This window comes from Felis catus, chromosome B3, assembly GCF_018350175.1.
Source record: "Felis catus isolate Fca126 chromosome B3, F.catus_Fca126_mat1.0, whole genome shotgun sequence".
Taxonomy (NCBI): Eukaryota; Metazoa; Chordata; class Mammalia; order Carnivora; family Felidae; genus Felis; species Felis catus.
In genome coordinates, this window is record NC_058373.1 from 56,016,614 (window position 1) to 56,088,702 (window position 72,089).

The following is a 72,089-nucleotide window of genomic DNA, read 5'->3' on the forward strand; positions in this document are numbered from 1 at the left end:
TTTCATAGATGTGGTTTTAGGGGCCTGTAAATCCCCCAAAAGGGCAAGTGAAATTCAGCTCCCAGTCTATAGTATTCATCAAATTATCAAAGATATACATGATTGCAAAAGGTCCAAAAAGATCTGCTATAAAGGGAGAGGACAAAGATGCACTTTCTAGAAGGAAAAAAAAATCACTGAACCCAGGGAAACAGCATGATGACCAAAAGGTCTAATAAACATCAATTTAATAGAAACAGGCAATGTGAATGAAAAGGGAGTCCAATGCTTAAGAATCCCAGGAAGAAACAAGGTTGAAGATACAGTTCCCTTGTCTCTACCTTCCTTCATTTGTCCAAGAGCTGAGCTACAAATCCACTTCTGCAAGTAAGTGGGATAGGAAAACACCTTCCACATTCTTCTCCAGCACCGCACCCTGAGGGTCCAGGTTGACCCAGACTGCCTGCAACGGTAGGGCAGGGTTCAGGGTGCCAAGTCGGGCTCCATGACCGGTGGCACTGCCTTGCTGCCTACCAGCTGTAAAAAGGGGCAAGTCGCCATCCCACGTACTTTACCTCTCATGATAGGATCCTTGCATACCCTTCCTCACATCTTTAGATGACAGTGTGCCATGATGGGAGTGAAAAAGGACCCCTGATACACTGAACTAATATTGAAATACAGCCCCCAAATTAGAGGACATCATGAAAGAGAGCAAGTCCCCAGCAGGAATGTGTAGAAATACTGCTGGGGCTCTTGGAGAAAACCTGGCCTGGGAGGAGGTAGACATGGGCTTCGGTCAGGAGCAGCAGCTGGAAGCCAGAGCACAGAGGCTGCTACAAACACGCTCATCGTCTCTCCCAGAAATTTCGCGACACATTCAACACCCACAAGAGGCCATGACAGCGGCTGCCAACTCATTCCATGCCAAGCGAAGGAGCAAATGGAATCGTAATTTTATCTTCCATTTCAGTATGGGGGGAATGTACCTCTTAATATGTTCTATTCAATGAAAACAATGGAATTGAGAAATGCCAGATACCAAACAGCAAGAAATGTTCACAGGAACCTGGTTTGTCAGCTATGATTCTGGACTAAAATGACATTAAAATTTTCACGGGGGAATACAAATCACGGATTTAAAAAATGTCTGCTGAACTAGATACGTGGACAAGGTGAGTCATTGGTATGCCTGCCTCACGCATTTGACTGCTGATCAGCGTAATTCATCTGGTTTTCTGACTCGTGTCTCAGTTTTTCAGTATCAGCTTTCCACAAAGAGAATGGTGGTATAACCATGACCAAATAGCAAACATTGCAGATAAGAATATTCTGGTACATTTTAAAAGAAACTCTCACTGGTGCTGATGGACTATAAAATATTTTTAAAATATGGTTAAGTCATAAACCTCTTCAATACCAAGAGGCAGGGTGTAATGATTTGTATATTTTATTTTGACTTTACATGCGGTGTTAAAAACCCAAAGTACATATTATTTACACATCCACAATACAAGTTTACAAGATATCTATACATGTTAAAGTACTCTATAAAACAGTATAGAGCCACTTCACTTTAGGGTTACTTTTTATGCCGTACCATTAAAAAAGATACAATCTGTGTTTACCTTTGCACAAATGGATAAAGCATTTAAAAATTAAATTAACAGGATAGAGACTAGATTTTATGTTAGAAATTTCAACATAAATACTGACCGAACTCACATTACAAACTACAAGGCAGCACAATGTTACAAAATGTTATCTGGGTTCACATAGAGTTACTGTTCCGTTTTCTGCACGCCGGGATTAATATCGGTAAGGTGAACTCAAACGCATTTGTTGGCGGTGGACTGAGTAGTGTTTACCGTTGGTTGGTTTAATTTACGATTAATCTGTAACATTTTAGTTGCAAAGCTGAAGTGTTTCGAGAACAGAAGTTCTAGATTTTGAGCTTCCACAGATCTCAGGGAATCACATTCTTTAGAAAGCAATATTCTCAAAGGAAAAGAATAACTCTATCAGTATTCTACAATCTGTATAAAAATGCTCTGGTCTTCTGCAACCCATCCTCCCCCAAGTCATATGTATCATCAGTGTTATCCCAAGAAATCGGTTGAACTTATTTGTCTGACTTAAGTCAGGAGCATTCCTCTGCCTGGATACTTTCTAGATTAGGTTCAATAAACCATGGTGTGGTGTGCAGCATATTAACTGCATCAGGGTTACACATCATCAGCTGTAAGTGGCTTCTGCAAAACTACCAATAAATGACTCTATGGTTTCCACAGGTTTCACATTACCCGAGAAACCTCATTTGACTTCACATTATCACTGTTTCATCCTTAGGAAAGCAGGAGTGGAATGTTTATCATGGCAAAGGATGTAATGCTGCTATTTGAGTGGATTGTTTCACAATTAATTGTTCTAGGTTGTTTTAACGATTTTTTAAAAGTCTTTTCAGGTGCTGGTTGAAAAACATTTACAACTGGCACTCGGCAAATGATGTGCTCTACTGAAAACACTTGACATATTTTAGTACTTCTATCATTCTCATGAATAAGGCACAAAATGCACAGATTCAGGTAAACTCACATGTAATATTTACAGTATATTGTCATTACCTGCATGACTTCAAAGAAAACTCTCATATTAACACAACATAGACAACATGATTGCACCACTGTTCGGTTTTCATAGACTCTCTCTGTTAGGCCAATTATAATCGCTTTCATACTTCCTTCCTCTGTCTTCTGTTTTGTTCATTTATCTTGGGGGTAGGAGGAGTTAAAGGAAGAGAAATTGTACTACATGGGAGAAACCAAACAACATCAAAATAAAACCTTATTAGTGTGTCCAAGGTTAAATACAGTGAGTCAGGCTTGGATTCACAGTGGACAGGTAAATTTTACTACTGAATACTGGTGGATAAATCAAGGATCCCTCTTAACATCTCTATCTCCTTAAGCTGGCAAGACTGTAATAGAAGTTTTAATGAATAGCAGCACAAAATTACTTAGAACTCTTACATTCTGGCATTGGGGACCATGTAAGTCAAGTTAATCATTTTGATGGTCAGATCAGCCTTGATTTTATTTCTTTCTCAAAGCTGAACCCAATGGACTGCTGTGGGAAGAAGTTATTGTCTCTTGTTCAGTCATGCGCAATGTAAACAAGTCCATAGCACAAAAAGATGCAATGGGCACCAGAACAAATCCTCATGGGTACAGAACACACACACGCGCACACACACACACGCGCACACACACACGCACACACACGCACACAGGCAACACAGTCCATTGGTGGCATGAAAAAAAATGCCACCCTTTGAAAAAAATGCTACAGTTTGGGTCAAAGACTGGAGTTTTAGCAAATTGTTTGGTAATCTACAAGTTCATTTCTTTGAGACATTACCATTGTTTTTTGACATTTGTGCAAGAGGCAAGGTGAATGCATACAATTAAAATGTTCACATTTAATGGGAAGACCACACATCATGGTAGTCTAAGTTGAACCCATTTTCAAGTATTTGCTCACAGACTCTTCTGAGTACTGTATCAGCTCTCTATACTGGTAAGGTAGCCCCCTGGGTGCTACACATCTCTTTAGCTTCAAACAAAAGAAATGGAATGACCAGCACCTTCCTTTGTTTTCAGGCAAGTACACAGAAGCTTTGCTGTAGTAGCTACATGTGGCAAGTTCTGATGTTGCCAAAGTTAGAAAGAGTTTCTTTGGCCACTTGCTTCTCTTAAAATACAAGGGAGTCTCTTGTCTTAAGGTACCCTTACAACATCATCCTCTCAACAACATGGACAGGATAAAGCCACACGGAGAATAGCACACACTTGAGGCCTAGTAAGTGTATTTGTTCAGTGGTCTGACAGACGTGGTTTGAGGAACAAAGGAAGGCTTTGGTGGCACATCAGGTTTTAAGGACGGTGTCCTCTTTAGTCCCGTCCTAGGAAGGGTGCCATTACTGGTATAGCTGCTCTGTCTGGAGAGGGAAGGCTGCAGATGAACACTCACTGGTGTTCCCTGAATATAGTCCACCTTTGCCCCTGTGGAGGTGGGCAGGTACCCTCCACGGTTCATACTCGGCTGTCTAGATAACAAAACACCATTTGGTGAGTTTAAGTTTTTAGGCATAGCAGATATAGAGTGCCTCTGGGAGGAATTTTTGTGATAACCCCTTTGTCTTTCCAGAGAAGTCATTGGGACTCCAGGAGTGGTGGGGACGTCCACTCGCTTGGTTGGGCTGTTTCTGGGGAGAGTTGAAGGAGGAGAGTACAGCGATGCTTCCCGGTTAGGGACCTTGGGTGGGACCTCAGACATAGGTCCCACAGGATCCAGCATTAGGGTCTGGTGGGCCATCTGGATGTCTCCCATGATGGCTTTGGGGTTGCTATTTGGGTCATTTAGATGCTTCAGGAGATCATTGAGGGTATTTCTGGAATCCACAGAACGCCGGTGATCTCTTTTGCTGGATGACTTTGTAAGCGGGTGGTCAATGTTCTGAAGCTTCTTTTCAGCTTTGTGTGCATTGGAGTTTGAGAAAGACGTGTTGTAGTCATGAGTGGCATTAGGAAGAACAATGGCACTGGGGATATGCCCATGACTTAATGGGGAATGGGGTGGTGGACTAGAAGGAAAAAACTGGGGGGTTTCTTTCCTTGAAGCCCCATGGCCGTGGGCCTTGTCTGAGTGGCTCTTCATGGCCTGCAGGGTCTTCTGGTGAAGCACAGGTGTAGACTCAGGTGTGGGGAGAGCAGCCAGTTCGGGAGGTTGGCCCCGATGGTCCATTACCATGGATTTGGTATCTCCACTGGGTGGTAGCTCTTTCCGACTGGTCAACAGGTTACTATACAATTTGGGAGAATCAATATTCTGTTGATATTCCTTGACTGGGCTGTCAAAGAGACCATTCAGCTTGGCAAAGCTTCCACTGGAGTCTGTGCACGACTGGGCAGATTCTGCATCTTTATGAATCTTTCTGTTTTTCCGAACGAACATGTCGCGATAGCAGTATACTGCCACCCCTGCAATGAACGCACCCAAAACAAAAGCGGCAAAGACACAGGTGATGAGGACATTCATGTGGACCATCTGGTTGGACTCTCCAGACTGGACTTCCCATCGTACACCTGCAACAGATACACAGGAAAAGAGTCTGAGTGAGGTGCTTCTTTCAGACAATATCAGCCAGCAAATGGCTTCCTGTGAGCCAGCACTACCTTCACATGGTCCATATGCTTAGCTTGGAGGGTCAGGGAGACTCTAAAAGTCCACCTATACATTTTTCTTTAATCGCGATCGGATCCCCAGAGACATATAGGATTGCTGCAAATGCCAGGATAACTCTGATCTCCCACTGATTCCTACGTGCCTGTCTTTCCCCCCGAAATCTCTTGTAAGTAGTTGTTATCTAACATCCAAAACTCCAAGGTTTTTTGTTTTTGTTTTTGTTTTTTTGCCTAAAAATTAAGAGTTAGAAAGTAGGTATTTTCTAAATGGCCAACTTTAAATTCAAGAAATGTTTTGTCTCATGATTTTCTCCTAATTCATAAATCAGGATTAAAGGGCAACTGCTGGAATTAGGAAAACGTATGGATTGGCATGAATGTCCATTATGCTAAAATAATTAAGCAAATAAACTTATGCTATCTTAACTAGAATAAAGACACACAATTGGTTCACAAACTAAAAGCACCTGCTTGGTCACTGTTAGCTACAAATACGGACTTTCATGTTTACTTTGCTAATTTTTTTCATTCCACCTTCAGGTGAAGTACTCTTGAATTGCCTGCTATGAAAGAAATCCAGACAGTCTAAAGAAGTTTAATATGTATCAGTTAAGTAATATTATCCAATTGTCTTGAGCTATTTAAGAAATATTTAAGTTAGACCAGACGAAGAGTGAATTAGTTTATAATTATTGGGATTTTCAATGCAACCACAGACATCTAACAGTCAATCAAAGAAATGTTAGTTTAAGAGGTATCCAAGTCTGTTACATGCTATAAGCACAGTTATCCCAGTATAAGGTAAGTCAGAGGAATTCTGAAGATTCTGTTGTTTTAGGTTAGTACTAAGGCCTTTGGTCATTAGTTGTTTTTAATCACTGTTCGGGATTATGGCATTCAGTGTCATTGGAAAAGACAAAGAAAGAAAAGTAGAAAGAAATGATATTACTAAGGAAAACAAAACAGAAAGAATGATTATAAAATTGCTTACAATGAAAACATATAAAACCCAAATCAACAGATGTAAATCATAAATGACAATGCACTGGCATAAAAACTGATTGGAAACCTGATACCACAGTTTACCAAGCACCTAAGAATAGATTTTTTTCCCCCAGAGTAAGATGTCTAATAAGCTACCTCATCCAGGCAACTGTTGTATAACTGCTTCTATTAAGGGCAGAAAATGATAGTTAGGGACAAGTGCTCTGTTATGTTTTATTGCTTGTGACATTCAAGCAACTTACTAGACCTCATATATCCTTTTCATATTGCATTCGGAATTGAAGTTAAACAGAAGGCTGGGAAAGGCTTTTAGACAAAACATCTGATATCAGGATATTTGCAATTAATGAGTTTTGTGTTTTGATGTTGTTGGGGTGGCCCTGGAAATTCTCTGCCACTGAGCAGACTCTCAGTGTCTTCGGGCAGAAACCAACACAGATGAGATTGTCTGAGTGGCTACGTCATCACCTCTTTCTTTCACAGCTTCCCACCTCTTTCATCTGTGAAGGAATGCACTCCGATATAAGCACAGAAAGCAGAGTGAGGCAGCCAGCGGAGGTGGCGTGAACAGCAGCAGGGGTCTGTTTTGGTTCACCTCTGGGAAACCCTAAGTCCACTAGCTCCTCAGAGATATCCGGAATCAGGTTTCCACTCAGCGAGAGACGAGTTCCCTGGTGAGGCCTTACCCTTTGGGATACCTGATAAAGGATCAGTAAAATCAGAAGTGTTTGGGTCATCTTGAACTACAAATTTCCGGGAGCTCGTCAGTTTAGGTCTCCAGGTATCAATCACTTTAGGTGTAATTTCTGGGATACTTGCCATTGTGGTAACAGATGATGAAGATACCTCCATGTCTGTGGTGGCAAACAGATTTTTATTAACGTGGGTAGATTTTTTTTTTCTGACTGGTCTGTTGCATTTTTAAGTAAAGTTTAAGTCAATTTTATGAGAAATCCTATTCTATGATTTCATAAAAACACATCCAAAGAGACTACACCAAATTGCTTTCTTGCAAGGGAAAAGGAAAAACTAAAAATGAACAAAAAAGACATATTAAGCAGATTTCAAAATTAAAGACATTCAAAACACTCCTACCGAAGCCCCTCAGGTGATTAATGACCCTCATGGAATGGGTAACACAAATCCCAGAGATTAATTGCTTTTTTTCTCATCATTTTGTGAGACAGCATCATTTCCTTTCTTTTTGTGTATATGTTTAAAAGCATTTCCATGGACTGTTAGAGATGTATCCTTCACTGGGGGAACCTACAGCGTAACTCCATCAGGAAACACCTGGTTATGTCCGTGTCAACACTTGGGTTTTGACCTGATAAAGCAGGTTGCTCTGCTTTACCACGGACTCCCCATCCATCTGTGCACTGAGGCCTCACACCATCCATGGTAAAGCACCGAAGCACGGATGAACCTTGCCTGTACCCTTCAAAATGCTCGGGGAATTTATTCCAAAGAATTAGCAGCAACTCATGCAAAAGAAATGGCATTTATAAGCCAGATAAGGATGTTCTGATACATAAGACCTGCCATCCTTTTCTCCCTTCTGAAGAATGAAACTGCTGCGAGTTTTGGAAGCAGCAATAGGACCAGAAGGAATTTAACCTCTTAGCATGTGTGTTACTGATTTCCACAAAGTAGCTTTGCCCTCAGAATGTAAGCATACAGTTTTAGATGAAAACTCTGGAGACCCCCGTTCAGAGTGGCACGATGGTCACAGACGAAGGCTCCAGAACAGATACAGACAGCGGGTCGTTGAATACCTTAATACATCAGATACCGGCTTCCTTCAACAGAAGCCTTTTTCACAACACTGAGACCACAACATTCAAAGATTCCCGGGATCCCCACAAACCATTCAAAGAAGATGTCTAAAATGTATAAATACACATTTTGGGGAAATGTGTATTTGTTTACTAGGTCTTAGGAAAGGTAAGGAAAGAAGGGGAAAATAATGAAATTCTGCCATCCATTGGATATAGATGGCCAGAGGGAACATCCACAATGCACAAGGGTGAGAGAGAAGGAAGCTCGGGTGGGCAGGCGTGCAGCTGGAATGCAGTCTATGTGAATCCATTTGATTTTTCGTAGGGGATGTGCCTTGGTCAATGATGAACTGTTAACATGCTACACAGAGGTGGAGTGCTGAGTAAGAAAAAGTCTTTCAGTACCATCAGTGGGATTATGAGTCAAAGCAGAAACATGAAGGGCTGCCAAACTGCGCAAAAGGAGGGGAGAAGGGGCTGAAAATGCTGAACTGAAGGAAAGAAAAGGTTGTTAATTCAAAAAAATTAAAAAAAACTAACCAGATGTTGGACCGCCAAATATTTTGTAATCTGGTGTAGTTGAAGTAGGCAAAATTTCTAAAAGAATTAAAGGAACAAGTAATCAGTAAAAAGTAACCAAAAGAAAGCAAAAATTTATGAATTCCAATTAACTAAAAAAGTCAAAAGAAAAGACTATAAATAAAAAGATTAACCTACTGGTTAGACTACCTTTCTCTAGATTTTCTACAAAATTGTAAATGGTGAAGGAAAAAAAATAAAAGGTAAGACTCTTCTCTAATGTATCCCCATGACCAAACAGCTCAGCTTTTGCGAAGTTTAAGTTAAATGCTATGTGGTTATGTGTCCTGAGTCATTAAAAGGCTGATTGTAAAATAATGTTCACGTGCAAGTGTGGTTAAAAAGAATTGCCAGGAGGGAAAGGAAGATCCGGTCTTACCGTGGCAGTCCCCTAGGTGGGCCGTGTTGCCGTATTCTGTGTCTTGTTCATATCCTCCAGCACTGTGGTTATGGAAAGCAAAGAAGTCTTCGGTTAACAGCCTTCATAGGGACACAAGTGACAACCAGAGCAGAATCAAGAACACAGACTGATTAGTAAGAAAAAATGGACATTTCAACATAGCTTGCTAAAATGAGGATTCCTGTTCAACATCTGGCCACTAAAATGTTTAAGACAGGGGAGAGAATTGTTTTTTCTCTCCATCCATTTCCCTTAGGCTACTGTCTACAATCTCCCTTCCTTCTTACAACGCCCGATTTTCTTGTTTATTTCTCCCATAAAAAAGAAAGAAAGAAAGAAAGAAAGAAAGAAAGAAAGAAAGAAAGAAAGAAGAAAGAAAGAAAGAAAGAAAAGAAAGTGAAGAAAAGAAAGGAAGAAAAAAAACAAAAGCAGTATTATTGGAATTTTTCTAACATTTCTAGCTTTAGAGACCCTAGAGAAGACAGAGGCAGCTCTCAGAAGCTCTCAGCTAATGTAACAAAACATACTTACAGCATCCCTGGGGTCACTCTGCCACAAGCCCCCTGGCTTAACCAGCCACAGTATGGGTCCCGAGATGCAATACAAGACCTATATAAAAACAAACAGAACATAACTTGGATTTTCTCATCATTGAAGGTCAAGATGCTGCAAGACTCATGGTAAGTAAAGAACCCTCAGCTTACTTTTTACAGGATCCGTAACGCTCACAGCGACTGAGGGGGAGGCGAATAACGCAGCTAGAGAATGCCACATACACAGCGTGATGATCTTTATCCAACTGTAATGAGATGACCTTTCTGTCCTCCTCATTCTCAGCATTACACCTATATTTTGGGATGCATTTTGAAGCCATATGTTTAGTAAATCAAAAGCTACATGAAATGTACAAGACAAGTGGGGTTTGGTTGTGCAATTACTAAGAGCTGAGGTATCTTAAGGAATATTCCCGGTAGCAAACCAGGTAGGTACACAGTTTGGGAAGTAATAAATCTGTGGTTCAACTTCTGATGCTCTGCACGGTTGGTTCAATTTCAGGTTGGACAAAGAGTTTTTTTAAGATCGCTTTCCTATTCTGGTGACCGAAGGGAACTGTTTGTGAAGACCACGTTGGACTACAGGGAAGAAAAAGGACAGTGTTTCAGTACACTTCAATTTCGCTGCGCTAGATGTTTCTGGGTCTCTCTTTAGTCTCCTTTGCTCCATTTCCATCACCTATTTCTTCTTTGTTTGAGTGGCCAATTATTTTTTTATATCAGGGGTTGGAAGAGTGGTATTGTGTGTGTGTATACTTACTACCTACTGTCTGCAGCAGGTGACATCCTGAAACATACCTGAAGGTGTTGGGGGTGGTGCTAACATGTTCCATTGCCCACAGGTGAACAACATGGGGTGAGTTATTTTAAACTCGTCAACTGTCCACCATTTTAGCCCCAGTGGACTCAGGAAGCACAACAAACTCAGGATTTATTTCAGGGAGGGGGAAAAAAAACCCAAAACACTTAATATGCCAAACCACTGCTAATTTCAAGGACTAAAAGGAAATTGCTGGATGAAACACACACCGGAAAGCTTTGAGCAGTGCTGAAAAGCATTCTCGTAAAATACACCTACTTTGCGTGGTTGTACGCTTCAATCTCTTCCAGTAATACGCTGTCATTCAAAGAGAAAGGACTGGTCTTTGCCAAAACTTTAAGCACCACGCCAGCTTCAGAGCCAACAAAGATGACTGTATAGTTCCGGTGGGGCCCAGCAGAATGGTCAACAGCGATGGCCGTCAGTCTGTACCTGCCAGAGGAGGTATGCCAAGTCAGAGGGGAGGCCGACAGGAAGAGAGGGCCTTTCAGGGCGGTGGGCTGCTGTTTCCTGCAGTCTTACCTGATCCGAGTCTTTGTGAACCAGGGCTCATCGGCGATGGGTGGGACGGCAGAGTCCATTAGCGGGTGGGATTTGATGAACGACAGGGTTTCATCAGGGAAATCGATGGAGGTTTTATAGGCTTCAGCAAGGCCATGCTTTGCACAACAGCCAGGCCTGAAAGGAAAACAGTGTGTTTTTTCCCCTCACAAACTATCTAAGGAATAAGTGTCCATTCTGAAAGAAGAGGCCAAGGAAGAAAGGAGAATGAGTGAAACCAAGGAGCATCGCTATCTCCCTGCACTCAGTGGGTTCTCTGCATTCACCCCCACAGGGCTATGTTTACTGACTTTGTCTGCAATGCTGCCCAGGGACCCCATCCTGGCCTGGGAGGTTGGCCCCCTCTGCTCTCTGAGGATGGCTGCTTCCAGTGACCAGAGGGTTTTGTTAAAGACAAAAACACTTTCTGTCTTTTTTCTTTACCTTGGCTTTGGTACTTTGTCTTCAGGGACTGCTGTCCAAACAGAATCTGGGGTTTTCTGTTCTTTAAACCGTCCTTTGAATACTTTTTCAATGTCATCCATGCTAAATGCACACACTGCAGAACCAGGAATGCTGAAAAGGGGGAAACCATCAGGAAAACCATCAGGCAATCGTAGGCCCACTCTTGGGTCCCTTAGGCAAGCACAGAGCAGCTTTTGAAGTGCCAGGGATCTGTCCTCACCTGTTGAGCTGTGTGGTAAACACCCCGACCACAGTGGGGATGCCATTGATTTGTATTATGTCTGTGATAGACTGCAGGACATCAAAGTAGAAAAACGAATCTCCGGGGACAGAACAGTTAAGCCGAGCCTTCAGAAATGAAGTCCAGTGTTTCTCCAGGACCCGCTGGGAGCCACCCATGTCATTTTTACATATGCGGGCCACACGGGAATAGACAGCCTGCCCAAGGGACAAAAGCAAAGCAACAGGGTTATGAGCTTGGAGGGGGAATGGAAACAAAAAGCTGCAATTTAAGGGAGGGACACAAAAATGCTAAAGATATGTCTGGCTGCAAAGAATCTAGCAATCTTCTCTCTAGGGATTTGTACAGTTAGAATGTAAAACTAGTTTTACCTGTAAGGAAAAAAAAAGGCCATTTCCCTGTTCTGCCAAACAAGCTCCCCAAGAAGCGAGCTCTGGAAATGCCTGAGTGAATGCAAACCATTCCCACACTCTGCCTCCCACCCTGTTTCTTGTATTGTTAATGAAATGTGCCATCCTTAAACTTGGCATAACGACGTTGTGATACTTTCAAATTACGTGGGCTTCTGCTGAAGCACTCAAAATTGAAAAGTGGCCTCTACTTTCCATTCTGTCTTTTGACTCTGACAAAGAATAAACTACCAACAGATTTCTAAAGTGTTAAAGAAGCATCCATAGCTCAAGGGTGCCTGAAGAACACTCTCTGTAGTGACAGAAAAAATGAAACCTTCTCAAGGCCCAAGGCTGCTGTTCTCACTCTGGTCGTTGTTCAGGTGTTTTCCAGCAATTATTCTCATGATAAGCAACTCACTTCTTTGCACTTGACCCTAAATGCACTGAGTGCTGGAAAATACACAGAGTGCATAACTCTACTGAAGCGGGCTCGATTCCACGCAGGACAAGTCCATAAGATGAGTCAAGTGCATATACTTGCCTTGCCTAAATTATTATGTTCCACAGCAATTTCTCGAAAGAAGAAATACACATAGTTTCCATATTCTATGGCATGAAGAAAATGTGGCTCTGAAAGAAAAATTGAAAACAAACTGGTTTCTAAAGGATACTCCAATTCGCATAAGACCCCAACCGCTAGGCATGACTGACAAGATACTGCATGGCTACATACAAGCCAATGTGAATTTCAATACACCAGTGAGCTCCAGGAGTGCCAGTATGGGGGTGTGGAAGCTTCAAGGAACCCAGAGTCTTTAATGTCAGCTAATGGACTGTAAAAAGCCTACAGGAACTGAACAACAGCAAAGGTCTTTGTTTTAACAGATTTATTCATTAACCTATTTAACTGGGGAAGAAAACTCCTTACACTGGGAATAAAAAAATCCTGATATCTGGACTCCAAAGAATAAGACAGCTCTGCAGATATGAACTAATTGATTCTCACTACTAACTCTGCAGGATAGGTAGGTGGGCATGGACCAGGAGCATATGTGCACTTAGAGGTAGGCACTTTGGCACACAGAAATGAGATCTCTCTTTTTTGAAGTCACTAGGATAAAATCGTAGATGAATCTACTTTCCCAACATGGCTACTAGTCTCCTCTTTCCTTGTCAATGCTCCTGTTCACAACTGAAGCAACTTGGACTTGCCCTCTGTAAACAATATAAAGTCATGCACTGAACCTCCTGATGCCACGGCTCCTGTTCCCACTTGGCCATCCCACCACCCTTGGCATTCGCACACCCTGCTTTCCAAAGGTACCTTTTATCCATTTGGAATCATATTTTATTGTGCGAAGGGCAGATCCATCCCCCATGCTTCGATAAATAACAGCATCACTGGCCAAGAAGTCAGCCACCGTGGCAGAATATAGCTTCCCATCTGAAACCAGAGTTATAATTTGGGTAAGATGACCATAATAATCCTGTAGTGTGTTATCCTATGTAGTGCTTTCCTTCAGAGTGCTTTCACCTGTTATCCCTATGTATACAAATAAACCTAGATCTGATGCTCATAATCAACCTGTGACAAGTCGGCCCATGGTATTACCTAATCTTACAGATGAGGGATCTAAGTATCAATAAGTTAAGCAACTTATTCAGGGTCACTGACCTGGTTAACAACAGAGCCATGTGTGAGACTATTTATAATATGTTCACTTTTTAAAATATTTTTTTTAAGTTTTTTACTTATTTTGAGAGAGACAGAGACAGCACAAGTGGGGAGCGGCAGAGAGAGAGGGGGAGAGAAACCCAAGCAGGCTCTGTGCTATCAGCTTAGAGTCTGATGAGGGCTCGAACCCAGGAAACGTGAGATCATGACCTGAGCTTAAGTTGAACGCTTAACTGACTGAGCCATCTAGGCGCCCCTGGGTGCCTTATATGTTCACTTTTAATCCCTGTTTTTGGGAAATTTTTTTTCATAGCTCCTAGACTTCGAAACACCTATATCAAGGTAGCTACCCCAGTTATGATCTTTTTTTCTTCCCTTAAATTCCTTTTTACCTTCAATGTCATTAATCATTTATATTCATTACACTAAAGGGTCTTACCAGCAAAAAGGGCAACATTGGTTTGTCTGGCATCAAATGGGCATCTTGCCAGGCCACTAATTTCCTCCCCGTCATACTCTAAGGTATTCAACTATAAAAGAAAAATAAATAGCCAGTGTCACATCTGTTCAATGTACCTGTTTGTAGGCAATGCTCCTTTATTTGTACTGAAATTCTATTTGAAGAATTTTGTCTTTATTATTCCATAGCATTAGAGATAAATGGGTTATAGCAGAAAGGATTCAACTCTAACAGCATGGCAGTGAGGGGAAAAAAAAGTTGGTACAAAAAGCACACCGTATGGAATATACTTACCCTATAGTATCTACACATGGGATTGAATGCATTGGTACCACATACAAAAACCATCTCGTCGTTTCTTGGGACAAATACCTTAATAAAGTTGTGGCATTCATCCTAAAGAAAGTAATAATTCAATTAATATTAGACATTCCATAGGCAGACACCGTGGGATGAGGCCCACATAAAGACTAACTCTGGCAGACACTCGTCTGTTTTACTTACTTTATGTTTGCCTTTCATGGCACAGTTTTCTCGGTCCTGTTGTCTTGACCGCCACGTCAGTTTCTGTAGTAATCAAGCAAAACCAAAGTTCAATATTTTAACAGAAAAATCTTGGACATTATTCAAGTTCTGAGGGAATGCAAATAAATTTCACTCACTCACCTTGTTTGGTATGACTTCTGTTTTGGGGATGTCATTTAAGTTTACCGTATAAACTTGATCCCTGTTGGAAACAAGGCAGTACGTCAAATCATGTGAATGCATAAAAATGTTAAGCTGCTTCTTCTTATTTTATTTTTACAGATCTGCCTTTATTGTATTTTGGAGATCACTTGGATTTTCTATGTCTCCCACAAAGTCAACAAAGAGTATTTTTTCATTAGTGAGATGCTTTTATATATTGCTGTGGTTAGAGAGCAAAGAACGCTCTTCTCTTCAGGCGTGGGTCAAGCTGCTACTTGGTATTAGCATACACATACTTCTAATATTTGCTTGAATAATTCCAAGTTAAAAAAGAATAAAGAAAGATTTTTTTTCCTGCTGCTTTAGGAATAAAGAATGGTGTATGATTTCTTGATGGCAGTAATAAAATAGCACCGCTGAAGGCTTTAGCTCTGTATTTTGTTCCTGGTACACAACACTGCCTCTTCTCAGTGAATATTTTTGGCTACTTGTAATTTTTGATCACAATCACATATTAGTTTTTCATGAACTAGACACATTAATGCAAGCACCACAAGAGAAAAGAATTTTAATCTAATAAACCAACCAGAGGAAAATTACCTGCCAGCAATATAAAGTGTGTCTCGAATTTTCAACATCAGCTGAAAGTCCAGCCTGTGCTGGGATTCATTGCCCGAAGGGCGTCCTCTAAAAACCGGATATTGCCTTGAATCTGCAAGTAAAAATGGGCTAAACCATCAGTCAGGATTATGGAGCTGAAGAATCAATATACAGCATTGATTAGCTGTATATACTAGTTGTAGAAGGGTTTTAACTAAATTCCTCTCTTAAGGTCTTGAATATAAATGAATAAAAGACAGGGAGTATGAGCAAATGGTCTTTTTCTTTTAACTGGAAATATATAACCTATACATGGGTTGCTTTAGAAAAGCAGCCAACAAAGCTGTCCCACTTTCTCTAAACACTAAGAAATGATTATGGATAAATTAATATGCAAAACATTGATTAGACATAAAAAAACAAAACAAAAAAAACCCCTCTCTTTCTAAAAACAAATACACCTAGAAAATCAAAACCAAAAAAGCTCCCTTCTCAGAAAAGGGGAATGTTCTTAAGGTTACTTACAGTGATAGTCGACTGTATTAAGGGGTTCATCATCTTCGGGAAAGCTGACTGCCCTCAGCTGGGAAATCATCAGGAGCAGCATGTAGGCACAGAGCAAGAAGCACCTCATGGTGGGCCAAGGTGAAGTCAGAGCAGCCCCTCCTCAGAAATCCCGCTTAGCTACCTGGAAACCAGAAACAATTTGGAAAGATCTCTATGGTGTAATAAAACTTTCTCATTTGTAATCAGCTCCATTTGCACCACCAGCTCTCTCCAGGGCCCTCCTCCAGCCAGGAATCCTGGCAGGGCTGGGTGAGGTATCTCTGAAAATACAGGCAAAAGATGGCACCATGCCAGGTCTGATTAAAGCATCTGGTGAGCATATTGAAGGTTTAGGCACATTTGCAAGAGTTTTTTGAGGTAACTACGTATGTCATCGCAGCAAGATCACCAGAACCACAAACAGAAACACTGGCTGCTGACTTGGCAAGAAGATGGGCTAAGTTGGGATTAGAATTTTAATTAAACTCCAATCTGCTTCCCTTCCCCCAGCCTGAAATACAACCAGTACAGCTTGTCTCTGACCCCACCCCACCCCCCACCATAAAATGCCCACGCTGCCTCACAAATTTCCAGGGAGCTGACGGTCCTGTCGCCTCTCATCAGACCTTTGCTAAAGGCATTGCCAGATTCCCAGCATTACTCAAGCCTTCGCCCTAAATCCTAAAGTTGAACAGTTCTCTTAGCTTACTAAGACCAATATGGAGGCAATGACATGAATGACATTGAATCTGGGTGAAAGAGAATTAAAAGAAATGAAATGATTTCACGATCTATCAATTAAGCAGGACAGCACTGAGGAGTCACAGCTGACACCAGACCACTGGGGATGTCTACCTCTTTACATAAAACCATTTGGACACAAACCAATACCCTAAGTATGCCTATCCTCTTAGCTTTATTGAACTTTAGAACCGTAGGGGGCCTTAGGGACCATCTAGTCCAACCCCCTCATTTTTCAGATGAGAAAACCAAGGGCTGGAAAAATTAAGGGACTCACTGAATTTCAGGGAGCTATTTAGAACATGATCGGGGTATAGACTCACATCACCTGTGTCCCCATCCGGGCTCTTTTCATCAAATTACATGATGAAATTAACTGACTTTTTTTTTTCTCTTCAAAAAACAGCATTACAAAAAATATTTTGGGGGTAATGAATACATTCATTATCTTTGTTAAAGTGATGTTTCACAGGTGTATGCATAAGTTACATTTTATTTTATTAAAATTTTTTAATGTTTATTTATTTTTGAGAGAGAGAGACAGAGACAGAGAGAGAGAGACAGGGTGTGAGTGGGGGAGGGACAGAAAGAGAGGGAGACACAGAATCTGAAGCAGGCTCCAGGCTCTGAGCTGCCAGCACAGAGTCTGACGCAGGACTCGAACCCACGAACCGCGAGATCATGACCTGAGCTAGTCTGACGCTTAACCAACTGAGCCACCCATGTGCATATGTTACATTTTAACTGCACATTTACATATGTGCAGTATATTGTATGTCAGTATCTCAACAAAGTTCATAGCATTAACTGTATAATATTAACTGTCAAAAATTAAAAAAATCTTTAGCTGGTACTAATTTATTTAAAAAGTAAATTAGAGCTCTGTTGGGGCAATGGGATGGGTTTGTTTGTTTGTTTGCTTTTTTTGTGAGACCATAAATGCTCTATTCTACAACAATACTACCCCTTCCTTAGCCATACTTGTCACAGCTACTGTACTGAATGGTATAACATTTAGCTTTGTCACAGTCTCATTTCCCTCATTTCCTAACTTTAGGAGATCACTTCAAATTGTGGGTGAGTCCAACCACTCAGCTGGGTACTTACTATGCCTCTTCTATCTGAATGTCAAACACACAGATGTACAGGCACGTAAGCTATGCAATACTCTCAGTGTTGGTCTTTTTAACTAAAGTAGAAGGCAAGTAATATGTGAGTTTTAGAATTCTAGTTTTGCAAAAAGAGAGAACAATATTGCAATACATTTTTTCCTAATGGAGGATGAATCCAGCAGTAAGTCAACACACTGAAAATGCCCTGCAAAAAGCATGGTGGAGTGGGATCTGTGGCAGCATCGTTTTGTACTCAAGGCGAAAGAGTGTGAACGTTGGCAAACTCGGACTTGGGCTTGGATGGACATCCACCATTAAGAGCTGTTTGGCTGGGGGAAGTTTCTTCAGTCTCTTTGAGCATTCGTGTCTTTATTTGCAACGTGTGGATAATACCACTTCATCCACTTGGTGAAAAGGAACTAACTGTCTCCCTCATTCAAATTCTGAGCACAGTCAGTCCTCCTCACCCATTGCCTAGGGGACATCATCACATGACCTTGACCTTAAGAATCTGGGCAGAGTCTGGGAAAAAGATGTCCTAAAATATGAAAGCTATTTGGCCATTTTTTTTCTTAAAGGATTTCTTTAAAATACAAAAATATTATGTTTAGAATAATTTTGTACAACTTGAGCCTATTTATCGAACCTAGAAAAGAAGGTAAAAAACAATCACTCAATCCTACCATCCTAATGCAACAAACGAAATGATTTGGTTCTACCTTCTTGCCACATGCACATATTTCCAATCATGACAAGGTGACCTCTTTTAATGTACCAGTTTTTCTGAAGCAGTGTCTTCCTGTCTCACTTTTCCACCATGCTTCCATGTTTTGCCATTTATACAGGCCCTGGAAAGCTGAAGTAGTAAAAAATATGAAATGTCGCCATAAGAAGAAAATTCTGCTATGATACCCATCCCAAACTTCATCCTCTGGATGGAAGGTCACTGGGTGTTTCTGCCAGGTAACAGGGGTAAAGATCAGGAACACCCATCCATTCTAAGGACACTTAGAAATATTTGTGTGAAAACAAGAGGCAGATAGTTCTGTGAATCTTTTTCCACCATGACAGGTAAGTTCACATCATGTGGGCAGAGCCTTGATGTCCCAGACCTCAGGACAGGGAGGGGCCCTCACCAGGAAGGATGTCTCTCACATCTGTGATTCCGGCATTGAGGCTGAGGATGAAATCACTGCTGACTCACTGGCAAGCACTAAGTTGCCGGCTGAGCTATCATTTCCTATAACTCATTCATCTGACACTGCAGAAAGCAATTTCTCCCCATACCCCACCCCCACCCATCTCATCCTCTAAAAATAAAGCCCCACCACTAATTGCTTCCTGTCCCTGCATAAAGCTTTATTTAAAAAAAAAAATACTTTCAGATTTTCCATAGAAATTATAAATGGAAGTATTTAATGTAAAATATACATCAAAGTAAGACTAAATGGGGGAGGCACGGATCTAGAAATAACCAAATACCTGAGAGAAATGAACCAAAGAGAACTTCTTGCATGCAAACCCCTCAGAATATCTGGCTTTTACCTTATTTAAGAAAGTATCTCAGAATTGCAGGGCCCAGGAAAATCATGAGACTAGTTTTGCTGAAGGAGGACAAGTTAAGAGGCAGGGCAAAATGCTGGAAAAGAATATAGACCTTGGGGTTTGAAAAGTCTGAGTTCACACTTGCTTGTGCCATTTACTTCCTGGCTCTGGGACCTTGTTTAGGTTGACTTCACCTCTTTAAGCCTCAGTTTCCTTAAGTGCAAATTAGGAAAATTGCCATTACTACCTCATAGGCTCTTCTGAGGATGAAATGAGACAATCTATATAAAACACCTAACATAGAACCTGGCCCATAGTAAACCTCTAGTAGATTTTCACAGGTATCATTATGACTATTATTGTTATATATTATTGGGCAAAAATGGCCCTAGAAGGGGAAAGAAATGCTTTCTCTTTTATCTTGTACAACTGTTCACAAACCATTTATGTATACCATCGTAACAATGGTAGGGGTGCTCCTAGAGGATTAAGGTACTGCTTCATGGACATAGATGCTTCCAAGGAGGAGGAGCAAGCCACCTTCCTCATGCATAAGGTTACAGTAAAGAACATGCTGATAAGAGATTTTTCCCTTTAGCCAGAGAACAGGGGAAACTGAGTAAGTATATTTTTGGTATTATATATAGGCATCTCCCACATATTTCTGAGGTTAAAGCCTAAATATAATGAGAGAAGCTCTTAAAAGCAGTTCAGAGCTGTCAAGATAGCAAGGGCTTGAGTGGCAGAATCCTTGAGAGAAGGAAGGGTGGCAGGAAATTGGATCCACACTTGGCACTTGATTTTATATTATGGAATTTGTTTATTCTTAAGCTATCTAAAAAGGAGAGTGTAGCTATCCAGAAAAGCCAGATTTTGGGCAGTATCAAGTTGAGGACCAAGAAGGAGCCCCCATAAATACCAACAGGCTCTCTTTTGGATCTCTGAAGATCTACATCTTAGGAAGATCCTTCCTAAGAAGAGGAAGCAAACACGAGGTAGACCAAACTACAAAAACTCCAACTTGGGGTCCAATAAAATAATAAAATCTCCCACCACTCTAGCTCCTTGCATAAAAGATGAGGTGAGTCCTCTCTAGAGGAAAATAATGTTATCTGGAGTGTACATTTTTTTTATACAAAATGCTTCACAGCAATTACTAAACATTCCAATAACTAAGACTAAGAGAGAAAACAACAGAAATAGGCTCATAGGTACCCAGATATTATAGTGATTAAACATAAATTAAAAAAAAATAATTGTTTATTTTGTTCAAGAAAAAAGATGACAAGATAGAGAATTTCACCAGAGAACTGGACTTTATTAAAAAAGAACTAAATGGAAATTCTACAACACAAAAGCACAGTCATCAAGCATCTTAATAGATGTGTTTAGCAACACATTTCTTGTAGCTGAAGAAAAGATTAGTGAACTAGAAGATGGGTTAATAGAAAATATCAGATAGAAACATGGACAGCGAAAAGGTTGGGAAATACAGATTAGGGAGTAAGACACACATAGGATCTTATGAAAACATCTAACATTAGAGTGCCTGAGAGTGAAAAGAGAGAGAGAAGTGGACAAAAGCAATATTTGACAGATAATGGCTGCATTCTTTTTCAAAACTGACAAAAAAAAAAAAAAAAAACAACAACATGTAAGTCTCACATTCAAGAAACTAGAATTTCTAAATACAAAGAAAAACACAGTTAAACACATCATAGTCAAGATGCTGAAAACAAAGACCAAAACAATGTTAGAAGCTGAAAGACATTTTACCTTCGAAGAAGCAAGAATAGTACTGACAGCTGACTTATCAATAGAAATGATACAATCCAATAGGCCACAGAATGACATTTTTAAAGTGCTGAAAGAAAATAAATTTGGGGGCTAGAGTTCTATTACCAGTGAAAATATTCCTCAAAAATGAGGGCAAAATCAAGACATCTTAGACACATAAAAGTCAAGAGATTTGTTGTTAGCAGATCCATACTAAAAGGAATACTGAAAGGGGGTTCTTTAAGCAGGATAACATATAGGGTTGGTAAACACAAGTTCTTTTTATGATTATAGCATAGTGGCCAAATTTGAAATTCATGAATCCCAGATAAATAAATTGGTTTAGAGTTCTTGTCTCTTTGAAACTTATATTTGTGCAAAGGAAGTGAGAATTCAGGAATGAAGTAGCCATACTTTATCCCCAGCCCAAAGACCCCAGGGACACACCAGAGACATGTTGATTTTAAAGCTCTACCCTAGCTATCTTCTGGAGATGCCACTTCTTGAAGAGGTGTTCAGACTATCATGCTGCATATACCTCAGGATCTGAAAGTGGAGTTGGTTCCTCCCACTTTCCCAATTACTTCTCCAGATTTTGGACCTTCATGATCTTGCAAAACAAACAAACAAACAAACAAACAAACAAAAACAAAAACAAAAACAAAAAACAACTTTCTATTTGAGGTTCTACCTCTCCTCCTCCTTTTTAACTGGTAACTTCCTAGTCACTTTCTCTAACAGACTTTTCAAAGATTTTAGTAGCCTCAGTCTATGCTTCCACTTTGGCATGTGTCAAAAGCTTTAGCTTCTTCACCTCAAAACTCATAAAGTCAAGCACTGCATGCTCTGCTGTCAATCTCTTGTCCTTAACGCTTGCTTGTCTGACCACTTTCACTGTGACTGCTCCTCCTTCTCATCAGGGTCATCAGTCTACCAACCGATCTAATTTCTTCTAATTCACTAGCCTTTTGCAATCTGGACATATCACCTTATCCTTCTTAGATGTAACAGGCAATAGTCAATCATTTCAATAATACTTTAGCTTATATTCTAGACTCCTTCATCCTTTGTATCCTTGTAAGACTTTGTTGAAAAGTTCTTTCCTTGGATGGAGTCAATCATTCACCTTCTGCACTTGCCCCAGAACAGCTGAGAACCAGTCAAGACAACCACACACCGGGACAATTTGGTAGTAACACCACAGAATTCTTGGCCCCCCACTACATCTAGCATGATCATCTGTGGGGATGCTGTATTTCCCTATGAGATATGCCTGCTCCCCAAATGAATACGTTTAAGCTTTTCCTACTGTCTTAAAAACCCTCATCTGTTCCTTTTCACTTTACTACACTCTTTCTAGATGCCCCACAGCTACCTCAGAAAGTAAAAGCCATGGGATAGGAACTTCTTTACCTCTCCTGTCCCCTTCCCATTACCAAACAGATTCACTGTCTGCATCCTTATCTAGTGTTTCTTCCTCCCGTCCTGTTTTAAGAGAGACTTTCACTTCCCAAGTCCTCTCCATGTGCTTTAAACCCAACCTTTTCTGTCTTTCCTGGAATAGAAAAAAAAAAATGACAAAAACATGGATTATATTTTCCTCTCTCTGGTATATTCTCTAAATTTTCATTGATTAAATACTATCTGTCAGCACTTAATCTGTCTAAGCTTCTCTCATCTCAAAAAAAAAATGGTAAAAAAGCTCCTGTGACCCGAGATTCTTCTCTAGCCTCCACCTTCCTTTTTCTTTCCATTCACGGGCACTTAAAAAAGTTTTGTATTCTCACCGTTGTCATTTCCTCACCTCCCACTCATTCTTCTACTTCCTCTGTTCTAGCTCCTCTCTCAATAACGCCTTTCAGTAAAGACAGGATGACCTCCAGGTAGCTAAATGCAATGGATGCTTCCAGTACTGTCTCCTAGGATTGCTCAGTAGCTTTAGACACAGTTGATTGTTCACAGCTTTTTAAAACACCAACTTCCCTTATATCACATTCTTCTGACCTCTTGCCTATTCGGTCTGCCCTTCGTTTGTCTCTCATGTATTTCTAGATGAAACAAGCATTATCTTTCAGAATATAAATCTCATACTATTATTTCACAGTCCTCCAGTAACTTTCTCTTACTCTTAGAAGGCCCTGATCTGTGTAATGGGGCTGTAAGACTTTCCGTGTTCTGAGTCCTGTCTCCTTCTCCAGTCTAATTTGAGCCTATATCCTTCTTTACTTGTGTTCTACCACTCTGGCCCTGTGTCTGGCCCTGCAATGTATCATTCCACCTACTTCCATCAAGTACTTTGTTCCTACTTTCACTCTGGATGGCCCTTCTTGTCTCTCATCTTTGGCTTAGTTAAGTCTTACTAAGTTTTTAGAGTCTAGAGGGTATTCTTCTCAGTGTCAGGGGATAAGCATGTGTCACAGTTGTCTATACTCGAGACAATTGTGAATGAAAGGTGAATGAAGGAAGAAACAAAAGAACTAATCAGGTGTCCTGAATCACCACAAGCCCTGCTGAATCTCTCAGGGCAAGATCAGAATTTTGGACTCCCATCTAATCTAAATGTATTTAATACTGTTAAAAAAAACAAACAGGTATAATAAAGAGCAGCAGACCCAGGGAACCCTAGGTTCGACTCCCAAATAGCACTATTTCTTTTAGTTGAATATTCTGTGAGCTAAATGAAAGAATGGGGGTAGAACCTGAGCTGCAGCACCAGGGACAGCATTCATTCTATAGCACATGAAATTCCAGGGGGCACTGTTCACACTGAGAATGATAGCCAGCTCCTGGAGTTACAGGAGTTATAGGTCTACTGCCTAACAGCCCCCCACCCCCAGGACAGAATGGAAAGGTAGCAATGGGTTTCAGTTGACTGAAAAAGAGCAAAGAGAAGCAAATTAGTTGCCATTCTTTGGAGCCAACCAAGACAGGGTTGTAACTGAAGGTCAATTACAAAAGGCTTATGTTTATACAGCATTCACTTGCCTGGATTCTATGCAGTATGTTCTGGTTAGGGCTGTAGGTTTTAGTAAATGTTTAGTCAGAATTATATGACAACCAGGCTGACAGCATAGCCTGTTAAATATAAGAAAGTGAGAGGAAGAGATGATGAACCACTATTAGTCCAGAAGACGCTTAAGCAGAGTTGAGGTAGGTATTCTGGGACCTTCTAAGGAGCTCCCTGAATCCAGGCTCACCAAGTGACGCTGGACTGATGGAGTCTCTTGGAGTCTCTTGTTTAAGGAATCTCTACTGCTACCCCACTGACCTCCACCCAATCCTCTCTTACACACAAGCTTTGGGGACCGGGTGCCATATATGAACAAATATACCCTCTCTTACTCTGGGCCAGGAAGAGGTGGCTGAAAGGCCCTTGAGTCTGAGACCTTTCTGTCTTCTGGGAACTTGGGTGCCCAGGTGAGAGGAAAAGGCTTCGAGAGCTGTGATGTTAATGTCACTTTATAATCAACCATTTAAAACACTGTCCCATGGCATATTGAGGAAATGACAAATCAGCTCTCTGACTCACCCTCCACACAGCTGAGTTCCTGCTGACAGATTAGAATCTGGAAGGACATGCATCTTCAAGGAGCAGGGAAGAGTCCCCGTGGGGAACTGGGGACTTGGAACAAAGAACCTGTCGGGGATTCTTCTCCCACTGACACTGGAAGGAGAGGGAAAGCACCGGGAACCAGGAGATTTGGGATCACAGACTTGCTGCGTGATCGCCAAGTCATTTCACATCTCTGGCTTAGGTTTCTTCATATAATAAAAAGGAAGGGAGTGGGGGGTTGGAAATGTAGGAACACTTCTTTCTTTTAAGAGTCATGATCTCCTGAAGGCTGGAGGAGAGATTATTGCTTCCCCTGCCTACTCAGATAAATGTCCTGGGGTAATCCCCACTGCCCCACAGGTTCTTCTCCTCAATGTGTGAGCATCCCAAGTGACTCCCATCACAGACAAACAGAATTTTCCCCGATCCTGAGGCGGTTTCTGTTACCTCTCTGTCTTTCACCTCCTCCACCAAGTTTCTTTGAAGAGATGTCTGAGCCCATTTGTCTCCACTTTTTATTAAATTTTTAACTCACTTCAGTTTAACTTCAACTCTTGCCCATCAACCACCTAATTGGCAAACCCAACTCAACCCTCATTCTAAACCTTCTTTCATCTCCGCAAGGTATTTAATCATGTTGACCTCTCCTCAGTTCTTGAATGTCTACCTCTGGCCTTCATAGTTTTTTCCTTATCTATCTAGCTACTCCTATTCAGCAAACTTCCCCAACACACTCACTCTTAGATGGGATTCTTCACGGTTCCACTTGGCTCTTTGGAGATTCACTCACCTTACACCCACCTTTTTCACTACCACCAATTAACTGATGAATCCCAAATCCACATGTCCAGCACAAACCACATTCCTCAGTTATAGAGCCAGCTGTTCAATTCTTTGCCAGATATTTTGACCTCAGTAAGATATAAGCAATTTAAATTCAGAAGGGACAAGCCTGAACTTCATATATGTTGCCCTGACTTGTCCTCCTGCTAAATACCTTATAGAGCACATGGTCTCAGCTCAAAGTGCCAGGGTTCAAATTCATGTACTATAACTTCCAAATATGTGACCTTGGATATATTATTTCATCTCTTAAAGTCCCAAGTTTTCTCACCAAAAATGAGGATAATTGTAGCACTTACATCATTACAGTGCCTCAATGAAATAATCTATGCAACACATATAACTAAACCTTTTGTACATGATAAGGATTCAATAATTACAACTACTAGTATTGTTCTTATTGATATTTTAAATATCCTACTCCATCACTTAAGCCTTAAATTTGAGAGTCATCCTAGATTTCTCCCTTTCATCCTCTCCAATCTGTTAGCACACCCTATTGATTTTTCTCTTCCTTGTTCTAGAATGCACTCTTAACCGGTTTTTGCTCTCCTAGACTTAAGTTCATTCTCCAAAAAGCCACTAGAATGATCTTTCCAAAGCACAAATAGTATCATGTTACTTTCTTTTCTAAAAACAGTTTAATGGTTTCTAAAGTCCTCTATGATAAAATGCAAGTTCATTTCCAAGATTTACAAGGTTCTTCACAATCTGATTCTTGCCAGCTTCTGTCCCTCAAATACCCATCTTGGAAATTGTCTACTTATCACCACAAACTGTCCCTGGTCTTTACTTCTGGCCATTCTTCCCCCCAACCCCTAATCCCTCTTCTCTGGCCACACTGCTCTCCTAATGATGGCTAATCATACTGTAGTACCACGTAAATACTTGTATTACAGATCTTATCATTTCATAGTAATTACTTGTTTTCACAGTTTCTCTGCTGGGATGCTCCTGGGAGAGAGCAGATCTTATTCATCCTCTATCCCAGCATCAGGACAGGAACTGGCATCTAGGAGGTCTTCAGTCAGTATTTAATGAATACAGGAAGAGGTAAATATACAAAAGAGGTTGTACATGTGACAGGACTCTGCTATGGCACAGGTGCCACATGAACATCTCTCTACCATTGCCTCAAACACCTAGAGTCTTGAGCCTACAATTGCTCTCCTAGCACACAATCCTCATCAGCCCCCAATCCATGAGTTTCCAGGTGCTGCAAAACCAACAGGTTCTTTACAAACGGCAACAGATGCCTCTTTTCACACTTAGCCATCATTAACAAATTGCTCTTTGATCCAGGAGCCATGGGTAACAAGGGCCAAAGGAGTTAAGCGATTTCTGCCACACACACCTCGCCCCTCCACTGGAATTCCTGTTCATTTGGAAGCTTCCCCAGAACAAAGAAAAGGAAAGCAGAGCTGCTCCTGAGATGAAAGAACAGGGTATATGGGACTGGCAGAGAAAGAAGCCTGCTTGGCTCCCCACTACCCAACAAACAAAAATAAAATAAAAGTTAGCCTGCCTAATGGCTGGCTGATGTCTGAGATCCTGCAATGGGAAATTCTTTTCTTTGGCAGATGGCCTTTTGTCCAGTTATAAAGTAAGTAGCGCTAAAGCACACTGCATAAGCCAGAAATCAGGACGAATACCTTCCTAAGATCTTTTCTTTGGGCTAGATTCTAATAGGAGAAAAAGGAAAGGTGGGAATAGATGCCATGGAAGGGAGGCAGGGGCATGCTGTAGGGTGCGGAAGCCTGTTGTGTTCTTTATTAATGCCTTGCTCTTATAATTGATGCTTTCCCCAAAGTTGGGTCAATTTTGTTTATTTTAATTTCATTTTACATGCATGAGGAAAGCTGGCTATTTTAAAAAGTTTTCTGAAAATTAAAGCAGCTTTTTATGTAAGGTTTTCAGTTTAAGTCTGAATTTTTTTTTTAAGCAAAGCATACCAATATCTCCATCAGTAATGCTTCTGGTCAAATATTAATAATTCAAAAAGGAATTGAACTTAAAAGGAACTGAGCAGGAAGGTACATAAAACAGGATCTAACCTGTCTTTGCCAAATTCTGAGCAAATCAGAAACAGGGATCTCAGAATTGGACCTCTGATTAGAGCCATGGCTCCGGGGAATGTAATTCTAGTGACAACTTGTCTAGAAGTTCTGCCGGTCGGCCCTAACTCAGATTGGGTAACATTTGAAAGCAAAATTGTCCTAGAAACGATCTTCATTTAATGAGAAAGTAACACAAGAAACTAATGAGAGGACGAGCCCCACATCTAAGCAGAGAGAACCCGCCATCCAGGCAGATGACAAACACATCAGCTTCTTAAGAGATCAAGATGAGGACTAGCTTTGTGAAAATACAAAACATAGGAACCTTCTATGATTGACAAAGAAAACCAAATTAGATAGCAGAAGATTGCTGTGGCAGACACTCACACAACAGTGTGCTGCTCTCTTTTCAGGGAGGACTGCGGGGCTTTCGAGGCTAACTTGGTGACAAGAGAAATCAAAAGCCTTTTCTTTTGTTATCTCCTCCACACAGGGAGCTCTGGCCAATCCCGGCTGCTTCCCCGGGGCCTCCAGGAGAGGAACCATTCTAGACAAAGGAAGAGCTCAGGGTTCCAAGGGATGACTGAGATGCCAAAGGACTCAGCCTGTCTTTGGAACATTGGCTTATTCTACCAGATGACCTGCTGGGGCTGCCATATGGCCTGAGCGTGACATTCTGTTCAGGATAAAAGGGCCTGGGTCCATGCCTGCTTCTGCCCTCTGGGCTAGGATGACAGAAGTAGAGCACGTTTGTTCTGATTCTACTGACTTTCCGATGCCGCCACCACTACTGACTTTCCGATGCCGCTTTCAATATCCTCCATGGTGTCTTTTTCAGCTTTTCAAAGAACATGAACAACACTGAGGCAAGGAAAGACTAAGGATGAGCTGCTGCTACTATTCCTGGGAGAGAAGAAGCAGATAAATGAAGGCACTTCTACTCCAAGAGTGGTGAAGCCAGTGCAGAACCTAGATCTCACAAGAGTCCAGTGATCTATGCTTACAGCCACTGCCAACAACAATAGCAATTGTTCTGCATTAAAGAGCTTGTGTCTTCACGTTTTATATTCTGCAAACCACCTCACCAGAGATTTCCAGATGATGTCATGATTTAAAACAGTGTCCGAGGGTTTAGAGAAGGGTTAAATTCTAACAATCCAGAGTAAGAGAAGCAGCCTTTCTTAAAATTTTAAAAGTCAAAAATTCCTGGTTCAAATCCTGTGATTTTCAGCTGCCAAAAACATGGCTTTTATCTGCCTTCTGCATTTGAGTAAGCCAACAGTAATGGTTGCTTGTCCGTGGCAAATGTGGAGAACGATTATTAATGGTTTCAAAGGACCTAAAGCATTACTGTTATCCAGATTCCATTAGAAAATTCAGTTCCACTTTGTTTTTTAAAATGCCCTTCCTGCGTCAAGAGTACGTGGCCTTTGTACTATTGTTGCAACTCCCTGTGAGGTCATAATTATTTTGAAATAATTATTTATTTATTTATTTATTAAAATTTTTTAAATGTTTATTTTTGAGAAAGAGAGAGAGAGGAGAGAGAGCACAAGCAGGGGAGGGGCAGAGAGGAAGACACAGAATCCAAAGCAGACTTCAGGCTCTGAGCTGTCAACACAGAACCTGACACAGTGCTCTTAAACTCACAAACCGCAAGATCATGACCTCAGCTGAAGCTGGATGCTAAATGGACTGAGATCCAGGTGCCCCTCAAAATAATTTTTTAAAGATTTTTTTAACTGTTTATTTATTTTTGATAGAGAGAGAGAGAGTGAGTATGAGCAGGGGAGGGGCAGAGAGAGAGAGGGAGACACAGAATCCGAAGCAGGCTCCAGGCTCTGAGCTGTCAGCACAGAGCCCAACGCGGGGCTCAAACTCACAAACTGTGAGATCATGACCTGAGCCAAAATCAGATGCTTAACCGACTGACCAACCCTGTTGCCCCTCAAAATTATTTTTTAAAAGAAAACTATTTTGTCCCAGGGAGCCTGGGTGGCTCAGCTGGTTGAGCGTCTAACTTCGGCTCAGGTCACGATCTTGCAGTTGATGGGTTCGAGCCCCACATCGGGCTCTCTGCTGTCAACACAGAGCCTGCTTCTGATCCTCTGTCCCCTTCTCTCTTCCCGTCACCCCCACTCCCTCTCTCTTTCTCTCTCAAAAATAAACATTTGCTAAAAAAGTGTTTTGTCCCTACTGATAGAAACGAGATCCCTGGTGACTTATGTTAGCCCAAAAGTCCTAGACTGAAAGAGAGGTTGTAATCAAGAGTGAGAATAATGGCCCAAGTGGATTTTATGAGTGGCACAACCTCTGTGAGGTCCCAGCCTAGGCCTGGGTTAGTTTACCTGTGGATTTTTGAAACATCCGGGGCCACAGAGACAAAATGGGAGTTTAGGTAAATTGATGCTGATTCCTGATTTTTAACTAACTCAACTCAGCACCCAGAGGGTATGAGAAAAGCTGGGCCCTTCCTTCTATGAAGGGTGGGGCCTGACTAAAGTATGGGGGTTGGGAACACGGACTCTGGAGCCACAATGTCTAGGTAGGAGTCCCAGCTTTGCCACTTAATTAGCTGTTTGCTCTTGAGCAAGTGGTTAACTACTCTGTACCTCACTTCCCTGTAAACCAGGAATAATGCTAGCAGGTTTCTCACAGAGTTGGTCTGAGGATGGAATGAGTTATTAAAGCAGCATGCAGAATTCCCAGCACATGTTATGTGATTGGGCGAGTACCAGGAAGATGGCACAAGGCTGAAGGCGCAGCCTTGAGAAAGGGTTGTGTGCTTCCAGTGCTAGTGCTGGAGATAATTATGCTTCAAACGTTATATTACCCCTATCTACATCTATTCTGGCCTCACCTTATGAATCACCTCGGTGGCGGGGGGGGGGGGGGGGTGGGTGGGTACTAATCTTACCCCAGACATCAAATACACCTGGAGATAATAGGGAGTTAGGAAATCTGGATTCTACCTTTAAATTTTTTTTTAATGTTTATTTATTATTGAGACACAGAGAGAGACAGAGCATGAGCAGGGGAGGGGCAGAGTGAGAGGGAGACACAGAATTGGAAGCAGACTCCAGGCTCTGAGCTGTTAGCACAGAGCTCAACACGGGGCTCGAACTCACTGGGAGGTCATGACCTGAGCTGAAGTCGGATGCTTAACTGATTGAGCCACCCAGGCATCCCTGGATTCTACCTTTGATTCAGCTTGAGCTAGCTGAGAGGCCACAAGAAAGCTAACGTACCTTCTCTGGCTTCAGTTTCCTCACCTATATGATGATGAGAGGGTTGGGCTAGAATGTCCAAAGTCTCTAAGGACCCCTCCAAGTCATTAGCTTTTATGATTCTGATCTTATGTGCCTGGTTTGAGAAAGGCTCTTTACCAAAAGCAAAATGATTCCCAATTCACGCTTCTGAATTTTTCCTATAGCACTGATGTTGCCTAGGATACAAAGTGCAAGTACTCCCTCTGAATCCCGGGGACTGGGGAGCGCTGTGATCACTGCCTCTGACGTGTAACGCCAAACCACAGACAGGCTTCACAGTACAAACTGATGGGCTGAACATGGAATGAGTCTCCACTGGCATGTATGAATGGGGATGGGGCATTCTGATGGTGTACCAGATGCAACGGCAGAGGGTAAATTTTTTCCCTCACTGTCACGTGGCTTTGAGAAATACTAGCTTTAAGTGCTGTCTCTAGCTTCTTTGGATCTGGGATCAGGTGGTGCAAGCCCTCCCACAGGTCAACAGATCACTTCCAATGTCTTTAAATTTCATGATATACTTGTGGGAAGCTTAGCTCACATACACCCAGAAGCCCTAGGTCTCTTCAACTCTCTCTGTCCCCACATGTACTTCATAGCTGACAAAGGTATTTCATTAACTTCTGTGTGTGAGAACAGCCCCCAGGTCTCAGGGATATTCATCCTACTCCAGGGACTGGGCCAATGAGGCTTTCACTTTTATTGTGTTTTATGCTTTTAAAACAAAAATGCCTTGTCTATTTTGGTCCTTAAAGGCTTAAGACAGAAATGATGACCTCCACTGAATTTCATGTCAGCTTCATGAGGACACAAGTTACGTCTGTTCTGTTCTTGGCTTTTATCTTTATAACCACCATGGTATCTGGTACCAGATACCTACTCACAGAATGTTTACCGAGTCAGTGCATGAATTTCCACCACACAGATGAGAAGTTAAAGAACTGCTTGAGGTTAGGCTGTTAAAAAGAGGCTTCTGGATCATCTGTCTCCGGGTCTGTTGCTCTTTCTATCACCTCAGTGGCTAATCTCAGAGAGGCTCAAAATGGAATTGCATAGACAAACACAAAAACTAGGTTCCACAGCGACATTCAGCAGTGACCTTACAAATTCGAGGCCTAAGAGGGAGCAGCGGGCAGCATTTGGATGATGCCTCTCTTAGCCATGCACATTCTGGGTGTATGGAGTCACCCGATTCCAAAATGAGCCTGCTTCCCCTGCCTCGCTGCCTCTGCATGTGCTGTGCCTGCCACTTGGAATGTCCCTCCTATCTTTTCCTCACCAACTCCTAATCAGAAGTCACTTTCCACCAAGATTTTCCCTTTCCTGCCTTCTGCCACCAAAATCTGAGCTCGCCTTTGTTAGAACACATACCACACAATGTTAGGCTTCCTCATTTTCTCAGCTTCCTTTCTTTTCCCCAGCCCCACACTGTAAGCATCTTGAGTTCCGGGACTGTCTCTTACATCCATAAATAAATTCCTAAAAAGTGGTTGGGATACAGGTTTTTAATAGTTGTTTGTTGAATGAATTGTTGTGTGCAACCCTATACCTTATCAAAAAAAAAAAAGTTTAAAAATCTCCAAAGAGCACTTTTCCCACTAATGATGAGCCGGTAGCAATGGTCACCCATATGCACCAGTACTGAACACACACCGGCATGAAATTATGCGGCTGTGTGTGTGGAAGGCACTTGTGCTCATAGCTGCTGAATGTGACCACAGTAAGACATGGGCTCCTGCTGATGTTGTGATTGCTGCAGTTGTGGAGATAAATACACAGGAGTTACAACGCTCCAGTAATATTATCTGGCCCATTTTCCAATGACCTGAGCCTTGGACCTGGGGCTCCAAATTCCATCCCAGCCATATAGGAAGTGGAAGCACCCTGGGAAGGTACACACACACACACACACACACACACACACACACACACACAGTGTTGCTTACCACATGCAAACAGGCTGAACATTACAGAAGAAAGATTGATGGAAATTAGTCTAATTACTTTTGGAGAGAAAAGTGTGGCTGACTTTCCTTTTCACCACTTACCCTTATTACAGACTTGCAGCTCCTTGGTAAAAATAATTATAAAACCAGGAAAGTGGAAGGTTTGGGGGTCTTTTATGTAAAGGATACAGGGACAAAGAGGGGTTATAAAAAGCATAGACAAAGAACTCTACCAGGACTGAGGGAAAGCAAACAGGAGGGACCTGTAAGTTTCTTCCCAAGTTGTGTCTCTTCCAAGCTGAGGAGAGAGGGAACGCTGCCTCTTTCCTGTTGCACATGCTGAAGGTCCCAGAGAGCCTTTGGGGTAGTGGGGACCCAAGAAGAGGAGGCCATTAACACAGGCACAATCCTCACTCCAATGTGGGTGGGGAGACTGCTTTTCAGAGGCATTCTGATCAAAGGTTCCCAGCCCCTAAGCTGTATCTCAAAAGAGACTGTACCACCTTCTCTGCTTCCTGTGTCTTTCTGAGCCCCCAACCTCCCAAGGCGGGGGAGGAAACAAGGGCGCTGTGGAGCACCTGAGGGCTGGACAGCAGGGGCCCCAGCAGCGTGGGCTTCTGTGCCCTCCCACACTCCCAGGCCAGCTCTGTCACCTCTTCTGAGATGAGATTAGGGAGCATTGCTGCTGAGTGCCTCGCCACAGTTTTTTAAAGGGACAAGTGAGAAAATGGAAGTAAAAATACTTTGTAGACTGTAAAGGTGCTATACAAGTGTGAAGAAATAGTATTATTATCGGTGCTTTATTTAGTTGCAGTCTGCATCAGCACGGTATACTGACATCGCTTACGCTTTGGCTCAAATCAATATGAACATTCCTCATTCCACACATGCAGCTGCTCCTCGAGTGGCTGGCCTTCGGGGCCTCCTGCCCTTTGCTCCTGCTGTTCTCTGGACCTAGAATGCCTTCCGAGTGAGGATGCTCTGACTGGCAAGTTCCTAATCATCCCTTAGGGCCCATCACCTGTTTGGGCCGCTTTCCACCTCTCTCTAGTCTCCTTTCACAGCACCCCATCGATTTCAACTATGGATTTGCCATGGTGGGTAGCACTGGCCACCTTCTTGCTCCCTTTCTGATTAGACTGTGAATTCCTGGAAGCAGGATGTAGGACTTCTTAGTGGAAATAAGCTCGTATGCCAGTACATGAGATATTGCCCACGCCCGCCCCACTAAGAGAGCAAAGGTGGCCATCGATAACATACTCCTTCGGTTTACAGGCGACGCGCCTGGGGTCCTGTGTAATCTGCACAAGCTGGAGGCTGGAGAAGTGGAGGCCGTAATGATCATGACAAGCCATGGATGAATGCTAAGGAGGCAAGAGACATTGTGCTCAGCGCCCCCTAGGATGCTGGTGCTATTTCTCCAAATTTGCAGATGAGGAAATAAAGAGGCAGTCGGCCTTCAGTCCCAAAACTAAATAGCGGGGCTTAAGTCAGTTTGACTCCAATGTCTGTGGTCTTAATCACTACACCAGGAAAAGGTACGGCAGAAGAAATGGACAGGAGAGGAGAGAAGAGGCATTTGTAATTTGCTAAGAAAAGAAAAATACCTATCTTTAGCTTGATTTTATCACTGTTGTTTTAAGATATGGACTGCATTATTTCCCGTGCATCCCTTCTTTCAGCCTGATGACATAGCAGGTAATGGCAGCAAATAAAGGTTCTGTGAAAAACATAAAATAGTAAGAGGACTTTCATGCAGGACGAGAGCCAAGATCCTGCCTCCCTAAGTCTTGGGAGCTGGCTTCCACCTCTTCCCCCTGTCTCCACCGTTGAAGCAGTGAGAGGCCACTTCCCTACCATCCTTGACATAATCAGCAGTCTTTCAGTTGTTTCCAAGGATGCCACAGCAGGGATGCAGCAGAGACCTGCCTCCGGGGCCAGGGAATCTCTCTGTTTGGGTGCTCTTGTGTACGCATAGACTAGGGTGGAAGGCCTGATGGAAGGTGGAAAGCCTCTTTGCTCCCGGGTCCTTCAAAGCTCAAGAAAGCCTCGCTTGGGAACCTGTTCCTTTACATGTCTGGCAGGCCAGGCAGAGCAGATGTGAGGGGGAGGCACGCGGCAAGGTAGTCTCTGCCTCTAGAGAACTTGTCCACTTTTCAAGTTTCTGTCTTCAAGGACCAATAAGAGGACATCAAAGGGGAAGTTCTCACCCACCTCCCACTTCAGCCCCGTAAAATGGCTGGAAATGCGCTGTCACTGCATGGAACCCAAGGAAAGAGCAACGGGATGATGGTCCATCTTTTCACCACTCCTGAGAAGAAATCCTCTTATACAATCCAACGAGGAAACACATTTGAAAAATATTCTGGTTCCACCACCCACTAGATGTTTGACCTTGGAAAAATTACTTAACCTTGCATCTCTGAAAAATAGAAAATGATTCCACTTATCCTAAAGGATTGTTCTGAGGGTTGTAGGCTTAATATACAGCGAACCTTTAGAACTGCCTGGTGAATAAGCGCAGTGAGTACTAGCTATTAGCATGGTTCTTGCTGTTGGTATTATTATTAGCATCACTCTGTTTTCTCTCTGCTCTGTTCCCTGCCCTGTGATAATCTAATCTTTTCTGCATATAAACTCTAGAGATTTCAGTTCCAAATTCTCCCTTGTAATATTCTTTGGAAGACTGGACAAAGAAACTGACTTCAAATAATTTCCCTTTTCGTGGTACTAGTAATGGAAACACCTAAGTCAACCACTCAGCAATCAGGCAAGATCCTCATAAAGATGGCTGTCGGCACATTAGAAGTTAAGCATTTTGCCAGTATAAATGCACCAAATATATTTAATGTCATTATTCTTCTGGAGACACATCACACACTCAAGCCCATCTCTAATATCTATCTTAATAGAAAAGAGCCCTGACAACCGATGATTAATAGCACTGAGACCTGGCTTCCTGAAGAAGGCTGCGTAATACAAGGAATACTGCTAGATTCCCAGTAGCAGAAATGTTAGTCCAAGAGATGCTGGGCTGAATTCCTTGTGGGAAAGGTAAATGGCGTCAATGGAGATCTCACTCCTGAGGAATTCTGAAAAGTAGGGAGTGGGAATTACTGCTACAATACATCCCAGGCCGTGATGTTCCAAGTATCTAGATTTTCAACCTCTCAAAGGGTTAGAAATTCTGTATAGCAGTTTAAAAACATGGCAACCAAATATTTTTACACTGTTCCCATTTAGAAGTGGATATATATATATATATGTATATATATATATATATATCTCCTCCCCTTGAATCTGGCATATGACTACTTGAATAATGGAATATGCTGGAAGTGATGTGCCAGTTTCTGGGCCCAGGACGTAATAAATGGGCACCTTCCACTTCCGATTTCTTCAGATACTTGATGTTGACCAGTCACCATTGTATGAGGAGGCTCAAGCTGCTTGTGGAGAAGGCCCCTATAATGAGGAAGTCAGGCCAGTCCTTGCTGAACTCTCTGCTGAAGAGCAACACCACTGGGCCCCATGTGAATGGACTGTCTCAGAACTGGATCCTACAGCCCCTGGTTGAGCCATCCCAGACGATCCTACGTGGAGCAGAGTAGTATCTTCCAAAAAGCAGATCCATGAGTCAAATAAATGATTTTTTTTTAGTCAATGCTGTGCCCGACGTGGGGCTGGGACTCATGACCCCGAGATCAAGAGGAGAATGCTCCACCGACCGAGCCAGCCAGGTGCTCCTTGATTGTTTTTGTTTTAAACACCTGGTTTTGAGGCGGTTTCTAATGCAGCTAGATAATTTGTAGACTCCATGTTTAGGTGAGAATCCCTTCCTGGATCTTTTCTAGGTATTCTATCTTGAAATATTGCTTTCTTTGCTTTCTCCTCTTAGACCAGCAAAAGACTCAAATTAGCTAGCTGTCAGATATATTGCAGAAGATACTGCTGGCGGTATTGCAGAAACAGAGGGAGACTTTGGTCAGAATGCAGATGCCATGACAATTCCTCAGCAGCAATTTTCAGATTGTTTTTCTACGTGTCAAGCAGTACAAAACTGGTCCCTAAGATGTTTTGTCCCAGTCTCTTAAGATAATGTCTTCTTGTTATTAATCATAGAAAAGCAAATTATATCAATGAGGTACTATCTTAAATTAGCTTTTTTTTTTTTGAAAAAAGGATACTGTTTAATGCTAGTGAAGCTGGGATTGCAATATATCTCAATCAATATATTGCACATAGCAGGGTAACTTAGTACAACTATTTAGAAAAAACTAACCTTTGACTCAGTAATTTTACCTCTAATGATTTATCCTAAGTAAATAATCTAAAGAAGGAAAAATAAAGAAACTTAATCGAGGAAGATGCTCACTGTAGTCTTATTCGTCACAGTGAAAAAACTGGAAGCAGGTTAAATTTCTAAACATGGAGAAGAAATTATATTCAAAGTATATTACATCAGCCTTGTGGAATATTATGCAACCATTAAGAGGACAGTAAGGAAGACCAGCAATCCTTGGCTTATGATGTAATAATACTAAGTGGGGAAAGAATCAGAATATAAAACTGTAAATCTACTGGCTACAACTTTATAAAGACACAGATACATATAAAGCAAATATTAAAATGGAAAAGATAAAGAAGGTAGTTTATATAATAGCTTGTATCAGTATTTTTGCCTTTTAAAAACAAAACTTTGTATTTTTTTTAATATTTAAAGAAGGTGGGATGGAGAGACGAGCCATTAAACAAATTAAAATTACCCTCCAACTCAATTAAGCAGTTAATTGACCATTGTGGTCAGGATGGTTATTGCCCTTCTGTTGAATAAAACCAAGAACTGACACTTGGATCCCATGAAAAACAGCTTATTTTAGGCAGTGACTTCCTAGAGAATAAGTCCTCTATCATTTTGTATCATATTTATACTCTGGGTGTTCAGTCAGAGAAAATGGAGGTAATTCAGAAATTGAAGTTAAATTAGCACATTATAATTTTGGCTTTGTTCCTCTCCCCTCCCAACCTTCTACTTTTCCCTTCCTAGACTTTCAAAATATAAACTGCCAAAATAAAACCAGCAACAACAGTTTCTATTTTTAGAGTGAACTTTAATCCAATTTTCACAAAGATCCATGCCAATTCAAAATCACTGCTCTTCTCTTGGTGCTAGTAATACAGTGACTGTCTTTTGCATTAAAAATTAAGAATTACAGTCACACAGGAGAAAGAAAACTTGGCTTCGACTTCTTAGTGGTCAAATGTACACCAGCAAAAGCAAGTGGAAAACTGATTGCCATCGAGTACTTGGATATTTAAAGCCAAAACCATTTTTACCCCAACGGTTCAAACACTGGCATTACAGTCTCCTTTCTCGACTCTAAAATCATGCACAGGGAAGTGGAGAAGGAAGACCTGGCTCATTCAAATCCCAAATTTCCACTTAAAGCCCTGTGAGTGGAGTGGCAGGAAGTAAGGACACTTTCTCTGCCAGCTTTCTTGCTCACTGTGTAGTCATCACCTTCCTTCACCGTGATCCAACCAAGTGACAATCTAAGCGTTAGATAAACTTTCATTTGAATATGTAGCAAAACATTAAGTACATGTTTTTATAAACTAATTTCCAAGCAGAACTGTTTATATATTTTACCTTAGAAATAAGTGGCTGCTGGAACACTGAATCTATTTCAGAATTTCGTCACACTGAGCCATTTCTTAGTCATAAAATAAATACCACAGCAGATAAGGATAATTCTGTACCTCTGTCACTAGCTGTTAGAGCAACAAGAAGTCAGACTTCAGCTCTCTCTACAGCCCTTTTCAAATCAGCCCACTCAATGCTAATGCAAATGTAAACACATCATTCCACCAACCATTAGGACTGAAGAAATCTCTTGGGAGCTAAAATGTGAGCTACCATTTGGTTCCAAGGCTTCTAAGTGAAGCAGTCTATTGCACACAGTAAAATGGGCAGAAGTCAAGATGTTTTCCATCAGGAGAAAATAAAATTAAATAAGGTTAAGTTAAATTAGAGTAAGTAAATAAATACACAACCCCCTAAACTGGATACATTTTAGGAGGCCTAAAGACATGATAGTTGTAGCTCTTGAACGTAGAAAAATTACCTCTCTCTCTCTCTCACATACACGCACAAACGCCCTGAACTATTTCAGTTGTTTAAAAGAATCTACATTAACACTTCTTGATCAAGGCCAAAGGAAAAATTCCTTAAAATTTAAGTGATGAAATCCATAGCACTAAGCATCGTGGCTTTGATCTTAATTGGCTCCTGCTAGTCTTACACCAGAGTTGTTTGCAGGCTTTTAACCCTGCAGACGGACCCCATCTCTTTGCTCAAACAGGCCAACAGCGTGCCTATGAAGTGGAGAAGCCCACTTGATGATGCAAACGTTTAGGTGGGTGATTAGACACACTTGGAGCATCAACTTGTCTTGTGATTTAAAATTTACTAAAGTAGAAGGTGGCTTCCGGTAGAACTGAAGGTGTATCTCAAAACAAGGACGCTGAATCTCAGTTAATTTACAGGCTGTTTTTCTCTGAAATGTCTTTACTCACTGCAATTTGCTGGTGACCTCAACTTGATGAAAAACAAACACAGACAACACGAGTGCATCTTAAGTCTGTGCTTGCCGTTAAATAGCTATAAGTTTTTTTTTTTTTTTAACGTTTATTTATTTTTGAGACAGAGAGAGACAGAGCATGAATGGGGGAGGGTCAGAAAGAGAGGGAGACACAGAATCCGAAACAGGCTCCAGGCTCTGAGCTGTCAGCACAGAGCTCGACGTGGGGCTTGAACTCACGGACCACGAGATCATGACCTGAGCCGAAGTTGGGACGCTCAACCGACTGAGCCACCCAGGCGCCCCAAATAGCTGTAAGTTTTAATACAGGATTTGTAACTGTGCTCTCAGAGATGTCAGGATGACTGAACCAGAAGATATCTTGGTTCTCACACTAAGGAAATGTAGATTCCATAGCGGTACCTTATGTTTTACACCTTGGGGAGACCGAGTCTGTGCAGACATCCAGGCCACCCTGAGTATGGTGGTACCTTTCTAACAGTTAACACTGAGTGTCAGACTACATGGTATATACCCTGAGCTGGTATTCACTTGGTATCACGTTGTGGAGTCTGTTTTAATTGGTCAGTACCCATGCCAGAGGGCTGGCTAAATATTTTGGCTATCACCCTGCAATATACTATCTAATTTGGATAGTAAATTAGAAAATTCTCAAGGATGCCGGCATTTATACATTAGAATTTTAAGGCCTTAGATACAGATTTCTTTTTAAGTGCAGCCAAAGTACTGGAGTTAGTTAAGTCTCCTCTGGGATATCAGCATAAAAATCTAGAGGGAGGAAAGGACAGATCCAAATGAAATGAGCAGAATAATGCCCATCTCAATGAATTTGATTTTATGTTGTAAAACCACCCAAAAGCTTGTAGGCCTAGTCTAGAGGTCAAAGGTTTCAGCTATAGAGCTCAAATTCTCAAAAGGAGTTGTGATTTCCACTTTGTGTTTCTTTTGCTTCCATAATCCCCATGTCTTCATATGAAGTCTTGAGAGTGTAATCATCACAATTACAACCCAAATGCAGGCCTGACATAATTTTATACTAGTATTTTAGTCTACTGAAGTGTGAGGATTGCCAGCAGTGACCCTGGAGGCCATGTCTATTCTGCCTTAGTTTACAACTGAAAGGACCAAGGCCCAGGGAAATTACATGGTTTGTCTGAGTAGATGATGCAGCGGGAACTCAGAGCCAGAGCCCAGGACTCTTTACAACTCATGTCCGTCTACTCAGATCAATACAAAACAAATGCCATTGTTGAAAAGCAGCCATCAGGACAGGCTACATGATCTGCAGGGGCCAGTCCGGTGCAAAACGAAAACATGGAGGTCCTTATTAAAAATTTTATTTTTTTATGAATTGTAAGATGGCTACAGCAGAGTGTTCTTGGCATGGGGCCAAGTGTGACTGCACAGGTAACACACCCAGGAAACTGACCCTGGGTACAGTTACTTAGTTGTTTACTGGACTTGGACTCATGGAAGGCAAAAGGGAAGAAAGGCTCTTTGAATGCTGAAAACGCTCCAAAATTATCTGTCATGTGGGGAAGTGAATGAGTGAATAAGGAAATGAGGGAAGGAATGCATCTTGGAGACTACGGCTAAGACTCAGCGTCAGGCTGAGTTAATACAGCAAGTCACTGCGAGTGCTTGGTCCATTGTTTAAGTGTCACAATTCATAATCTGAAAATACCGCATAACATAATAAACCTTCCCAGTCCCAATACAGATAACTTGCCAGATCTATGTCCAGGACGTGAATGGCAACGCACCCAGGTGGTGGCATTACCGTGCTATTATGTGCTCGACAAACGCCAACTTCCTACCAGGATGGTTTTGGCTTTTTTTCTCTTTCTGCTTTTAGAAGTAGCCGTCCAGATATATTTTATGGAACCTACCCATGTGCAAAATCTGCAAGCCCTTCAGATATGAATATTTCATACATTGCCAGGCATCTTTGATTTAAAAACAATAGTAATAACAATAAAACTACTACAGTATATTGAGTTTTTATTATGTCAGATATCATGTCAAGTGCTTTGAATATATTTCCTCCTGAAGAAGACCCTATAACATCTCTATGAGGTAGATATATTACCCTGATCTTCCAGTGAGGAAAACAAGGCTCTGAGAGGCTGAGTGGTGGAATCAGAATTTGACCTTAGACTATTTGGATTCCTGGAGACTCACTGTTCTTTGAAAGGAAAATAGTGCAGGTTGGATATGCCGAGAAGAGCAGAACAGGAGCTATTGCTTGACTTGAAAGAATGAGACTTTTATTTGATAAGGCCTGAGTGAAGTTTCACTTTGGTGAACAGAAATGAAAATCTAGGCGGTTAATTTTCAGCTTACTACAAAGGCAGATCAGTTGTACAAAGGCAGGTAAAGGAGGAGCCTCCTTGCCCACATTTTATGGGGCCTTAGGACTGATTTATTGCATGACTATACCGGGAAAAGAGGTTAACAGTACAGAGTGAAAGGAGGCTCAGAGCCAAGCTAAGATTTCCACTCAGGTGGTTTGTAGTATATTTGTTTCATTAAGGGACAAGAAAGATTAAAAAAAAAAAAAGTGGGTAACTTTCCTCAATAGATACAGATTTACAATGTGTAACAGAAACACGTGAAACTTGACAGAGATTTAGGGGCTAATGGTTTTTCTAAGTAGGAACCATAAGAAAATGTGAGTTTAAAATCATGAAATGTCTCAGAATTGAAGAAAATACAGTTAGTGTTTCTGTATCTACCTCTCAAGTGATAAGGGTGCCTTCATAATTATGGCTTGTATTTATTATGACATTTCAAAGTGGCAAGGGTATCTTACTTCTTATTTAAAACAACCTACGGGGGAAAATAAAGGAAAAATGTGGAAGCATAGCAAAAACAAATTCATTTTTTTTATTAAAAATGTTTAATGTTTATTTTTGAGAGAGAGACAGACAGACAGACAGACAGACAGAGGGTGTTAACTATGAATGGGAGAGGGGCAGAGAGAGAGGGAGACACAGCAGGCTCCAGGCTCTGAGCTGTCAGCACAAAGCCTGACATGGGCTTGAGCTCAAGAGCCGTGAGATCATGAATTGAGCTGAAGGCAGACACTAAACTGACTAAATCACTCAGATGCCCCTTAAATTCATTGTGTATATGTTCTGTCCACATTTTGTAGCATTGTCCTCTGGTGTCATATCTTTTATAATTTTTAATTGCCAGACTGGTTAAATAAAAAAATCTGCTTTAGATATGCAAAATTTTCAAATAATGGCAGAAAAAATATTTTTTGGCAAAACACCAAAGTTTTATAGATTGAGCACACTCATGAATATGTTTATGTAATAGACCCTGTGTGTACACATTATGCATATATAACAATGTATACATACAAACACAGTTTGTAACAAAATGCTGATTCTGTTCACATGTCTGTAGATAAGAAAGTCTTCCCCATCTAAGTCCATTGCAGTGGACCCATCCCCCTGCCCAAGACTACTTTGGGCTTCAGCCATGAAAAGGTGTCAATGATTCTATCCACAGAGACCAAAGAGAAATGTGTTACTAGGAAAGGTTTCTTAGTTAGACTTGGTCTCTTGATCTGTTGGATACTCACATAGAATGTGCCAGCTTTACTGGGAATATGAAAAGAGCTCACCAAGGACAAGACGACAGGCTGAGAACGGCAGAGAACACAGAAAGCACCTGAGTCTTTGATGACATTATTGAAACAAAGAAGTTACCAGTCCTGGAGCCACTCCGTCTCATGACTTCTTATAATGCAACTTAATATACACATGTCCTCATTGTTGAGGCAACTTTGAGTTGGATTTTCTGTTACTGGTTGCCAAACCCAACATGACTAACACCTATTATGTTCTAAGGACTCTTCTGGCCAATTTCCATGCAATATCTCTAATTGATTTCACATCTCTAAGCTAAGTGATATTTTCTCCACTTAACACAAAAGGAAACTAGGAATTAGAGAAACTAATAATATACCCAATTACTCACATCTAGTTAGCAGATAGGGCAGGATTCCAACCCTAGTCTGCGTGACTTTGAAAGTTATCATTTAAAATCTCTGCATGTATTTGTGTACATGTGTGGTGATGTTCCATTTTTATACACATCCATGTTTATATACCTATGGTGAGGGTGTTATCTGTAGCGGCACAATCATTTATCACGTTTTGGAGTCTGAAATGTTAAAACGCTGAACATAAACATGTTTCACATAAAACGTTACACACAGGCATTACTGAGGGAATATGCAACAAAAGAAAGCAAATGGCAAGAACTGGGAAAAGTAATCATTACCAGGTTTTCTTTCCCATTGGGAGTTACTTATTTTCCTTCTCATGGGTCAGATAATTCAAGCTCTGTTCTCGGGGCTAGCTGAGACATCAACATCACGCCAGATGACATCTGCACTAAATACTTATCAACCTATATGGATACCATTAGTGACCATGAGTGTTGCAAGGGAGATATGTGTCCCTAAAGAAAATACTGAATCAAAGACGGCAAATTTGCTGTAAAGGGGCTGCCATTCACCATACCCTTTTCGCAGAAGATTTTACTAATCAGTCAAGGCTTTCCTTTTCTCTCTGACCTTGGATGCAGTCTCACAAATTTCTACAACGCAAGCTGCAACAGCCACTACCAACCCGTCAGGTTTGGCTCTCTACTTTGAAACTCATTTGCCCTATCTGTCCTACATGTTCAATGGGGGATGGCTCTTCAGGGATATAACTGAAATTACAGGGAAATTGTGCAATGGTAGTTTATCAACCCCTGAGAGCTGAATGAGTGAAATTACTGCTAACTGAAAATACTATCTATGTATTCCTGAAAATTGAGTCTAAAAACTATATTAGCGGCGATGAAGTTTAAGTGATCCCAAAAGAAAAGAGCAAAGTGTTGTAAAAATAAATGGCGATAATAAATTTGAAAGTTGGACTATCTGTGTGTCTGTCTCTTTTTGCGGACACATTTTTAGAATGTGTCTCTTTACGAAGTGAATTCAAATTTTTAAAAATCACCAATAGATTTGATCCTACTACCAAGGTAATTAAAATATGAAAGTTAATATAGCATTAAGGAGTCCTGCTACTAGAAAGAATCTTGGAGATTCTCTAACTCTGTGCTGCCCATTTCTACTTCACTTTGTTCTAATGAGAGAACTAAGGGCAGCAAGGCCAGTGCCTTGCCCATAGATGTCTGGTAAACCCATTAAAACACCTTCCTTACAATCCTCCAAAATTGTCCTCTAGTCCCCTAAATTCTTCTTCTTCATTCAATCATCCCATGGAAGACACCTTGATTCAGGGACTCTGTAAATGCAGTTAATCGGGTAAATAATACTGAAACTCACACAAAATGAATGAAAGACTATGTATAGTACGCTTAGTACAAAGTAGGACATGAAGATCAGTATGGTTAACTTTTGTTTTGTTACTACTATAATGATTATTTTTAAAAGCCCCCAATTGATTATTCTAAAAGTAACAGGGCCCTCCTGAGCACTTATGTTCTATGACTTTACTGTTTCTTCCATTGATTGACTCAAGAAGGTTTCATAGTGAGTGGCTGAGATGGTGGGCTTTGAAGTCAGACAGGCTTGGGCATGAATTCTGACTGCCTCTGCCATCTCCTAGTGAGGTACTGAACTGTGGCAGACAGAATATTGTCCCAACCTCTCCCCGAAGACGTCCACACCCTGATCCCTGGAACCTGTGAAGAGGCTGCTTTACCCGGCAAGAGGGATTTTGTATATGTGATTAAGCAAAGGATCTTAAAAGAGGGAGATTTTCCTGGATTATCTGGGCGGGCCCAATGTAATCAGAAGGGTCCTTAAAAGATGGAAGGGGGAGGCATACATCCAAGAAAGAGATGTGACCATAGAAGGAGAAGTCGGAGTCAGGGATGGCTGGCTTTGAAGCTGGAGGAAGGGACCGCAAGTGAAGAAATGAAGGCAGCCTCTAGAAGGTGGAAAAGACAAGGAAATGGCTTCTCCCCTAGAGCCTGCCAAAGAAACACAGTCCTGCTTTAGCCCAGTGAAACCCATCTGGGCCTTCTCACCTCCAGAACTGTGAGGTAATACAGTTGTGTTGTTGTAAGCATCTAAATTTGTGATCATTTGTTATAACAGCAATAGGAGTCTAACTGATGCTCCTCGAGCATCTGTGTCCTGATCTATAAAATGGGAATAAAAAATAATGTGCCCCAAAGGGCTGATGTGATGATTACATTAAGAGAATATAAATAAAACACTTCAGTGCTTGGCACATTAAAAAAAAGAATGTACACTGTGATTATGCATTTGATATCATCATGTAGATTAGGGATTTACATATTGCTGATTATAATAAATGGTGATTCCACAAAATGTAATTCATTTTATCATAATAATACCTTACATAGGAGCAGCATTTAGCTGGCTTTTATGGAGCACATTCACCTCTGATGTCTTATGTGATGCTTATTATAATTGTGAGTCCACAGAGGAGGAGACTGAGGGTCCGAGGGGACAGTGCTTTCTTCAGTCACTCAGAGAGCACTCTGTTGGCCACAGGTCATCTGATTCCAAACATAGTACACTCCCAATCTCATCATGTGGTTTACAGAAATACACAGTCATGGTATGCAGAATCCTCACATGAAACAAAAATGATGAAGCCAAAGGATGGTGGGGTTATTCATCACATACCAGCCCATTTCCCATATGATCTCGCCCAGCGCAGTTTTCACTAGGGCCTCCAGCCCCAGCTCTCCTGTACAGCCTGAGTAGTCTCTCTAATGCATCTAGTCAATTGTGCAAAGCACAGGGGAAAAAATTCCATCCTGACCGCAGCAGGCAATCACCTTATGCCCTGAAGCATGAAGTTTGATTACCCTTATCTCAGTTTATCATTAAATCAAAAACTGTTGCTATGAATACTGGCCTAGGACTCCATTTATGAAATGATATAGGCCAGTCAGCAGAAATAAGTGAGTGCCCTTTTTCTTTCTTAATTTCTGCTCACTGTGAAGTTGTTTTTTTTTTTTTTTTTTTTTTGCCAACTAGGGGGAAAAAAGCCTCTTCAGCTTTGAGCAGATTTTATAACTTTCTTCACTCTTTCATGAGCTAGCTGGGATGCCTCTGGCTCATCACCATTCTTCCCGTGCTGTAGGGGAGAGGTTTCAGATCTGCTACCTAGTGGCCTGCCAACACTAGACTTGAAGTCTAGCACTTTGTCGGGGTGGGGATCCGTGCTCTGGCCACACCACAGCATCATTTCCCAAAGCACGCTCAAGGGCCTGCAGGGTGCGAGTCACCTGAGATGTTGGTTGCAAACAGACTCCAGACCCAGCAGAACAGAGCTCCTAGTGCTGGGGCCCTGGGAGTCTGCATTTTAACCATGTGAGATTCTGATGAGAGGACCACTGGTAGAGATCGAAGATGTGGGTAATGACAGGAATAGTCTGGGACTGTGCCTAGATTTTCGGGGTGTTATTCAGCTTTTCATCAGCCCAGGGGGCAACCAGCACAGAACACATACCAACCGTCTGTATCGGCCTTCAAAACAATCAACAGTAGAAGCCAGATTTCTGCCATCATGAATCTGAGATGATTGACATCAGGGTCAGGGATATGCAACCAGGCATCAAGGTCTGGGTTAAATCTCCAGGCTGCTGGACCTCCCCAGCCAAACTCTCCTTTCCAGTCTGGCTGAATTTGTAGCAAGTATGATGCATGAGGGTAGAGGGTAGCTGGTTGTGAAACTGGCCTCAAGGTCTCTATATCAGTTAAGAGATATGATAAAGTCACCTATGAAGAGACAGCACAGGATAAGGGCTAAAAGCATGGGCTCTGGAGCCAGACTGCATTTACTTTTGTTTAACAGACACTGACGTCTATATAGCACTCACTACCTGCCAAGTGCTATTCTAACTGCTGTTCAACTATTAATTCATTTAGGTCTCACAACAACCCTTCCAGGTGGGGACTACCAACATCAGCCACCTTTTATGTGGTGACACCGAGGATCAGAGAGGTCAAATAATTTGCTCAAGATCACAGCTGATCAGTCACACAGCCAGGACTCACAGCCAGGACTCACACCCGACAGGCTGGCTCCAGAGTTCAAGGTGTTAAACACCCTGCTATGCTTTTTCTCATGGATCTAAGTCCCCTGGGGTTTGACCCTAGGAAAATTACTTAACCTCCCCGACTTCAGTTTCCTGTATAAAACTAGGATATTATTAATAATCATACCTCCCTCAACGAACGCTGATCAAATCATTTAGTATATGCACTTAAAAGTGTATCAGGCACACAGTAAGCACTCAGTAGATGCTAGCTCGAGGTTACCTATCAGTCCTATACTCTCAGGGGTAGCCTGAGGATTAAATTAGATAACATATTTAGAGTGCTGGGCACAGCGCCATGGCACACAGTAAGCGCTAGCTCCTATTATTAGCGCAGTTGAGCCAGGCCAGTTTATTTTAGGTCCTGTCTGGAAGGCAACTGTGCTTTTTATGCAGGGGGAGGCAGCGTGTCCTTGGCTTCAAAAAATAACTGGGTGGGAGCCAGACTAATTATTTGACTGAACAGGTTCTTTGCTTTATGTCACTGGAATATTCCTGAAAAGTTCCTGATATTGAACTTGTATATGCTTAATCCTTTTTCCCCATTGACCTATTTTATAATTTCTGATTGATCTTTCATTGGCAGTGATTCTTTAGACCTAAGTCTTCTCTCAGACTGTCTGTCACGTAACTATTAGCTTGTAAAAGACTTAAATATACCAAGGAAAACTGAACCGCTGGAACAATTCTTGGCAAAGTAATTGGCTTAATCATTCCCTAATGTAATTGTTTTCATTTTATTTTTCCTTTATTATGCGTTCTAATAAGCATGCTTATACTATACCGAATGACCCGTCTTTCTTTCCATGAAGCTTAGCACCTCCACCATTAAACTTAACTGTGGTTAAGTGGTTTGATTACAATTTATGTTAACTTGAGGGGTTAACGATGGCTTGGAAACCCTCATACCCAACAGCCTATCTTGGAGTAGGGCTGGGCATAGGAGAAGGGAGGTGGGGAGGGAGCTGGAAAGGTGGGGTTGTGGGCAGCCACTGATGGGGCTGAGTTTATCTTGAAAGCTCAGACCCAGAAAGTGGAGCTGAAACCCCAGGGTCTCTGGAGGATGAGATTTTCCAAAAGGAAGCATTAGTAACTTTCCAAATTGTTCACTGCTACGTTTTCATTTTATTGGGAAAAAACTGTCAGCTCCAACCTCATTTTTTGCAGAGTTTACCAGGCATGATAGGCTACATCTGCAGTGTAATAAAATGTTAAACTCGATAGACACATTTACTAAGATATTTGTTGCACATCACTCGCTGTGCTACCTTTCAGGGATGAACAGGCAATCCAGCCTCATGGGACCTGTAGGGTGGACTGAGCACCTAGAGTCCAGCTCATGCTATTTCTACTCTCTTCAGCTTCCTCTCTCCATATCCTCCTTTCCCATCTCCAATCCTCCTCATAGATGTACGCAATCTATTCCTTATAGAGTTTATGTCTAGAGTTATTTCAGGTTAAAAAAGATGAAACCAATGAGGCAGGAGCCTTCTAGTTTGGCTCTGCTACACAACCCCGTGGGGGGAACCATCTTGAGGCAAAAATCGTATTTTCCCTTGCAATGTTCTCGTGCAACACTGAACCAGTTGGCAGTTGATATGGAGTTTTTAGCACTGATCACAGAGCAGTCTACTGAATCGCCACAAGATTGATCCCATTCATTCTGATGGCTTAAGCCGCGGGGCCATCTGCTGAATGGCTAAGAGGAGTAGACCAGAGATACTCAATAAATATTTGTGGATTGCCTGGCAAACTGCCTCTTCACACCTGAAAGACAAGTCTGTGCTAGGTTATAACTCAAATGTGGACAACTGATCTAGATCCCTGCCCCCACCCTCACCCCAGGGCCTTTGCCTAAGCTGTTCTCTATGCTTGGAATGCCCTCCCTCTCACCACCTCCTCCAGTGCCCCTCACAGTCCACCTGTCCAAATCCCACCTAGTTCAAGGACCAGCTCAAATATCAGTGGCTCCATAAAGCTTTCCCTGACTACCCTAGCCAGAAATAACTTCTCACTCCTCTCAATTTCCATAGGTCTGTGTGCATGTTTTCTGGCACTTACAATGCTCGCCATTTTATTTTGGCTATGTGTTCACCTCGTCTTTTCTATACCACTCAATAAGACCCTTGAGCTCTGGAACTCTGTGTCAGTTCCTCTTTGAACCATTTCCCCACCCTGGCACCTACTTTGTCAGAGCAGACACTTGGTAAAAGATGACTGAATGAACAAATGGTTACCCCAGCAATGACAAAAACAGAAACAACTGCAACATTCTTTATTCCTTCTTCTGCCCCTCCTTCTCCTCCTCCCTCTCCTCCTTCTGTAGCTTTTAAACATCTATTTACTTGATCTACCAATTACCCAGGGGAGGAGGTTTGGGGACTTACTGATAGGTGTAGACAACTCTGCAGACCAAAAAAGCTTCCAGAGACCCCTATAATGACAAGTGGTGCCTAGGCCAACGCAGACGCAGGGGGAGTCAGTCTCTGGTCTGCTGACAGCCGGCTCCTGGGAATGGAAGTGTTATTTTCTCAAAGAGCTTCATCTGCTCTGGTTCATATGTGCCAGTTCTTCGTCTGAGTAGAAATTCCTGACTTTATTTTTAAATACAGACTCCAGTAATAGGCTAAGTAATTGCAGATCTTCCCGAGGCCTTATTATACATGTACCAACATACTGAACTTCTTAAAACCCGTATTTCTTTCCCATAAATATATGTTGAACACCTTAAATTTCAGCATTCTGTGCAGTGGTAATGTGTATTTGTTGTTCTCCCTCCCATAGGAATCCTGAATAAGAAAAAAAAAAAAAAAGGGCAACCAGAGAAATGCTGAGGCACCAGTGACAATTTCTCAACAATGTGTCTGATTACTCATATAGGTAAAAGGACTCTCCTGCAGCCATAAGTAAGAAAAATGCGTATTACAATATAATACATAGTCAAGCTTCAATAATACACTTTCCATCCTGGTGCCACTAATGCGTGAACAGCTGCACCTCTCACTGTCTTTGCTGATGGGGCCCATAAATACTCCTGGGAAATGGGACAGGGATACATAATGGATCTTCACCTGCCAAGATCAGGGAAATGAATGTCAATTGCACCCTGATGCAGACTCACTTTTTTGGTGGAGAGTGATGAATATTGCCATTTGTCCTATGCCACTGTAATCTTGGACAGGAAAGCCTACCATGGAGAAAAATGGCGGGAGAAGAAGATGCTGTTCTAGGACACTTGAAAAGAAGAGTGTCATAATTATTTGGCCACCAGGAATAAAAGTGAAAGAAGAGTACAACAATATGATTTAGTTTAGAGCAAGGTTAAAATTTAAGAGGATAGCCACACTGTACATATAATTTCATTCAGTGTAAAATTCTCCCTCAAAGTAGGACTCTTTTGTTGAAAACAAAAGTCAGAAATATCAGGGAGTCACAAAATAGTAGCGTGGTCCATGTTCCCAGAAACAATTCAGTGTCGTGACTAAAGGGTGTGGGCTGACATGTGAGGCAGACCTAAGTTCATATCCCGACTCTACCTCCTACCTCCCTGCTGTACAGCCTCAGGAAAATGACCTGACTTCTCAGGTCCCTGAGTTTTCTTTTTAGATAAAGCAGTGATAATAATAACAGAGCCCACATAGTGCAGTTGATTGAAGGTCACACAATGTAATTAAGATCAAGACTAACAGTAAGTGGTAGGTATTATGGTTGTTGCTGTTTTCCCCCTTCCCCTTTCTCTATCACCTTCATCACCGTCATATCATCCCAGCTGATCTGTGGCTGATTTCAATAGCAAATATCAGGGAGAGAAGCGAGAAGACTATCCTGACCAAAATACCAGGCAGTCTCCCCCTCTCACATCAAACTCTAAAAGCAGTACTTCCAATTATAAAAGTTGGTTTTTAAAGTTTTGCAACATAACTTAACAAACGTATCCACCTCATGTCACTCTTGTTTTATCAAACAATTACTGCTGTAACAGGTTATCTTCTTAGAAAAAAGAAGAAAGCCAAAAAAAAAAAAAAGGTGATAGAAAGCACTGGGTTCTATTAGACATGGGCCCCAGATTTAGTTACATCACATGCTCTTTGGGAAAAGGGAGGAAGCAATGACATGTTCAGTTCTCCAAAGAACTTTGACAAAGTCCTTTTCTGTTTTCTGTCATTTGGAGTCACGGGCCAAAGGCTACTTTCATTCTGTTCTTCCCTTTTTCCAAAAGACTGCATTCTGACGGTGAATGAAGAATGGTGTCTGAAAGCCTTCTAATTCTGTAATTCTGGTGCTGTAATTGTATCGAGCCCAAAGAGGCTTTGCTCTGGGCTGTACCAGGCTGTGGCACGTCCTCGCTCACGTGGAGCGCACCGTTGCAAGTCAGCAGAGTCTTACTGCAGGTGTGTGCCCAGAACTGGATGAGGGGCCCAGCACAGGTTGCCAAACAATGGAAACTTCCCGTTCTGGGTGTTAACTTTAGTTACCACAGCCAGACAATGCTGCCAGTGGTGTGGAAGAAAAAATTGCTGTAGCCAGCTGTGCTGTTCACAGTCGGATGGATTCTGTGTAGCTCCAAATGGTGATGGAGCCAGCAGCCTGTTGTAGCCAAGGACAGGATGATGGATGATCTACACACTGTGTCCAAGTAGAGAGAATGGCAGAAGTTCACTTCAGGGTTGTTAAAATGCTAATCTGGGTGAGCTAACAAAAGCTTAATAGAAACGAAAAGTTTGAGAAATAAGTCCACCTCATGTGGTATCTATGTGGACCACTGATTTGATCGCCCTTGGTTACATAAATGGTCGCTTTTCAAAGCAAGGACATTTCCTAGTTTTCCTGTTGGACGAGGGGAAGTAGAAGTGGCCCCACTTGTATCAGCTGCACGTATTAGCTGTTGTCAGGTCTGAGGACAAAAAAGTCCGCCCAAGAACAGCCACCTCAACTGAAGAGGGCTCTGATATGCTTAACACAGTCCTATGAATTTTATTCTCTCTATGTGTCATGGGAACAAATCAAAGAGCACTTTTTTCCCCCCGAACGAGAAGTAGGCAGCCGTTCATGAAATAAGCAGCAACCTAAGACACTGGCTTTGGTAGATTTCAATGCTCAGTCTCCATTCACATGAGTTCTCTTGCTCTAATGACAGTTTCAACTCGCGAACTACACTAACAGGATGTTGAATTCTTAGCGTGAATCTTTAGGATTAAACAACATGGTTCAAAAAATGATGCATATTTACATTTCTTGCCAAGGGATCCATTTTGCCATTCTCTATTTCTTTGCATTCTTACTTAAGTTGAACATACAGAAACATGTCTGCCTCACCTGGTGTTGACACATTGGCTAGCACAGCTCCTTGCAAATGACAGGTACTCAATAAACACCGACTGGCTGGCATACCCCGAGTACCTCTTGCTTCCTCTAGAAATGAACCTAGAATATGCAGCCTTAAAGTCTATTAATTGAAATAAAAGGTAATATTTTATCCTGCAATATGCGAGGGAGGGAGTTCACCTCCTACGGTGACACCAGTAATGGTTAGGCACTCAGCCAGGCTCCTAAGTCTGTGTAAAATGCATCAGAAGGGTAAAAAATGACCCCATTTCAGATGCATTTTTCACTCTTTGTATCTTAGTGAAACTCACATGCAAGAACAATGACTAAGCTAATTACCAGCGTTCATTATGATGGAGCAGCAAGAAGTGAAGAACTTCTCCAGTTTCAAGAAGTCCTTAACAATGATGGGCATCTTTGTGAACCAAAGCTCTGGTTCCTGCTTACTTGCCTGTGTGCCTTTCAAGCACTAGAAACCACCACACAAGGATGCAGGGGCCCAGTTACCCAGAGCACAGTTACTGGACAGATCCTTCCTGGGCTGCAAGCGGCCAGTGAACTGAAGTCCACCGGATTTCTAAGTTGCCCTCACTCTAAGGACTAATAGGTTTACATCACAGGCATCTTTCAAATCCATCAAACCAGGGGAGACATGACCAGATGGTGCTATTAGCGGGCACCAAAAAAACCCACCAAGAAAAACAAAAAACAAACAAAAACAAAAAAAAAAACGAAAGAAAGAGAGAAGACAGAAAGAAAAAAAAAAGGAAGAGGGCAGAATGCCCACAAATCGAAATCAAACCGGAGTTAACCAGATGTTTGGTGATGGAGAAGTCACGATATTCCTGGCATACTGTCCTGCATCACAGAAATGTTCCTCAAAAAAGGTAATCTATGTAGCATCTCTGGTAGAAGCGATGACCGGTAGCAATATTCTGCAGAATCCAGTAAGAAACAGTAACTGGGTGTTAATCTAACTAAACGTGCTAATGGAAGAAAATGGTTTGCTAAACAACACATTTTGGAGATCCTAGGGTTATTTACTTAACTGTCTTTCTGACAGCACAAGCCAGGGACCTAAATCAAAGCACAGACACTAACTATAAAAAACAAAACCCAGCTATGGCTTAAGGTAAATAGTTTATTTACCTTAAGATGTTTTAAATGCATGATAATCTGGGGCCAAATCTCAGAGTTTACTTGGCAACTTCTATTTATCGAAGCCGGGTAAATGTTTGTGTAATATTTGTCAGCCTGACAGAATATGCCTGTCACTCACTATGTTCAACAGAACTACATACAACTTAATTTCCCGAGTTAGACACCTAAGAGAGCAATAGGATTTTTTAACAACTTGAACAGACCAGCATCAAAACCTATTGTTTAAACTACCAAAAGGACAGTGGAATCCTCACCTTGAACTGTCTGAGGTTTTTCTCAGTTCTATAAGGAAGAAACCTGGAAAAATTTCTCCAAACAAGTATTTCTCCTATCCTGAGGAACAGAGACGAAAACAGTTTAGAAAAGAAGTGTTAAACCTTTCCCTAGGACTTTAGCCTTGAAATAAACACAATAATCCACTTTACTACTCCAAAGGACAAGCAGAGGGAAGGACAGTCCTTAAAAAAGCACCTAGACTTTTTTACTGCAGACTTAAGATTCTTAGTACCCAGAAGTTCTTAGGAAAATTACCCCAGACCTTTCTTTTCCCAAGTAACTGGAAACACTACCGTTATTTTAAAGAGAAAGCAGCCGTCCATAGTGGTGGGCATGAGGTCCAATTACTGTTTACAAAGTCTATATATCTATAATAACGATCTACTGTCCCTTCTGTGAAAGTCACCCGCCTGAGACTGGTGAGGGCAACTGGGGTTGCTGACTGGTCACCTCAGAAACAGAGTACTACCCTCAGCTCCTTTAATGCCTTAATTAATACTGCTACTTCATTTTCCTCTAGTTCCATGACATTCAGCTCTTTACAAGTTCGGTATTTAAACAATCACCTGACAGAGGTGGTCCTGAGAGTCGATTTAGTAGAAGAAACTCTTAAAACCCAGTTCTCATCCACACCAAGTCTTTTACGACCTTTTATTTCAATCCAACACTTACACACGACAGAGCAAGCTTTAAGCCCTTCGAAATTACCCAAGGCGGCTGCTGTATCAGTTTCTGCAGACTAGGAACAAACATCATCGCTGTCAAGACGGGAAATAAAAGTTTCCCTACCTTCCTCCTCACCATCCCCCTGCAGACGCGAGCGGCGGCTCCCTCCCGGCTGCAGGACGCCTCTCGCTGCCGGAGAAGGGGCTCGTGCAAAATTGACTCTTCCTTATTTGTTTCCATCCATAATTGATGGGTAGATGAGAACGTCACACATCTCAGCGCTGGGCTCTTGCCGCCTGGCGGAGACCCTATCCAAGACGCTTCCGTAAATCATTTCCAGCCGTAGAACAAAGCACGGAAAGTTGCGGGGGAGAGTGGCCGGCAGAAGAAACCGGGGCGCCGGGTGGGCGGTGGGGGGTGGGCTGTGGGCATCTCCGGGCCCCAGCGCCCGCCCGCGGCGCGCTCGGCCAGCAGGGGGAGAGGGCGGGTGGGAAGTGGCTGCCCTCCGGACTGCAGCCCGGGGGGCTGGGGGGCTGGAGGGGCCGAGGACCCGAGCCCCCGCCCCCGCCCCCAGGCGCTGCCGGGGGCCGTCCGAGCCCGGGGCGCACTGACAGGTAGCGGGCTTCCGCGGTGAGCCGCTAGGGTCTCGGTGCCAGCGCTGCGCCCCCTCTACGGGCGCAGGCGAATGCTCGCGGGTCCCCTCCTAGCCTTGCGGGCGCTGCGCGACCCCGATGGTCCCGGCGTCGGCTTCGGGGCCGGCGGGCGGAAGGGGGCGGCCGAGTCCGCAGCCGGCTCTTCGGCCTCGGCGCGGCTCCCGCCCCGGCTGGAGACGCCGTGCCCGAGCACCCGAGCAGCCCGGGTTCCCACTGATAGCGTGCGGGGGAGCGCCGAGCCGGCGCTGCCTGGCAAGAAACTTTTACTTGCCCCCCTCCTTCCGCCCTTTTTTTGTTCCCGGGTGGGGGGTGCACAGTGGAGGGGGGGGGTCTCCAAGTCCACGTGCCCCTCCCCCTAGGCCTCCCCCATTGCCAGTTTTGACGGGTCCGCCAAACCTCTCCAGCCCGCTGCGCGTCCGCAGGCGGACAGAGCTGCTGGCAATAGAAATCAACTCTCCAGTGACAACACACACGCGCGCGCGCACACACACACACACACACACACACACACACACGCACACGGGCTGCGATTCGGGCTCTGAGGATCTGGGTCCGATCCCCACCAGGAGCCCAGAGCATTAGCAGATTACAAGATGGTCTTACCTCATGGGGGTCGGCTGGTAACAATTAAAAAAAAAAAAAAAGGAAAAAAGAAAAAAAGAGGAAAAAAAGCAGCTTGTCACGCGCAGGGAAAAAAGAAAATAAAAGAAAAAATATATATCCCTCTCTCTCTTTGGGTCTTGGCTTCCTCGATATGATCCTGCAACTCGCCACCACCAGTCCTTGCAGCAGCGACAGCAGCAGCAGCAGCAGCAGCAGCGGGACGGAGCGGGAGCAAAACAAATCGAGGCAAGGCAAATGGTGTAATTCGATCCATCTCCAAGTCAATCCATCAGGCGAGCTGGAGCTGGTTCCCTCCCCGCACTAGGCGGCTCGCGGCGCGGGGCCCACCCCCAGGCTCGGACAGCAGGAGGCGCGGGCGGCCCGGCGCGCTCACCCTCGCCCGAGCGCCGCGGCCAGCGCCGCCTGGAGGCCCCCAGCCCGGCGCCGCGGCCCCGCTGACCCCGCGGTGGCCTCCGCGTCCCTCCTCCCCGGCGCTCTGCCGCGCACCCTCCCTCTCCCCTCCTCTGAAGGGCTGCTCCTTCAGCAACTCCCGGAGCCTCAGTCATCCAGCTCGCCGAGGCTGCCGCCGCCTGACAAGCAGCCCTGTCGCGTCCCTCCCTCTTTCCCTCTTTTTCTCCTTCCCTCACTTTTTTTCAGCGCTTTCCTCCAGACAATCCAGAGGACAAATCCTTGCAGCCTGGAGGAGCAGCAGGCCCAGTTGTTCTGTGAAGTTCTGCCTCGGTTTCCTAATCTAAGATTTATTTTTTAAACACACCCTTACACACCCCGCCCCCATATTACCTTTCTCGCCCCCCCCCCACCAACCCCCTCCAATTTCTCTTTATAACCACTAAGCAAAACAGCTGGGAAGAAGCAATCAAACATTGCTTTATCTTTATAAAATACAGAAATTGCCTACTAAAAATCCCATTTCTACTTTGAATGAAAGCCATTCAGTACAGTATAATTTTGCAGGCTAATGAGCCGGTTTTACAGGCAAGTGTTTCGTGTAATATGTTGTGGGAGAAATGAAAATGTCCTTGAAGTGACATCATTGAAAATTGACTGTCACAAATGAAAAAAAAAAAAAAAGGCCATATATTCCAAAACAAGAAGATTTTAATCCAAACTTCATTTCCAAGAACGGGGGCTGTGTTTTATTAATTTCCAGTTGAGTTATGAATCACTGAGGGCTCTAAATGGCTGGAATGAACCAAGATACCCCTATTTAAAGAAAAAGAAAGAAGAGCTTTTCCACCAAACTTTTCCTTTTCATTTGAGTATGGTTAGTTACCGTGAAAGAGTGAAGGGGGCAAGAGAGAGGATTTTCCTCTCTTCAATGGTTCCTGCTTTCTCCCCTGCACAAAGTTACATGCTCACATTTAGAAAAAGTACCCTTGTTCTGAGTTGTTTCTGAAACAAGGAACTGCTGGGGGACTCATCCTGAGCACTGTTTCCTCACTAGTTAACACTTTGTTACCAAAAGGAAGAAGGAGGGAGGAGGAGGGAGAGTCTTTTAAAATCTAAACTCTCTTCCTGCTGTTCTTCCTATTCGAAGAAAGGGGTAGGGGGCGGAAAGAACAGCTTTGGCAAGGCAGCTCTGTGATTTTTCTGTTGTTCTTAAGGCTTTTGTTGGCTGGCTGGCTGGTGTTTTCTGGTTGTGCTCGGCTCTGACATCATTGCAAGTTACTTGGCAGTCAGGGCCCTTCCCCAGCCAACTTCTGACCCAGAAAGCTGCGCCTGTTTTACTGGCATCCAGTCATTTCGTATTTTCTCCATCAAGAAAGGAAGCCCCCCCTCCCCGCTGCAGGCAGAGGGCTCTGTGCACTGAATGAAGATGCTAGGGGGTGACCAGGGGCTTGATGAGAGTCAAACTGCCACCCACCTGGAGGCAGAACCCTTAGGAGTTGTTCTGTGTCTGCCATGGTAGCAAAGAAAAAAAAAAGCTCAATTCTTTAGATGCCTGAATTCTTTGCAGAAATTCCACGATGGCCAACTTTAGGGGAGCACCACTCCCTGAGAGTGCAATTTACCCTGGACTGAGTTCTTAAAGCCAGGAATTAAAAAAAAAAAAAAAAAAAAAAAAACTTTTACATTGCAGAAGGCTGTGTGCTAATAGGTCATTTGGAGCCAAGGATTAGACACGTTCCCAGTCTGGCTATCAGTCTAGACCTCTGAGCCAATCTCGATGTTTGGTTCACTGGGGGAGAGAAGCAGGGAAGTGGACAATCCGCTGACATCGGAAGATTAGTACCCTTTATCTTTCGGTCAGGATCCAAACATTATTCTTAAGGATTCATCATTTCCTTGGTTCCCGGAATCTTGACGGCCAGGAAAATGACACTCTTTTAATTTGGCTTTTAGTGGAAAGAAATCTAAGGTAAGTGCTCACTCTATGTAGTTTGTTGGCATTTGGTCCTTTCCATTGCTTTTATACACTTTTAACCTTTTGGCCCCTTTACTCCTCTAGCCCCACATGCTGTCCCACTTTGTGCTTTAGGCTTTAGCATTGTGTGGCCCCTTGCAGTCCCCCACTGTGTCATGTTGTTTCAGGTCACCATGTCTTCACCTGTGGTATCTCTGCTTTCTGGGGGTGCTCTTTCCCCATCATTTCAGGTACTTTAATTTCTGTTTTACTTGACTTTTACCAAAAATTTTGTTTAAGTATCAAAATTTCCTTCATTCTACTAGCCCGGGGATGGGTTTCAGCAACTCTTTTCTGTGCTGTCCCAGCAAGTTCATTTATGTAATTTGCCAAATTGTAAGGAAAATATCTGTTCAGGATGTCTTCCCTACTGGCTGCTTCTTAACTGCAGGAATCTTGTCTTTTTACCTGAACAGCCCCAGTGCCTAGCACAGTGCCTGGCATTTAGTGGGCACCCTAAATACTTGTGAAACGGATCAGATGATGGAACCTACAACCTTCTCACACTCTTTTATGTGCTAAACCAAAGAGTATAGTCATTTCTAGACTGTGTGCTCCTCCAGAGTAAGGACTTACTCACCTGTATCCCCAGGGCAAGCATAGTACCCTTGTAAGGATGTTGGTTTAATGAGTGAATAATGAGGGAAGAAGGAAAGGAAGGAAGGAAGGAAGGAAGGAAGGAAGGAAGGAAGGAAGGAAGGAAGGAAGGGAGGGAGGGAGGGAGGGAGGGAGGGAGGGAGGGAGGGAGGGAGGGAAAGAAAGAAAGAAAGAAAGAAAGAAAGAAAGAAAGAAAGAAAGGAAGGAAGAAAAGGAGGAAGATATCTGGCTCTTTCCACACCCAGAAAGAATACTTAAAGATCTAGTGCTATAGATGGTTAGCAATTATGCTTTATTGTTATATGCATACATCTCCCATCAGTGATAAGTAGTAACTTAATTCATAATCTTTTGTTTGTTTGTTTTCTTTAGGAGTAAACTTCAGAATTTAATTTCTTAAACATTTTTAAGTGTATTTATTTTGAGACAGAGAGAGAGAGAGAGAGCAGGAGAGGGGCAGAGGGAGAGGGAGAGAGAGAGAATCCTCAGTAGGCTCCATACTGTCAGCTTGGAGCCCCATCGGGGGCTTCAGCTCATGAACCATGAGATCATGACCTAAGCCGAAGTCAAGAGTCGGACGCTTAACCAACTGAGCCACCTAAGCACCCCGAGAATTTAATTTCTATGTTTCATTTGCAATCTAGTTTTCAGAATAAAAGCTATCTGAAAATTATAGAGACTCTGTGTGTAATAGTCAATGAAAGTATATCAATTATCAAAGAGTACAACTCATTAAATATTACTGGACAAAGCATCAGTGCTTAATATGTGCCAAAGTCTGTTCTTAGCATTTTACAAGTATTAACTCACAACAATTCTGTGAGGTGAATAGTATTATTATCTTCATTTTATAGAAGAAGAAATTGAGGCTTACACACTTTAAGTGACTTGCCTAAGGCCACACAGGTAGTAACTAAGTAGGATCAGAATCCTACTTCTTGCTTAGTTGTAATAGTGGTTAATGGTGAGGTCACCGTTAACAGCAATAGTTAATAGTGAAGGCTTTAAAACATCAGACAACCTGGATTCAAGTCCAGGCTCCTTCTCTCTTGGGATAATTTATTTCACTGCACTCTGCTGCTGTCTTCTTATCTGTGAACCAGGGGTGATAACAATATTTCAGATGGGTCTTATGAAGACTGAATGTGATAATGCATGTAAAGTGTTTAGCATCTTACCTGGAACACAGCAAGCCCTGAATAAATATTAGCCAATGTTATTACACATGCCCTGAAGGCAGTGCAATCTTGGAATCCTGCAGAATGGATTGGGAAACTTAATCCAACCTCACATTAAATGTGAGATTTAGGGCAAAAGCACATGGTATACAATAGGTTTGCAATACATTTTTGTTCCATTCTATCTCCTTCATTCCATCATCTATGTCTATAGATGTGTTAATTCAGATACACACACTGCTCACTATCCAGTTGATATGCAATAACATTTTTGTATAAATTTTAATGAATAATACAGTTTAGGATCTAGAATTTCATGTTCCAGAATAAAAAGAGAGGTATTGACATTTCAAAGGTAGCTACAGCTTGTATGATTACTTTAGTTTGGAATGCACATATAGTATTCCTTGCATTCGCACGTTATAGAAAGTGCTTTTGTGGCAAGGGATTGCTTTCAAAACTAATCTAAGCTCTCCATGACATGATAAATCATTAATAATATAGACCCAAATCTCGGCATCTGCATGGGCACAGCTGGCCTCCTTGTGTCAACAGTCTGCATATGAAAGTGACTCTGCCAAGATATTTCACTTTAATGAAAAATATTTATCATGGTAAATCTTAAACCTCAAGATTTTACCGACATAATTCATTTCTATTATTATGTACTCTGATAAGATACCACCACAGCTATGCTTATGTTTGGATGATAAAAATGTGCCTTTTTAGTCATTTTGATTACTTAGCATGAGCAGTTTTTGCTGTATACTCAGAGTAAAAGGAATGCACCGTGCATTTATGGAAATAATAAATCAGTTACTTCTTTAATTTGGCTGATGACCCCACAAGTGCCACTATGTGGAAGGACACTGAGTGATCAAGTCAAATAAAAAGGATCAGTCTTTAGGGTCTCTGGATGGCTCAGTCGGTAAGCATCCGACTTCAACTGAGGTCATGATCTCATGGTTCGTGGGTTTGAGCCCCACATCAGGCTCTGTGCTGAATGCTTGCTCAGAGCCTGGAGCCTGCTTCAGATTCTGTGTCTCCTTCTCTCTCTGCCCCTCCTCCACTCACATTCTGTCTCACTCTGTCTTTCAAAAATAAATAAATGTAAAAAAAATTGGTCTTTTTTTCTCATCAGAAAGATGAGCAATTTAGATGTTCCTAATAATACTAGTGTTTTTTTTTTTAATAGGCAAGAGATCAGGAATATTATCACCATTTTATCACAGACCTTTTGAAAAAGCAGAAGCAAATAAACTTTTTAGAGGCAGGGTCAAACAAAAGTGTGATAACTCAGTCCGAGTTGCTTAATTGTACTTATATATACTTTGGGAAAGCGCGCTTAGATGCCGGGATGCTAGCTGATGCCTGCAGAGAGACGGAAGCTGAGACTCTGTGTAAATTCCTCAGAGCCTTCTCTCCACAAATTTACAGTAACCAAGCCCCTGACCTTGAGGAATTGAGGCTAAATCATATCTATTAAATGCTAGAATCTCTTCACAAAAATGAAAGGTAATACAAATAATCCAAAGTGGTAGAGAATTAGAACATTTAATGTTTTTTTAAATATATACTTTTTAATTTATTTTTTAACAATAGACCTCCGTGCCTAATCATCTCCTTCTCCTCCCTGTCCCCCTCTCCTTCTTCTTCTTATGTTTTTTAGTTTTTTTTTTTTTTTTTTTTTTGCCTCAGCCAATGTTAAAATTCAAATCAACAAAGGGAAAAGAAACTAACTGGGTACATATTACATCCTAGATACTGACTAGCTACAATACTATCACTTAATTTTTGCCACATCTCTTGGAGATAGACATCATTTAGGGATGAAGAAACCCAGGCTTGTTTGAGCTAACCATCTTGTCAGGGTGTGCAACCTCATAGATGATGGAGTCTAGAATCTACGGTAGGTCTGCTTGGCTCTCAAGTCTAATTTGCTTTCTAGGACACCATGCTATAAAAAAATGAAAAGAGAACAGGTTTGCAAAGCAATATGTCTCGGATAAGACAGGAAATACAAATATTTAAAACCTACAACTACACTCGCAGTGCTAAGTTAAAAATGTGTGCTTCAGTTTCCAGTTCTTTGATAGTTGTCGTTTGTCACATACAAACTAGCATCAGGAACTGTGCAACAGGGTTTATAGCATACTTTAAACTTCTTTACATTATATGCATTCTATTGCCCACATAACTCCTCTGGATCGCTTATAAATAATAAAAAAATGCTATTTAACAGCATGCAAATTTATATTACAATAAACTCCACTGAGGGAGGCACCTGCGTTGCTCAGTCAGTTAAGTGCTTAACTCTTGATCTTAGCTCACTCAAGTCATGATCTCACAGTTTGTAACTTCGAGCCCCACATCCAGCTAGGTGCTGACAGTTTGGAGCCTGCTTGGGATTCTCTCTTTCCCTCTCTCTCTCTCCCCCTCCAGCTTGCACTTGCTCTCTTTCTCTCTCTCTCTCTCAAAATAAATGAATAAACATGAAAAAAAAAAACACTGGGTAGGCTACAAGTGTTTCAATTAATGGTTAGGGCCATATGATGGCACCTTTTGCCAAAAAGAAAAAATCGTAACCTCTAAATGCTACTACATGCGAGAACTTCCATACATTAGAGCTATAGAGCCAATTCATTGCTAGAAATCACCAGTGCCACCTGTTGGCCTAAAAAAAAAAAAAAAAAAAGAATAGGATTCTGGGTAATTTCCATCCTTCCAAACAAGGCACGCAAGGGTACCTTTTTTCCTTTCCTTTTGCCTTCTCAGGATGTTTTCCATTATGGACATTTGATTAATATTGACTCTATGAGAGATTTAAAAAATGACACTGGTAATGTGCAAGGGAGTGAAGGGTAATATGTGTATGGAGCACAGGAAAAAGTTGACATTTGGAATAAAAATCAATAGCAAACACTGTTAGCATTCTGCTGTAATTATAGAAGCTGTCTAAAATCCCAAATGCCTTATTAAACTGTGATGAGGTGGCAAGACATAGCAGCACAGGGGGAGATACATTTGGCCAGCAAGTGTTCAAATCTGGGTCTGGGATACCGTGTCACTGAGTCAGCAGTGACACAAACGAGGTAACAGGAGGTAATGCTCTCTCCACCAGCCCCAGCTACTGGGGTTTCATTTATGTCTTAGGAGAATGCTCAGAAGAAACCTGCTGTTTGTCTAACCTTTTGTTGGTTCCACAAAGTGGTCTCCCCAGATCTCTCTGGCCTTCGAAACCAGAACCCATCATCAGCTGACAGTCAGCAAGTAAAAACAGTTAAGGATCATCAATTTTACAACAGACTTTTCTTACTGGGATGGTCCTAGCAACCAAGTTATATTTAAACATTATCCGATTTACTTTCATGTAGCCAAGGATGAGCTCCTAAACGGCTGTCCTCTAAAAGTTTGATGTGTGCTGAAAAAAAAAATCACTTCAATCTTATTCTTAGGAACCTTTAAAAAGGAGCCTCAGAGTTTGCCACTATCTTAACTTGTATTTCAATTACAAAGCTAAGAGAAGAAACTGGCTTGAAGCCTTTCTGTAAAACCCAGAAGAGGTCCAGAAGGACTGTTTAGAGGCTTTTAACAGTATCACACACCCATTAAATAGAATCTTTCCATGTTATAGTTGTATTCAGTGCTTGGCTTTTAAAGCTTATTGCATCTGGATACACACACACACACACACACACACACACACACACACACACACTGTGTTTGAATTCTAAGAATTCTTGTTTAAAGTGTTAGTGAGTTCTTTTGCTATATTAAAATCTTTGGAACTGTGCTCATAAACTACCCCGATATGTTCTGAATTTCTGGGTCATAATTACGGAATAAACAGATTCATTTCTCATCACAAATTTTAATTAAGAATTCTAGTTATGCAATTACTTGCTAATAAATAATACCTACTCAGTACCAAAGCCTACTATTAAATATGTTTACTCAAAAGTATGTTTTCTAAAGATACTTTCTATGGTCAGTTCCTCATTCTTAAGTCATTAACCTTATATTTAAAATAACAGGAAAATGTTTATCTCTTATTTTATGGAGATATGTAAGGATTGAGAAGACAAGGATGGTTGCTGGGAATAAATTAATATTAAAGTCTAATCACTCATGATTTCAGCTCCTCAAAAAGGAGAATACTGAATTCTGTGATTTACCTCTTTTAGATCATTTGGCGAAGCTACCGGATTGCCCATTCACTGGCTAGGCTTTTGCCTAGGAAAGGAGTAGTGGAGGTGATCGTTTGCCCATGTTTATTTATTGTGCCTTTGAAAAAACCACCCCAGGCTATGGATTCCCTTAACTATGCTCTTGGTTCCAGGTAATAAGGAACAATCAGTTTGCTTGCTTCTGATTTATCAACTTTGATGTTGATAACCAAAAAAAAAAAAAAAAAAAAAAAAAGAACAAATTAGTAATCCATTTTGATATCAGGTAAGTGTACAGCCTATAAAGGGAGTGTATTTCCTGGAAATTTCAAACAAAGTTAATCCTTTCAAGTTAAACCACTGGAAACATATAAGAGCTGAGAGAGACTACCTGTAGAAATGTTTCCACTAAGAGACAGTGAGTTCCAAAGGAACAGAGAACCATCTAAATCAAAGCAGGGCATTACAAAATCCAATCAAGGGTACAAGAAGAGATCCTCCAGATAAGAATGTAATGTGGAAGAGGGCAGGATCATTCACTCATTCATCCTTACATATGTTCATTTTACCATTTGTTATTAATAGCAGCAATCTGCTTTGTGTAAAGCACTGTGCAGAGATAAATGAGATATACCTTGCATTTAGACAGCAACTTAGAGTTTGAAAAGCAGCTTTATCAGTCAGAGCCCTGGCAGGGAACAGATGGCACATTTGACTCCTGTAATTTGAGGAGCCTTTAATAAAGGGATTATTTGTAAAGGTGTGGGTAGAGTGCAGGGAAACCACGAGGAGAGGTACCCAGGGGCCTGACTACCCCTAGGGCCTAGGGAGCCAGAGGAGGGAGCAATTAGCAGAACCTAGAGACACAGAGGCAGTGTGGAGGAGACCCTTGCTTAGAGGTCAATTTCTAGAGGCACAGAGGAGAGAAAAAGGACAGAGGGTGGACCTGGTAGAATAAATGGAAACCCATTATTTAATTTTATTTTGATTCGTATGCAATAGTAGGTGGTAGAAACTCTAATTTTGCAAATGAGAAAACTGAAAGTAGAAGAATTGCCCATCATGACTTAGTTAATAACAGAGCCGGCCCTTGAACTGGAGTCTTCTGAATCTAAGTCTGGGTGCTTATCAACCTATCTCTCTATTCTCCTCTCTTTGGACTTCCTTGTCATGCTTCTCATATTGAGTTATTGACATGTTTTTCTTAAGTTTATTTATTTTGAGAGAGAGAGAGGGAGGGACTGAGGAACAGGAGAGAGAATCCCAATCAGGCTCTGCATGGTCAGTGCAGAGTTGGACGTGGGGCTTGAACTCATGAACCGTGAGCTAATGACCTGAGCCAAAATCAAGAATCAGACACTTCACCAACTGAGTCACCCAGACACCCTTAACATGTTTTATCACTTACTAGACTTAGCTTCTTGAGACACAGGACTAGGTCTTTGTATCATTAGTGTATAGAACAGCAGCTGGGATAGGAATCCTGGAAACATCTGATGGATAGAATGGAGAGAGCATTCAACCTAACTGGAGAGACAGATGCACGAAGCTAACTAACATCATACATAGCAAAATGTTGCCAATGCCAAATCCAGAGGTAGAAAGAAAGTGTTCTGAATGAACAGAAAAAGGGGGAATAGGTAACAGCTTGGGTTGTAAAAGACTTCATGATGTGGGGTCATATGAGCTGAGCCAAGCACACTGAAAGACAAGTGTCAAAGGCAGAGAACTATAACCAAGTTATTGTGGGCCAAGGGGACAGCAGAGGCAGGAGAGGGTGGGAGGGCATGGTGGAGGTGGGCACGATTGATATTTCTGGAGACAAGTAGTCAGAGATGTGGCTGGAAGGACCAGATAGGATCATAGCATGGACTTTCTGAATTGGTACTTGCTGGGATTTGAAGGCCTTTCTTGGGGTGTTTAGAAGTCATAGATTTTTGAAGAAAAGATGATCATAACCTAGGCTGCACTTTTGAGAGACAGTGCTCAAGTCAAGGGGTGGAGGAGCTTGGAGAAGCAGGAGATTTCAGAGTAATGATGCTAGAACAGGAGTCAGGACAGAAGATGACTTTGGTGGTGCTGGAATCAGTAGATGCCAGAGACACAGCAGAATGAGCTGATATTTGACTATTGGTGTGGGATGTGAGAGATTTTTCTAAGTTTTCTGGGTCTGGCCACATTTAAGATAAATTGAGTTATTGTCAGAGATGGAGACACAGGAAGCGGAGCAGGTTTACGGAGAGGATAATTGAGTTTGGCTTTGGAGAAGTAGAGCTTAAAATGCTGGCATGGTATCCCTGAGGGGCAACAGCAAATCGGAAATTATTCTTAGAATTATAGTTCGTGGACGGGGGAAACTTCCTCTTTTCCAGAGAAACAGCAAAACCTAAATGAGCAAAATACATAGAATAAAGTAAAAGGAAATTTACGCTATATTAGCCTTTATGCCCTCCTAAGTCTCACATGGTCAGAGATGCTCAGGCAAGAAACTTTAATCTTTCCCATAGACTGTTTCTTACAATATGGAAAATACACACTGGAGAATTACAGAGTTATTCCCATTTCTCACCCACGTGACACAAACAGGAAAAGTAGACCTGGCAATTCATCATATTTTATCTAATACCTTTTGGGCCAACTGTTCAGTGATATCTTTTCCACCTGCCACTGTTCTAGAAAAATGCTGATGTATACTTTTAAAACTTTTTTTTTTGTGAAACTATTCAAAATCATTCTTTTAGAATTCTAGGGAAACTCTGATGTTTCTTAATGTGGTTTGATGAGAAAAATGTCCAAAAATTAATGGATTTAAGCCATGATAACTCCAAGTAAAATTAGGTATCCTTAGGGTCTGATTATCAATATTTGCTACTGAAGTCTAAATGAACTCAGAGAAATAACAGTTCAGTTGTTTCTTCTCTCAATTATTCTGAACAATGTGAATATCGCCATTTTACTTGATTTTAAATGTTAACGTGAAATATAATAGAGAGTGGATCATTTCAGAGCAAGAAATCACATCTTGACAGCCAGATGATAAAATGCTAAAACAGTAAAGATTAGATCACAGCCAATTTCTCTTTACGAAAAAATTGGAAATAATACAATATGACCTTAAATTCTTCAAGATTAGCTTTTCTATTTGTTTTGAAAAAGAAAGTGTATGAAAAGTGAGTGTGGGGCCATGAACATCATGATAGTATTGAATGGTAGAGTGAGAGCTTCAGAGTAACTTCTTTCAAGACAATTTATAATGTAACACTTACGGGATCAGGTAAGTTTCTTAATTTATGTTATGTAGGTTAAAAACATAGAGTGTTCTCCCCCAACGCTTAAGGGAGAGAGACAGGAGGGAAAAAGGAGGTGGGAGCAGAAAAAAAGTAGAGCGACAAAATGAAAGAAAAGGAAGGCAAATGAGAAATCTAATTAAAATTAATGGCACATTTCCAAGAGAAAGATAAAGTCTTTAGCAACATCTGCAGGCTCAGTCTCTGAACTGTAGGTACTTACCTTGGCAGGATCTTACGTTTTTCCCCTTTTTGTCTTATTATTTGCCATTAATGGAAGGAGAAATAAAACAGATATAATTTTGTGCAACCCATTTCAAATTGCACGGAATGTCATAGAATGTATGTTTAATTACATAAGCAACCTTTGTATTAAAAAACATCACTTTATTACCCTCTATAAACATTTTATGAATCCGTTTAGTTTATGGTTAAATTAAGAGGAAATGAGAGGCAGGCATAAACTACAAAGGATTCTTTCCTCATCTTTTAAGCTGACTTCATTAGGACCTTAATTTATCACTAGGTATATCTGAGCGACCTGAGAGTAGAGATGGGACAAATGTACACTTGTATTACTCAGTCAAATGTTGAAAAAGTAGTGTTTGGCTTTTGATGAATATTTAACATGCCAAGGAGCTCTCAAGATTCCACTTGAGCAGTGAGATCTGGAGCAGTTTTCAGCCCCAGAGACTGAACTGCTGATCTGGCCTCCTGAGCCCCCTCTCCACTTTCCTTCCCCTGATATTCCTTAAGTTGCAGAGAAGTAGAAAAATACAACACCCTGTTGCTCAAACAGTGTCCTATGCGTACTGTACAGATGAAGTAGATTAGGGAAAGGACCCTGGGACTGAGTCAGTCCTCACTCTGGAGAAGTAACTTGTTCTTGGTTTGAGGCACAGGAGTATGGCTACCAGAAAAGGTTTGTGACTCCCTGGAAATGGCCTTAGTGTTGAGGGCTTGTTGAAAAGCCAACATTTTTCATACTGCAGCCTAGAATTTGGACCCAATTCGAGTCATCTGGACCCTTCTTTGCCTCTTATTGGCACAAATCAATGTGGGACAAGAACACAGGGCTTTCACAGAGGGCTGGTCTTAGGTACTCCTGCAAATCAGAGGGATTGAGGAAAGCACTGGTTGGGATGGCCTCGTGTGATTAGCAGGTGATTCTCTGGTTGAAGTGGGAAATGGTGAGCTTTTGGGTTAAAAAAGCAGGGAAGAATGAATTCTAGAACCCTCTGTCAAAGATTATGAAAATAAGTCATATATTTCATTATTCACTTGTTTTATGAGGGTGAGTGCACAGGTTTGGGATTTTGCTTAGCTTTGGTATCCTAACAATTCCAAGTTCTAGTTTCCTCTTCTGTAGTGTTGAAATATTTAACATGAGGTTATTGTTAGGACTGAAGTAATCAACATGTGAAAACATTATGTAGGTTTCATAGATTAAAACTGTAAAACTTTATATTAAGGTTAGATATTACCAAAGTTCAAGGGCTGACCTGGTGGCCATATAATAATCACTTGAGATGCTTTGTTAAGCCAGATGTGTCACAAACTCTTCCCTTCCTTCACCATTATAATCTGTCCATGTAAAGTCCTTCTCTTCTCTCTCATTCAGTATTATTACTTTAGTGATCCACTGTTACACTGTGTCCCATAAGTTTTTTCAGAGTAATAAAAAGGGTAAAAGTAGCTGCTTTCAGAAGTGAGTGCTAGAAAGCCATATTTGTGCCTCTAGCACTTAGAACAGTCTCTGGCTAAATACATATTTATCGAATGGAGAGTTTAAATAACAACACAGAGATTATTGCCAGAAAAGTGAATGCATTTCTACTACTAGAGTACATCTTTTAAAAACTTTAAATACACTTTAACTACAGCTCTGGAAAAAAAAAAACGAGAATAGGATAATTCTTCAACATGATCAAAATGTAAGCCACTCATATCAAAATCCAACAAGTTCCTAGTGGTAAAATATGAGAATTCCTCTTAAAAATAAAAAACCATGGATATTAGCTATCAAGTTCTTTTATACTCAAAATACCATAATTTTGAATGTGCTAGCCAAAGCAGTAAGTCAAGAAAGTAAAATACAGTCATAAATACCAGAAAGAAGGAGGCAAACATTGTAAAATTTTCAGAAAGAGTAAGAGAGCTTATAAGGTTAGTAATTTATAAAATAATACAAAAATCACTAGTCTGCCTATATACCAAATACCACACAAATACTGCAACATATAATGGGAAAATATCACATTCACAAAGACAAATGAAACATGGATTACCTGAGGATAAACTTGGAAAGAAATGCGCTGGTTGTATATTAAGAAAACAATAATGCTCTTCAGAGGAACATAAAAGATGAGTAAATGAGGTACCAGATTTTATTCTTACATGGTAAATCTCAATAAATATATCTATGATCTCTAAATCAAACCTGAAATACAGTATACCTGTAATTAGATTCCCAATTTTTTATTTTGTGGGGGAATTGAATACTGCTTTAAAACCCATTTAGAATTGTAATATGTGACTAATCTAGGTGGTTGTAGACAAAGATGGTAACTCTTTCCTAATCGAGCACTAACATGGGTGGTACAGTTACGACAACTAAAACAATGCCATGGTGATTCAGGAAGCAGCATTCAAGTTAACAGAACGGAGTAGGGTACAGGGATAGACATGTACTTTTATATTAAATTAAATTCATTAATATGCAAATTAAAATATAAATATGGTAGCATTTCAAGTAACAGGGAAAGGATCAATTATTAAATAAACATGCAGAAACAACTGGCTATCTGTTGTGGGGGGAAAAAAAAGCTGGAATCCTATTTCATACTTCATTGTCCGCTGACAAATAAATACATTTTTTTTTAAATTTTTTTTTTAACGTTTATTTATTTTTGAGACAGAGAGAGACAGAGCATGAACGGGGGAGGGTCAGAGAGAGAGGGAGACACAGAATCTGAAGCAGGCTCCAGGCTCCGAGCCATCAGCCCAGAGCCCGACGCGGGGCTCGAACTCATGGACTGCGAGATCGTGACCTGAGCCGAAGTCGGATGCTTAACCGACTGAGCCACCCAGGCACCCCGACAAATGCATTTCTAATGGATCAAATATCTAAATTTTATTTTATTTTATTTTTTTAATGTATTTATTTATTTATTTATTTTTTAATATATGAAATTTATTGTCAAATTGGTTTCCATACAACACCCAGTGCTCATCCCAAAAGGTGCCCTCCTCAATACCCATCACCCACCCTCCCCTCCCTCCCACCTCCCATCAACCCTCAGTTTGTTCTCAGTTTTTAACAGTCTCTTATGTTTTGGCTCTCTCCCACTCTAACCTCTAAATATCTAAATTTTATTTATTTATTTAAAAAAAAATTTTTTTTTCAACGTTTATTTTTGAGACAGAGAGAGACAGAGCATGAACGGGGGAGGGGCAGAGAGAGAGGGAGACACAGAATCGGAAACAGGCTCCAGGCTCTGAGCCATCAGCCCAGAGCCCGACGCGGGGCTCGAACTCACGGACCGCGAGATCGTGACCTGGCTGAAGTCGGACGCCTAACCGACTGCGCCACCCAGGCGCCCCTAAATATCTAAATTTTAAAAAGAGATTATAAAAAAGTGTCAGTGATTATTTCCACAAACCTAAGGTAGAGAGTTTATAAATATGACAAAAAGCCAAAAATCATAGAGTAAAAGATTGATATTTTTCCTATAAAACATGAAAATTTATATACGGTAAAAAACACACTAAAACTTAAAACACCAACTAGAAACTCTTTGCAATATAAGAACAAAAGGATTAATATTCTTTTCTAAATAACTGCTGTACTAACATATAATTCACATACTAAAAATTCACTCTTTTACAGCATACAATTCAATGATAAGTTTTAGAGTATATTTTAAAAAAATGTTTATTTACCTATTTTGAGAGAGAAAGAGACAGAGTGAGCACCCATGCACAAGCAGGGAGGGGCAGAAAGGGAGAGAGAGAATCCAAGCAGGCTCCATGCTGTCAGTGCACAGCCCAATGCAGGGCTGGAACCCACAAACCATGAGATCATGATCTGAGCTGAAATCCAGAGCAGGACGCTTAACTGACTGAGCTACCCTGGCTTTTAATATATTGACAGAGCTGTGCATCTATCACCACAATCTAATTCCAGCCTATTCTCATCATCCCCAAAAGAAACCCTGTACCCATCAGCAGTCACT

At 41.7% G+C, this 72,089-nt stretch overlaps 1 protein-coding gene across 12 annotated transcripts; it reads right to left on the bottom strand.

The window, feature by feature from the left end:
• Positions 1-1,413: 1,413 nt before the first annotated feature.
• SEMA6D (semaphorin 6D) lies at positions 1,414-56,585 on the bottom strand. Of its 12 annotated transcripts, XM_045059372.1 has the most exons (21): positions 56,202-56,584; positions 55,069-55,253; positions 54,258-54,336; positions 15,944-16,106; positions 15,419-15,530; positions 14,798-14,858; positions 14,636-14,698; positions 14,426-14,527; positions 14,111-14,201; positions 13,321-13,440; positions 12,538-12,626; positions 11,584-11,801; positions 11,343-11,474; positions 10,881-11,036; positions 10,617-10,790; positions 9,689-9,829; positions 9,516-9,593; positions 8,964-9,064; positions 8,546-8,602; positions 6,914-7,081; positions 1,414-5,123 (listed from the first exon to the last, which is right to left on the bottom strand). In XM_045059372.1, exons 4-21 carry the CDS (start codon positions 16,050-16,052, stop codon positions 3,835-3,837), a joined length of 3,261 nt encoding a protein of 1,086 aa, XP_044915307.1. In that variant the 5' UTR covers positions 16,053-16,106; positions 54,258-54,336; positions 55,069-55,253; positions 56,202-56,584; the 3' UTR covers positions 1,414-3,834. The 12 variants fall into 12 exon arrangements, with proteins under 12 accessions (XP_044915307.1, XP_044915309.1, XP_011281157.1 ...); XM_045059374.1 differs by lacking the exon at positions 54,258-54,336 and having other exon boundaries at positions 6,926-7,081; XM_011282855.4 differs by lacking the exon at positions 54,258-54,336.
• Between the last annotated feature and the right edge of the window lie 15,504 nt (positions 56,586-72,089).

What these genes read in the sequence shown, in the direction of transcription:
- SEMA6D (XM_019832492.3), bottom strand. Translation starts at nt 16,052, where the DNA reads ATGAGGTGCTTCTTGCTCTGTGCCTACATGCTGCTCCTGATGATTTCC. An exon ending in ACACTTTATATTGCTGGCAG is followed by an intron (nt 14,859 to 15,418) that starts GTAATTTTCCTC and finishes TGTTTCCAACAG; the next exon opens with GGATCAAGTTTATACGGTAA. An exon ending in CAATGTTGCCCTTTTTGCTG is followed by an intron (nt 13,441 to 14,110) that starts GTAAGACCCTTT and finishes CTCTGGTTTCAG; the next exon opens with ATGGGAAGCTATATTCTGCC.